This window comes from Lutra lutra, chromosome 17 (assembly GCF_902655055.1).
Source record: "Lutra lutra chromosome 17, mLutLut1.2, whole genome shotgun sequence".
Taxonomy (NCBI): domain Eukaryota; kingdom Metazoa; phylum Chordata; class Mammalia; order Carnivora; family Mustelidae; genus Lutra; species Lutra lutra.
In genome coordinates, this window is record NC_062294.1 from 2,596,634 (window position 1) to 2,665,426 (window position 68,793).

A 68,793-nucleotide genomic window follows, 5' to 3' on the forward strand; every position below is an offset into this window, starting at 1 on the left:
CCTTGAAATTTTTCAAACTTAAAAAAAGATGAGAGAAGAACACCTCCATTACTCTGAAAATTTAAAAAGGGATATGACACAAAGCAAACACCCTTCCACGGAACGACTTGCAAGACCTAACATGGGGGCCAACTTGGCCCTGGCGTCCCTTCTCCTTGTGTTCTGGACATTTCTGAAAAATAATCAACAGTCGTGTGCTTTATCATATTAACGTGTGGTTGTTTAAGTAAAAAAAAAAAAAAAAGCTGATTCTCTAAGGAGGTTTTCTGTCTTATAAGTCAAGTATTGCCATAATTAGTACAAAGACACAAGAAATCCAGTCGACTGGTGTAGATGTCTTCCAGCAGAATGTTGACGTGTACATGTTTCTTCTTAAAGAGAGTCAATGAGCTGCCTTCAGCCGGATGGCTGTGGAAGTGATTGGCCTGCTCAGCTGAGGGGGTTGTAAGCTGCAGCGAGAAACAACCCAAGTGTCCTCGGCTTCCTGCTGAGCCGTCCCAGCTGGGCGGGCTTCTGCTCCTCCAAGTCACTCAGGAGCCTGGGTGTTGGAAGGTCACCTATCCTGCCATGTTGGCAGGGGCCAGAGAGGGAGACCCCGTCCTGGGAATTAAGTGGTCCCACCTTCCAGTGCTGCCTATCACCGTCCTTCAACACTCAATGACCAGAGCCTGTCACCTGGCCCCAACATGCCCAGGGGACAGGATGCCCCGTTCTGCTCTGGGCCCAGGCACATGGGCAAGCTAACATTTGCGACTCAGCCCCCGCTCACCCACATCCTGCCTTTCTAGGCAGGTAGGGACTGCCTCATTTCTCTCTGCAGTCCCAGTGCCTTCTGTGCTACCTTGGCACGTAATAGGGGCACAAAAATATTTGTGGAACGAATGTATGACCTTCCCAAGATTTTTCTCCCTGGTGTGTAAGAGAAAGTGGAATGTGCGCAAACTGCGTGCTGTGCTAGAGAATCTGCCGTGACACCTTTTTTTTAAGATTTAATTTTTTAATGTTTGTTTATTTATTTAACAGAGAGAGAGAGACACAGCCAGAGAGGGAACACAAGCAGGGGGAGTGGGAGAGGGAGAAGCAGGCTCCCTGCAGAGCAGGGAGCCCGATGTGGGGCTCGATTCCAGGGCCCTAGGACCACGACTTGAGCAGAAGGCAGATGCTTAACGACTGAGCCCCCCAGGTGCCCCCCGTAACAGCTCTCTTAATCCTCTTTTGGGGTGGGTATGCTCCATATCACCACTTTACAGGTGGGGTTTAAGCCCCACCTGGAGACCTTAAATACCCTGCCGGTGTCTTGCAGCTGCCACGTGATTGAACTGGGTCTCTTAGCCCGTCACTTTGGAATTCGGGTCAGGACCTTGGAAATAAGAGGAGACTTAAAAAGTTAAAATAGAAACTTCTATATACGTATAAAAATAGTCTAAATGGAAACATATAGATATGTAATTTTATAACTATATATACACAGTGAATAGTGTATGCACATAGGCGTGACTTCTGAACACACATGACTCAATGTCTCTGAAATTTTAGCTTTCTCTATCACCAACTGGAAACCCTGTAATTAACCCTGTGGGGTAAATAGACTCATTATCGGAGCCTGTGAAAAGCAGGCTATTCCCTGGGAGGTACAGACAGGGCCCTGATTGTGTGGACAAGGGCAGGGAGAGAGAGGGGAGGAAGTGTGGGATGGGTGTTCTGAGCCCCAGGGAATAAGCCAGACCTGGAATCACAGTCCAGGGGCAGCTTTGAGCGGTGCCTCTGACTACATGGTCTCGTAGTGGCAATTACCTAGGGAGACCCCACGGGGACCTCGAAAGGACTGAATGGAGTCAGGAGTCCAGAGCAGCTTTCCCAAAGGACTCAGACCATGGTGGGCACTGGATGCTCATCACCCTTAGGAATCCCATGAAAGCAGAGAGCGTTCCCCAGCTGGACCCCAGCCTTCACACCTGAGTGTCCACACTGGGGGCTTCCAGTGCCAGACCAACCCGGACCCTCCACAGGGCCTTTGTATGTGCTGTTCCTTTTGCCTAGGTCCCTGGTCCTCAGTTCTGTGCTGCCTTGACACTTCTCCGAGACCTCACCTCCCATCTGCTTCCTGCCATCCTTCATCCCACCTCCATCCTGATTCATTATCACCCTCTCTGAAATTATCCTATTAGTCTCTGGTCTGCCTCACCACCCCCCACCACCCCCCTCCATTCCAGGTTAGAAGCAGCAGGAAAGCAGGCAGGACCTGGTCTGCCTCATTTAGCCACTGCATGCCACACCCCACTGCTCTGCTCAGCCCAGACTCATAGCTCCAAGCTCCCAGTCACCTGGGGCTTCAGAAACACCGTCTCTTTCCTGCCATAACCACAGGCCTATTTCCCCACTCAGTGGTTGAAACCCAGGATTCAATTCAGACATTTACTTGTACTTATTTTAGGCAGAGGCTGCCCAGGGAATGGGGAAGCATGGTCAGAAGCTCCAAGGTTGTCCTGGAAGGGCTCACAGGCTGAAACTTCTATTCTGGCAAGACACATACAGACCTTTTTCATTATTGACTTATTAAACAATTCTACATCTATTAAGTATTAGATGCAGATCCAAATAACCAGGTATCTTTCAAGTTCTCAGTTCAAGGGAAAATAACAGAAGGTCTTTACTTGCCTCTGCGACAGATAGGAGAGATGTCAATGGATTGCTGGCAGCCCCAAATACGAAAGAACTTATACAGATTTTTTAAAAGAGTGCCATCATACACTACATGGCTATAAATCCTAATAGCAAAAAAGACTTTAAAACCAAAAGAGCATCTTCTCGCCACTCTCCTCCCCACTCACAGAGACCACGAGCCCCTCCCATTGCTTCTTTGGCCTCTACCCCCAGATCTCGAAAAAAACGCTTTGCTGCTGTTTCTGCTTGGCGAGGAGAACTGCGATCCTCTGCCCGTCGCCTGCTCTGTGCTTAAAGATGCTTTACTTAGAAGAAACCGGCTGGTTCCTGTGTGCAGAGGACGTTTTGAAACGACCGGAATGGCACCCTGTTGCCCCGGGTGCATAACGGCGGCACACTGTGTATATTTTAAATTGGCATTTGGGTTCACCCGAGGAAGCCAGAGCTCTGTGCGGGCACCACTCCGCCCTCCCTCCGCCTCTCCAGCTCCCAGAGGAGGTCTGTTTCGACCCAGGGCAGGTCCTCCTCCTGCCTTGAACTAATACCTCTTCAAGCCCATCCCCACTTTGTTAGAGGAATTTCTTGGCGCCCCACCCTTCCCTCCTGCTAGCCACCAGGCCAATTTGGGGTCCAGGAGGGCATTTCTGGGATGGGAAAAACACCAACAAAAGCAGGAGGGAAAAAAAGGGCAAAGTCAAATTGATAGAGACAAAATTTGGCTGAGAGAAGAGGCTGAGAGTTTGAGCTGGTGGCCTCGAAAGGCCAGGATAGCCGGCTGAGAAGTGTGTGCTCTGCTAGGTGGGAGGCCATGGGGACCAGGAGGTCACAGCTGGAAGATATGCAGGGGGAATGCGGGTGGGCGGAGGGCAAGACAGAGGGCAAGCAGAGGAGGAGGGGGAGGAGGGATGAAGAAGACGGAGGAGGGGAAAGAGGAAGAAGGGTGGAGGAGAAGGGGGAGGAGGAAGAGGAAGGAGGAAGAAGAAGAGGGAGGAAGAAGAAGGATATGGGGGTAGAAAGGCGGGGAGAGAGCGGGGAGGAGGAGGAGGCAGTGCCTGGGGGTGGACAGAATTGGGAGAGAAGATGTGGTGCCTAGGTGGCTCAGTTGGTTAAGCATCTGCCTTTGGCTCGGGTCATGGTTTCAGGGTCCCCGGATTGAGCCCTGTGGGCTCCCTGCTCAGCAGGAAGTGGGCTTCTCCTTCCTCCCTCTGCCCCTCCCCTGGGTCGTGTTCTCTCTGTCTCTCTCTCAATAAAATCTTAAAAAAAAAAAAAAAAAGAACTGGGAGACAGGAGCCCATTGCCATCTGAAGCATGGGGACGCACCTTTGCCCTGGGTGGTGGCGCCAGAAACAGCGTGCGGAGCCGTCACAGTGACACTTCTGGCATACTCGTCTCGCTACAGTCCAATCTCCACTGAAACGCCAGGGGCTGACGGATGGCCTCACCTGATCCAGGATGGGCCAAGGCACATGACTCAGGAGCAGAGCCGATGACAGAGGGATGCCTGAAGGGAGGAGGGAAGCTTCTAGCTCTGCAGGAACCAGTCTTTGTTGTTAGTAAAATTATTTGGGTGTTGTTTTCTTTAGCACTTTAGGATGTGTGTGTGTGTGTGTGTGTGTGTGCGCGTGCACGCGTGCACACACATATGATGCAGGGGGCGTCTGGGAGCAGAAAGCAGAGGTGGCATTTTACATGTTAAGTCTGTACCTGTGACGTTTAAGGGCTGGAAACACTGGCATTTCTGAAGCACATGCAGGGAGAGGCCTGGCTGTCAGCACCCCAGCACCTCGGGTGAATCTCCTCTCTCAACACCTCCTCTTGTCTGTCTAACAGGATAGTTCTGGGACGATGACAGCATGCTTGCTGCAGGCTGGGTGTGCTCAGACTCCCCGTGGACCAGCCCGCTCGGTCCTCTCGCCGATGCTAATGCAGGAATCACTTCCTTGCATTGTACAGAAAAGAGAACAGAAGCCCAGAGAGGTGGGGTTAATTACCCAACGTCACACAGCTTGGAGATCCATGGTCAAACACTTCATGCTCTTGCCTTTTTTACTATGTGTTCCTTCTCGCCGGGCTTGAAGGGGTTGTGAGAACTCGCAAGGCAATGCTGTGACATGCTCTAAAACCCTCAAGTGGACGTAAACATGGTGTTCCAGCAAATTGATCATCATCGCCAGACCCCGAGGGCCACCAACCAAGGTGTCCTTCAGTAGGTGGCCCATCCAGACAATGGACTGTTAACAGCACTAAAAAGAAAAGAGCTACCAAGCCATGAAAAGATATGGAGGAAGCTTAAAGGCTTATCACTAAGTGAAATAAGACAATCAGAAAGGCTCCGTCCTGTGCGACTCCAGCTCTGTGACATCCTGGGAAAGACGCAGTATAGAAACAGGAGAATGAGCGGTTGCCAGGGACTCGAGGGAGGGGGATGAGTGGGCGAAGCGGGGATGTTTAGGGCAGTGAGACCATTCTCTGATACTGTCATGACGGCCACGCGTCATTGTACATTTGTCCAAATCCATGGAATGTCCGCCAGCAAGAGCGACCCCTACTGTAATCCGTGGATGTTGGGTGTCCACTTTGGTGTCCTTAGTCAGGTCGGGCTGCAGTGACAAGATACCGTGGACCAGGCAGCTTAAACAGACATTTCTTTCTCACAGTTCTGGAGGCTGGCAAGGGTGGCGGTAGATTCTGTGTCTGGTGAGAGCCCGCGTCCTGGTCCACAGATGCCCGTGGTGGAAGGGGCAGGGTGAGGGAGCTCGTTGGAGTCCCCACTAGAGGGGCACGAACCGCACTAAGGAGGCTCTGCCCTCAGGCCCTGTCATCTCCAGGAACTCTACCCACTAAAGCCACCACGTTGGGCATTAGGCTTCAACATATGAGATGGGCGGGGGGTGGACAGAGACATTCCGTCCATGTTGACAATGATGTGTCAGAGGTGGTGATGGCAAAGGCACTGTTGGGCCGGGGGTGAAGCTGATCCTGGGGAGGCTGTGCCAGGCAGGGCAGGTAGTGGCGGTCTATGGAAACCTCTCTGTGCCTTTGGTGTGCTGCAACCAGAAAATGGCTCTACTGGGACTCTTAAAAAACTCTCAAGTGGGGAACCTGGGTGGCTCACTGGGTTAAGCCTCTGCCTTCGGCTCGGGTCATGATCTCAGGGTCCTGGGATTGAGTCCCGCATCAGGCTCTCTGCTCAACAGGGAGCCTGCTCCCCCCACCTTCTCTGCCTGCCTCTCTGCCTACTTGTGATCTCTCTCTCTCTGTCAAATAAACAAATAAAATCTTTTTTAAAAACACAAAAAAACCTCTCAAGTGACCCAAGTGCAAATGTATATATAGGATTGAGTTTGAAGCATTTGGGTCAACGTTCTAGAACATCTTTCTATACAGGAGAGGCAACTAATTTTTTCCTTAGGCGTCTGTCTTTCAAAACCACTTATTCTTTTAAGTGCCTGGGCTCTGGGGGCGCTTCTAATCTGGCAACAGGGAATGAGGGGCCCAAGGGAATGTCCTGGGCAGTGCCACCTGCTTTCTGACATTGCCAGTGAGGGAGTTTGTCCCCAGTGGGTAGGTGGCTTGTTACTCTCTGGGGGATGCACCAGGCTGTCTGCCTGAGGGACTTGGGCCGTTGGTCAGCCCCTGTGGTGCTGCTCTGAGCCCAGCTGGCTGACGGTGAGACCTGCACACATTTCCCCTGCTGCACGTCAGTTTGCTTAAAACACTCTCCACAGATCTACTGGGTTTCCCCGAGAGTGGGAAAGGACACTGACCTCCCTGAGAGATTTTATTTGATAACCTTCTATTGTCCAAAGCAAAGCTTTATACTCCTTTTTGTGAGCCTGTAAGAGACACAGCCCCCCTCCTCGTGTGGAATGAAGGCCTGTTAATGTCTTTACGTATGAACGCCATGAACACCATCCAGGAATGTAGAGCTGGGACCGGGAGCCCGAGATTTATAATTAAGCCCCGGTACTGCCCCTTCCCAGCTGGGCGGCTCTGGGCAAGGCTCGCTGACGTCTTGAGCCTCTGTTTCCTCCCCTGTGGAAGGCCGGTCACATTTGCTGTCCTACGGTCATTGTGAGGTCTGTATTTAGGTATGATTGCTAAAGCCGTTAGCCTGGTGCCTGGCATGTCTGTAGCGTGTTTCTTACTGACGCAGATTATGTTCTACCTGATAGACAAAGGGGATAGGATTACAAAGGGGATAGGATTAGTTCTGTGGGAGCTCCAAAAAGTCACTGCGACCCCCAGAATCTCGCTTCCCCATTCTTGAAGACGATTCTAAAATGCTTTGTCTGTTTCACAAGCTTGTCGCGGGGACGGTATCCAGTATTGGAAATACAATTTTGAAAAAGTAGCTGCCAGTACTTGCAGGCTTGGGATGCACGAGGCGCCCCACTGAGGGTGTGCAGCTACTCATTAGCAGGTGGTTACTGGTGACTTGGCTTGTGACAGCCTCATTTTGGGAGGACCGGTCATCTTTCTAAAGGGCGAACACACCTCCTTCTCTCTCCCGCTGGAGTGGAGCCCAGAGAGGGCTCCAAGTGGGCTAGTGTGTTCAGCCCCATCTTCCGAGCAACCTCATGGCCCTTAGACGGACACACCCTACGTGTTGCAGCTGCCACGTCCTTGCAGTCACTAGATCCAGAGGTCGCCGTAAAATCCAGAGGTGTTTCTCAACTCACCCGCCACCCAGGCTGGTCACCATCCCACCTGCAGCGAATCCCACTCCAGCAACCGGACATTTAATTTTACTTTTTTAATTTAAAATATTTTATTTATTTATTTGAGAGAGAGAGAGAGATGGCAAGAGGGAGAGGGAGACGCTGAAGCACACTTCATACTGAGGGCAGAGCCTGATTCGGGGCTCCATCCCGCGACCATCAGCTCGTTACCAGACCTGAACCCAAGAGTCCGAGGCTTCATGGACTGAGCCACCCAGGTGTCCTTACAACCTGACATTTTAAAGTGTCCACAGCTTAGGTAGATGCACATCCAGGTGAGAGCACTTGGATGTCTTTCTCAGAGAGTAAGCATCACATCCTGGAAGAGCAATCAAGGCTGGCTTCCCGGAGGAGGGAGCCTCTGGGGGGACAGAAAAGGAGCTGGAGTATGTTGGAGTTGGCTGTGGGTTCAGAGAATCCAGGGGCTTCTTCACCTCAGTAGCCCCAGCGCCTTACAAACGCCCCTGAGAACAGGCGCTCAACACTCTGTTGCTCCCCAAACAAATGACAGCCCCGGAACCACGCGGGTCTCCCCCGACGGTCGGTCCCGCCCCCCGGCCCGCGGAGACGCACGCGCATGCGCGCCCCGGGCTGTTCCCACCAGGCTTCCAAGGCCACGCCACCGCCCCCTCCAACTGTCAGCGCGCAGGCGCGGGGAGAGCGCGCCAGCGGATGACGTCACCCGCGCCGGATTTGGTTTCTGGAGTCGTCGCTTACTGACTGCGTTGTTATGGCGCTGAAGCCGGGTAAGGAGCCGCGGGAGAGGCGGGCGGGGACCCCCCTGAGGGGCAGGCAGGGGACGGATGCGTGAGGGTGCCGGGGACCCACCGAGGGGCAGGCGGGGGCGGGCGCGGGAGGGCCGCCGGGTGAGGGGTCGCCGGGTGAGGAGCCACCAGGGACCCACCTGAGGGGCCGCCGGGGGAGGGGTCGCCGGGGACCCACCTGAGGGGCAGGCGGGGGCGGGCGCGGGAGGGGCCGCCGCGGACGGTCTTGGGGCGGGGCGGGAGCACCGGAGAGGCGGGAAGGGGACGCGGAGGGATCTGAGCGGGGCTCGGAGGTCCAGCGGCCGGCGGTCTCGGACCCTGATGCCGGCAGAGCGGAGACACGGACAGAAGAGGGAGGGCTGCTTGCCGAGCGCGTGGGCCGCGTGCGGGTCACGGCCGGTCACGACCACCACCTGCGAGACCTGCACTGGCGTCCTCCCGGGGCAGCGGGGAGACCGGGGCTCGCGGCTGGTGGCTGCTCAGTCACTGTCCTCTGAAGCGCTGTGCCCGGCCCTGCCCGCGTGCCGGGAGCTTCGGTGCCCCCAGGCTGGGAGAGGAGCCTCGGAGACGGGTGCGGGCCTGCTTGGCAGAGACAGAGCCGGGTGCGGAGCCGGGGGGGGGCGGGGGCGGGGGCGGCGGAGCCGGGGGCGGCGACACGGGCGCGCGCGTTTGGCCTCCCCGGCTGGCGGCTGTGCGGCGTGCGGACAGCCTGCGCCCGGCACACGGCCGGCGGCTCAGACCCGCCAGTGCCGGCCGAGCTCAGCCGAGGTGGGCGGAGGAGCGAGACGCTGGGTGACCGGACGGAGCCCCGCGTTGGGGGAGGTCAACAGGCATCGACCGACAGGGCCCAGGCACTGCACCAAGCCTGTATCGCCTTTTATTATCCCGCGTATTCCCGTGTTCCTGTAACTTACCAAGGGCAAGGACCTGCCCTTTTACCCCCGTGCGCCCCAGGTCGGCATCGCTTTCTAAAGGGGAGTCGCGCAGATGCTCGCGATTGGTGGGTTCTGCAGAGCAAGGGTCCCCGTCCCTTGTACTTCTCGTGCCCCACACGGCGTCCCGCACAGTGTTGGGAACGTTGTGGCACCCGCGGGTGTTCGTGAAAGTGGTAAATCACCTAATAGTTGTGCCAGCGTAATTGTGTTTAAAAAGCAGGGTGCTCTGGCTGCTAAGGGGGGGACAGCTGCCTGTGACGGGGCACTCAGTGCCTCCGGGGTGTGGTGTGTCGGGGAGGCCTGAGGGAGAGGACGTACCAAGGCCCGGGGGGCAGAAAGAGGAGGGCAGGTGTGTGGAAGCGGGGACCAGCAGGCGCGAGCCACATTGAGTCCACAGCAAGGAGGGACGGCGGTGAGGCTGAAGTGGGCAGCCGGGCGTCGTAGGCCAGACCTCCTTGTGACCCTGTGACGGAGGGATCCCAGGGAATGGATCGGGAGGGGCGGGGAGGACTTCCTGGAGGTGGTGCTGAAACGGAGCCCTGAAGAGTGAGTTTGTGGAAGGGACAAAGAGCCCAGCAGGTTTGGCAGCAGACGCCTTCTGCGCTGGGGTCCCGGCGGGAACGCACAACCGGACACGGCCTGGCAGCCGACTCGGGCTGCACCTTACACACGCGTGTTCCCGGAGCACAACGGAGCACACCCTAGCCGCGGTTTTCACTTCGGAGGTGGCTTGGCACTGCCAGGGGCAGGGAGCTCCAGAAGCATTAGTGGTGGGCTCCAGGGCCTCCGGGGCGGGGCTGCCCGTGCACAGGAGATGTAGGCCGGGCCGAGGGCGTAGGCAGCCAAAGCCTTCAGCTGTTGGCCGCTGTGCCCCGGAACCACACGTGGAGGGTAACACATGGAGGTAAAGTGGGCGGGTGGCAAAGCGCACGTTAGTAACGAGACCGGAAGCCGCCTACGGCCTTCAGGAGGGGCTTCCTGAGTGAACTTTGGCCTGTCCCTGCGACGGAGTACCGGAGTACCGCACGGCCTCCCGAAAGGGCGAGGTACTCTCGTGTAGCCCCGGGCGGATCTGCAAGGTGACTGCAGGGCAGTGTGTGCCGAGCAGCGCAGCACACTAGGGAGAGGGCGTGACAGCCAGGGTCTCTGTGTGCGCCCCAGGTACCTGGAGAAGAATTCGTGAGGGAAAAGGGGTGCGCTCACTGACTGCCCTGGGGGGTGCAGGCAGCAAGGAGAGAGGCTTGTCCGTAGTTTCCTCTGCTTGTTTTCAGAGTCCGTTCATGAAAAAGGAGCTTTCGGGACGTAACTGATTGACACGATTGGACGCCATACAGTTCAGAGATGTCCGGTCGAGAAGCCGGCTGCCGGCCCCACCGCACCCATCCCGGCGGTTCCCAGCTGTCTCCGGACCTGGGCTGCTCCCGTGGGTCACTTTTCAATATCCAGCCCTCATTTAAGGGAGACTGAGGACCTGTGAGGTCATACCTGCCCCTCCCCTCTGCTCAGACGGTGAGAGGTGCCCCAGCCACACACAGTACATGCAGAACCTCACGTCTAACTGTAGCGAGCACTTAAGTTCTCTGGAAAGAAGAGGTCGGCTTTCACTGCCCGCTTGGGAGGTGCGCGTTCCCTGAGCCCGTGCATGTGTGTCCCTAGGGTGACGTGCAGACGGCACAGGGTGGGCCGCCTTCCTCTTCGCCAGCAGTTGGGGAAGGCTGGTGTTGAGAATTCACCAGTGAGCGAGATGACCTCATGGGGAGTTCCTTGCCTCCTGGTTCTCACTGCTGGCTGCGTGACAGGCTTTTATGAAGACAGATCCAGTAGGTAAGGTGATTTGAAACAGACTTCAGTTCAAGTATCCTTTGGAGGATATCCTTTAGGATCAATGGAAATGAAAATTCAGTAAATATTTTTAAGACATGTCTTTGTGAAGGTGCTGGTTTTGTTTATCTAACTGGAAACTGCTTTATATAGTTCTCCACTCCTAAGAGGAACACACGGCTGATGTAAATTTCATTCAGACTGTTCCGATCCCATAAGGAAAGAATGCTTGTGGACAAAAAGCGTGCTTCCGAAGTTGGGTGTAGAGGAAGATGCTGTACTAATGCAGGAGGTTGTAATCAATAACCCAACACAGTAGGTGGTTTGCAAAGCATGTAGGCTTAAGGCAAGCTTTCTGGGTTCACAGTCTGCACGCACAAATCATACCTGCATCAAAACTGATTAGAGGGGCGCCTGGGGGGCTCAGTGGCTTAAAGCTTCTGTCTTCAGCTCGGGTCATGATCCCAGGGTCCTGGGATCGAGCCCCGCATCGGGCTCTCTGCTCGGCAAAAATCCTGCTTCCCCTCTCTCTCTCCGCCTGCCTCTCTGCCTACTTGTGATCTCTGTCAAATAAATAAATAAAATCTTAAAAAAAACAACAGCTGACTAGAGCGAGGATTGCAGTGCCTTGACTGAACAGAATGTGCGTTTGCAGGCGAGAACTGAGTGTAGCCGGGGTACGGGCTCGCCTCGCATTTTGTTCTGCTGCTGCAGGCCGGTAGAGCTAGGTTCGACACCTGGAGGATACTGAATTTGCTCTGGTTTTGGACTTGATGTTGTGAGTTTATCACTGACCCTGATTTTACGCCGCAGAGCGGAGAAGCCCGGGATTGGTCTGGCGTGACGGAACACGGAGGGCGCCGCTGGGGGCAGGCACCCAGCAGCCCCCGGCCCGGGCACACGGCCGGACTCCTTTCTGCCGCATTAACTAGTTCCACTCTTTGTTGCCGTAGGTGTTTCCAAACAGGACGTTCGTCAGCAGATTTGGGACTACATGGAATCACAAAATTTAGCTGATTTTCCCCGGCCCGTTCATCACAGGATTCCCAACTTCAAGGTACTGAAGCATTCCTCAGCATTCAGAGGGAAAACACGCTATTCCTAAATGGGAGAGAGTTAGTAACGCAGTTACTGTCCGGGCTCACGGCGGATCCGATTTGGGGGAACGGTGGGTAGTAGTGCAGAATTCACACCACTGGCCTGCATGTCCTTTGTGTTTTGAGACGTCCCTCATCTGGCTTCCTTAGTCCTCACTCACGGCTCCTTGCCATTCTGTGAGGGATTGGCGGGTTGGTCGTGTCTTGCCATGAGGTGATGCTACAGCTACTGTTGTTGTGGCCCTTTTCTCAAAGTTGGCTCCCTTAAGAACAACAAGGAATGATGCCCTCTGAGAGGGGGGCCTGGGCCAGCGCCTTTCGAAAGAAAAAGGCCTTGCCAGTCCCTGATGGATGATTCAGGCCTCAGTTTCCCCACTGTTCAGAAAGAAGATAATCAAAGATGTCTGTTTGTGACGCTGTTCATAGGACATAAGTTTGCCTGAATGAGCAAACATACACCACTCATAATCTCAGCATGCGTGTTCTTCACAGGAAAACAAAGGGATTTTTGAAAATACACTGATGACTCTATCAGGCCCAAAGGATGTGTGGCTCATTTACTTGCCATCATCCCCCATTTTGGCTGGACTTTGTCTCCCCATGCCTGGCTTCTTGGGAACAAGCTCCCACCCTTCTCGGGTTCTCAGCTGAGCTGGTTCTGAGGCCATCCTGTACCTTTGAAACCTGTTCTTTGTGGATGTTTTGTTGCTACTTTGTTTTGCTTTGATGCTTGTTATCCCCGGGAGGGAAGTGTACATGAAGCACAGGGAAGAGAGAAAGGTGCACAGAATCAGTAAAAAATGTCTAGAAAGGGAATTCCGGGTTAGTGGTCATGCGCTCAGGGTTTAGGCAGCTACTACACACGTGTGTTCCTTTTGTGAAAACTCATCAGACTATATACTTTCTACCCCTTTTTGGAATATATGCTTTAGCGTGGTTAAAAGTAAATTGGGGCTAGCTTTCTCAGCCCCTTTCTACCCTGCTTTCCCACGCTGCTTTGGGCGATTCTGAGATCTTGTCTCAGACTTCGTGTGCCCCACCTGCCTGGGTGAGATGCCAGACCAATCCGCTCCCGCGTGTCGTCGGCCCAGGATCGTGCTGTCTTGTCAGTAACGTGCGATTGCGTTTGAAAACGGGCCTCCCGTGCTGCTGAGCATTTCCCACGCGTGCAGGCGCTCCAAGTGGCCAGAACGATTAAAGTCAATCCTGATGCTCCGCACACAAGTGCGTGCTTCTTTGTCCTCGACGTGAGTGCAGCTCTGTCTCTTTGCCTGACTAGGGCTCCTACCTGGCTGGCCAGAGCATCAGAGAACTAGAGGTTTTTGCCAGAGCGCAGGAAGTTAAGGTGGACCCCGACAAGCCACTGGAAGGCGTTCGGCTGCTGGTGCTGCAGGTAATCCAGCTCCCTGAGCCGCCGTCCTGGCCACCGATAAAGCGCGTTCTCCCGGCGGCTGGCACGCGTGTGCGGCTGACATACTGCGGATCGTGCTTCTGACTCTCTTCCACGCAGAACAGACCCTTGGAGTTGTTTTTTCTAGGAACAGTCCAGAACGCTCTGATTTGTCAGATGTCATGAATGTTCCTAAGTTCAGAGATAAAGGACGTTCACAGTGATGACCTTGAGGCAGTCTTTAGTCTGATGTGCTTCCTCAGAAGGGAAAGGTTGTGTTTATTTCCTTTTGCTGCTTTTATATTATAATTCTTTGAGGCATGATAACCCGTGTGTGAGAAATATGATGGAATCCCCAAAATCTATTGATGAGAACAGTGTTTCCTAACTTAAACATACATAGGCCCTTGCTTGAGGGGGAAAAAAAACCTCCCTCGGGGTTGCTTTAAATTCACTAAATTTTTTTTTAAACTTTAATTTTTAAAAAATTTTTAAAGATTATTTATTTATTTACTTATTTGACAGATCACAAGCAGGCAGAGAGGCAGGCAGAGAGCGAGAAGGAAGCAGGCTCCCCGCTGAGCAGAGAGCCCGATGTGGGGCTCGGTCCCAGGACCCTGGGATCATAATCTGAGCCGAAGGCAGAGGCTTAACCCACTGAGCCACCCAGGCGCCCCTAAATTCACTAAATTTAATAAGTATAATCAGAAAACTTGGTATAAGTTTACGTGTCCGTAGCTCTGATACAGCTGTAAAACCACGACAAACCCGTAAGTTAAATAGAAACTGCCCGAGCAGCAGCATCCGTGTGTCAGCCCTGAGTGACGCCGACGGCTGCTCTGCTGAGACGCTTTGCTGTCGGGGATGGGCATCCAGATCTTCGGAGTTTCTCCTTAGCGGCTGTGCCTGTGTGGCCAGCCCACTCTCCCACCGCTCCCGTGAGGCCTCGGTCACACAGCGCACCTTGCAGCCCGTGTGGAGAAGGGATTTTACAGGGAACAGGGCGGGGTGTGTGTGTGTAGGGATCCTCCTCTGGTTCCTTCAAGGATCGCGTGTCGGGGGTCATTTTGTTAGCTGACTGCAGTCCAGCCCCAGAGGAGCCTCCCATTCAGGCCCTTCTGGAAGCCTTCTCTCCTGCCAGCTGTATTTTCCCAGTCAGTAGTTCGCTTGAATGAACCAGAGGAGATAATGGCAGCAGAGAAGAGCCCGAAATGAGTGGTTGCCTTGTGTGAAGACAGAGCTCTGTGGAAACAGGGTGCTCTGTTACCTCATCTAATTCCGCCAACAACCCTGTCGGAGTGATCTCTGTTCCCAAATGACGTGGAGTAAGCTAGATGCAGAGAGGTCAAGTGACTTGGCCAAGTCCCCTGTTCGGTAATGGTGGAGCTGAGATTCCAACCCACACTGAGTCTGGAGCCAGCTCTGCGCGTATGAGGGTCTTACCTGTCAGCCCAGCAGAGCACGGATCAAAGCCTTGAGTGTGTTGGAGATTCGTCAAGACGGCCTGTAGGAGGAGCACAGCCCGGTAGCAAGATGGACGAGCGGGGCCTCACTGTCTCCTCTTTAATTCAGGGGCAGGAAAGCCAAGCTTTGAGAATCTGGTGGCACAGGCTCTCTGGTGGGCACAGGCATATGGTGGTGAAAGAGACATGAAGACGTATGTGGTCCCTGTGCCCTAGACCACACCTAAGTGCAGGCAGGGATCCTGATGCACGTGGCCAGAGTCCATGCCTGGGGACACAGTGGCCTGTGCTTGGGGATACACAGTTTCCCAGGCTCAACCCCAGATCTTCAATAGGTTTCTAGAGTCCTTTTTTTTTTTTAAGATTTTATTGTTTTCTTTTTCTTTCTTTCTTTTTTTTTTTTTTTTTAAGATTTTATTTATTTATTTGACAGAGAGAGATACAGCGAAAGAGGGAACACAAGCAAGGGGAGTGGGAGAGGGAGAAGCAGGCTTCCCGCTGAATAGGGAGTCTGATTCGAGGCTCGATCCCAGCACCCTGAGATCATGACCTGAGCCGAAGGCAGACACTTAACAGCCGAGCCACCCAGGTGCTGCTCCACGCTTTTCTTGAGAGCGAGAGTGCGTGCGTGCACAAGGCAAAGGGAGAGGGAGAAGCAGACTCCCTGCTGAACAGGAAGCCTGATGTGGGGCTTGATCCTCGGATCCCAGGATCATGACCTGAGCCAGAGGCGGACGCTTAATCAACTGAGCCACCCAGGTGCCCCTGAAGTCTGTTTTTAATAAACACTCTGGTGGTGCCTTAAGAGCCACTGGCAGGTCAGCACTTGCCCACCCTGGTTGCACATTAGCACCGCCCAGGGAGCTTAGAAAACCATCTGTTGCGGATGGTCAGGTCCTGAATCAGATGCTCTGGGTGGGTCTGCACTCCTACTCCCCAGGCGATTCTAAAGTGTAAGCGGCTCCCAGAAAAGAGGGAGTGACCAGGATAACGTGCAGTGCACCAGAGTCTTCGGACTGTGAATGAGCCCAAACCTCTTCACACTCCGCAGGAAAAGAGCAGGTGCTCATGACCTGTGTCGAGATATTTCTTCTCTCACGGCTTTAAGTAAGCCGGCCTTTGATTTTACAGGTCTCACATTGGTCTCCGGCTGTCCTCTTTTGCACAAAACTAAAATACATTCTTTTTACAGCTTAGACTTTCTAAATTTTACAATTGCCTCGTGGCCTGCCCTGGCATAATCTGCAGAGATGCCTGTGGCAGTGGCTCTGGAACTTTCCTGGGCATCAGGATCACCTGGCAGGCTTGTGAAAGCAGACGACTGTGCCTGCCCCCGAGCTCCTGGTCACTTCTCACAGGTGCCCAGGGGCTGCAGTTGCTGCTCAGAGGACTGCACTTTGCAAGTCCCCGCTCTGGGACTCCGAACAAGGTGTTGGGGACTAAATAGAAGAAAGGGGGCTGTGGACTCAGGTTAATACAAAAATACCGACTCTGATGAGGCCTGATCTCTGACGCTGGAAGTTTTGGAACCGCAAACTGGTCGTGAAGGCTTGAGATGTAATGCAGGTTTCAAATGGGGGCGCCTGGGGGCTCAGTGGGTTAAGTACCTGCCTTCGGCTCAGGTCATGATCCTGGGGTCCTGGGATCAAGTCCCACAGCCGGTTCCTTGTTCTGTGGGAAGTCTCCTCCTCCCTCCTCCTGTGCCCCTCCTCCTGTTCCTGTTCTCTCTGAAGAAATAAAGAAAATCTTAAAAAACAAAACATTGTAACTATAGTGTGTGATGCTGGGAGGGGAGGACACAGGAAAGTCCTGGTTGGAATTCTAATGAGAACAGGTCTTCATTGGGATTTACATTGTCAGTTTGTGTCTGTAGTGCTTTTGAGTGGCAAGTAAAGTAGAATTCGGGAGTTTGACGACTCACTGCCTCTTCATCCTAAGTGGGTAGGGTAGTGGCCCTGAGTAAGATAGACCGCCGTGCGCTATTTAATTGGGTTTGCAAAGGGATCGTTCCCTTGGCACACACCAAAAGATGCCAATAATAGTAATTTGGTTTTGCCCCTGAAATGCTATCACATGCAATAAATTTTCTATGTTTAATTTTGTAATTTATTGATTATCTTTTTTTAAAAGAGCAAAAAAACATTGTTGGTCCCAACACCGCGACTGAGAACGGGGTTGTTTAATAAGATCACTCCACCTCCCGGGGCAACGAAAGACCTCTTGAGAACATGTGCCACCTCTCAGGTAAGCGCAGGCGTCGCCTCACCACAGGGGAGCACGGTTGTCAGCCAAGACATCTGGTGCGTTAGAATGGGTAAAATACACCGCAAAATCGAAATTCGTTTTTCACAAAGCCAGGGGAGTAGAGATGGGGAAGTGTTTGGCAGTCCAAGCAGAAGCCAGTGTAGAAGGCAGTCCAAGAAGGAGCCAAGGAGAAAACCGTGAGGGCGTGTCTTCCGTCTGAGTCACCCACTTTCTCTTTTGTCCCAAGTTAGCAGATTGTGCCCTGTTAAATTAAATTCCCCATTAAAAATGAAAACAAGTTCTGTGGTGCGCTGGCGCCTTCGGGTGTTAACTTGTGCCTGGTCCGGTGGTTCGTAGCATTTTCTTAAGTGCCACCAGAGCAGCTGGGGACTCAGGGATTTCCAGAATACTGGGACTGGAAATCACCTTGCCAGTTCTGAGTGATGGCTTTAGTAATTCAGTTCTGTGGTCTTCTCGAGTGTTCACAATGTGGTAAAACTAAAATTTGTCGATGCTACATTAGGGTGCCCTGTGGGGGGATTTGTCCTGTGTCTTGGAGATAAAGAAATAGAATTCGGTGACTTTTTTCACATTCCTAGAATAGACCGCAGGTCCTTTCATTTCTAATCTATTAGGAATTAAAAATAGGGCATCGAGATACTCCTTTTTAAAAAAGATTTTCCGCTTAGGTCTGATATTTAAAAATTGAATGTTTATATCGTTATTTATTGATAACCTTTTTCCAAAGATACAGATCGCTACAGCGTTCTGAAGTGTGTGTAATAAAGTAAAACAGTCAAATATATGTAGAAAAAAAGTGCGAATGGAAAATTAGAAAAATAAGACAGTCATGTTCTGGTCATTGTCAACAATGCAAACTGTGTGATGGCCTGCAGCTGGCCACACGGGCCACACACAGGAGCTGACATTCCCCAGAGCCGGCAGGGAGTGCGGTGAGCGGCTCACGAGTCGCAGGTTTCGGAAGTACCAGCGCTTCCCTTCCTGGGGTGGTTGAGGTCCAGGTCAGATGTACTGAGGGCCCATCGCAGGGGCCTGTGTCGGGTGTACTCGTCTGTGTCGCCCTTAGCAGCGTCCCCTCCGAAAGGCGAGCGCCGTGGTGTGTGCTGGCAGCAGTTCCCTGTACTGCGCCGGCGCCGGCCGGTCCCTTAAACGCACCCCCGCAAGTGTGGCCGGGCCTTGGGGAGAGCCAGGCCCGCTCTCGTGACTGAACTTCACTAAGGGCTCAGCAGCAGAGTTCGGGCTCTGTCGGCACATAAGACACCGGAACCCGAACAGGACATTTCCGTTGTCTTGGTGGCGCAGGGAGAGAGGCTCTTAGGACCACGTCTGTGTGCAGGTGTGGGTCCTGGTGCGATCGTTATTTACTCTGCCAGAGCTTAGTGGCAGAAATACTGTCCCCGTGTGGGTCAACTCTAGGAGACTCAGATATGGCCTTACTTTTTGGCAGAGAAATCTCTGAATTTGTCCCTTGACAGCCTTTGCCTCCAGCACGTCGCAGCTGCCTTTGTGGTCTTGGTGTTTTTGCGTTTGTTCTCTAACCAGGAGTCTTCCAGCAACCGCCTCACGGGCACACACAAATGTTGGTCAGCTGAGTTTTTGTTGAGTCAGACGGGACTTTGGGGAATCGGAGTCTCCTGGTTGCTCACACTCTGTCTGGCCAGCAGAGCAGGCGAAGCTGACTTTTGGAGGGAGGAGGAAGTCAGGTGGACAGTTTTAACACAGGTTTCTGCTCACCAAGGCTGCCGGGCACCAAGCCCTTTAAAACAGGGTTGAGGATGTGGGCGGGCCTTCCCACCGTGGGGCACAGTGGGCTGGTGACTGGTGACTCCTGAGAGGCCCCAAACCAGCTCTCTGTACTGATCCCATAAGTGGCTTGTCATGTACTTGTAGACGAGGCATTATACCATATGCGGTGACCCTCCCGTGTCGGGCAGAGGTCTGCACAGAGGCCGGATTTGGCTCTTCGATTGACCTGTAGTTCTTGATAGCTGAGACTCATGACCATATCAGCCTCCCTACTCTGTAAATACAAGCGTCTGTTCGTTAGTGTAAACCTGTGTACTTTTGGTACATTTTGGTTGAACTAGTCCTATTTCGGAAGTGGAGATGCTACATTTGAAGGTAATAGCCCCGGGATTTCATACGTTATCTGTCCCACACATTAACTGCCCACGTCTTATGTGCTCAAATGCACTACCTCCTTGATCTCCTTGCCTCCCAGCGCCAGGCTGACAGGGCAGCGGGTGACAGCTCTGCCTTAGGGGTGAAGAAACGGAAGGTCAGCTTCCTCCTCTCAAGGTCACAGAGCTAAGGGGGACCTGGACCCAGTTCTCCATGACTCCTGTGCCTGTGGTCTAACCGCTGTGCTCTTCTGCAGCGTGGGAAGAAATGATTTGCTCAGTATTGTAAACTTAACATCTTACTCATTTGTGTTCTCAGTTCCAAGTGGGATCTCTCCTGCGGAAGACATTTTGGGAAATTATCCTACGATGGTTTCTGAACCAGGGTCTTCCTAAGTGCACTTCTGTGCTGTGTGCTCGCTGTCGGGCGAGTTTGCTTCTCGCAGGAGGTTGACCCAGACCCTGAGTGCACCTCGCCCGTGAACTGCGAGGTGGGACAGCCGCTCGCTGCCCAGGAAGCATTCAGGTCCCCCTCTGTGTCCACAGGGCGTGAGGAGCTACAGCACTCCCGTGGGCTTGGATTCCAGGGTCCTTGTGGACTTGGTTGTGGTGGGATCCGTTGCTGTTTCTGAAAAAGGTAAGATTAAAATCAGAAACTCCTGGACGTGACCTCAGCTTCACATTCTGCCGTGTGTTCATCTTTTAAACACCAACGGTAAGTAATTTCAGTTTTCTGGACACACGTCTGTCCTCTGAAGCCACTGTATCTCCCATTCGTCTTGAAAAATTAACTCGGTTCCTCACTCAGTACCTTCACAGTATCGCCATTTTTCTTAGCGGGAAACACGAAGTCAGCTCCTCTCTCTTCAGATGGTGAGAGGTTTCCTCTAATCTTGAGCTGCTTGGAACCGGAGCCGGGTCTGTTTGTAGTCCGACAGTAGATAGCTGGTTTGGAAAATCTCCAGTGAACGGAAAGACATTGCTTCTGTTAGGAAGCAGCAGCCTCTGGGCAACACAGGGTGTTCTGAGGCTGTGTGGGGAGGCCCGGTGCTGTGCCTCTCAGGCAGGTGAAGGGGGAGGGTGTCCCCCGCTGCTGTCTGCCCTCTGCCAAGCCGCCTGGGGGACTTGGGCCCCTGTGGTTCCCCTGGGACCTCTCCCTCCTCCGCTGCTCTACCCCAGCCCCGGCTCGACGCTCTCAGGAGACGGTCTGGGTGTGCTGCTGCTTATACTGCCCCGGGCTCAGTGGGTTCCGGGACCAGTCGGCCGGTCACAGACTTGGCTCGCTCACTGTGGTATGCGCCCCTGCTGGGAAAGCGTTCCCTTTGCTCCTTCCCTCCAGGAGGGAAAAAGACTCTTCTCAGATACCCATCCTAACACTGCCCCTTTGGAAATTAAGCAGCTAAAGCCCAGATCTTCCTTAAAGAGAGGTTTCCAACAAACAGTTGGCGAGAGATGCTCTTAAGTCATTCGTTCCAAACCCTGGGCGTCGTATTTTTAAATGTTGGCCTTTGATGCCTTCACCTGGAGCATGCAGTGTTTGCCGGCTCTCTGCGGTAGTCCCTGAGACGTCGTAGTGCAGCGTGCTTTGCTTTCCCTGTGCTCCCAGTTACAACACGTCATCTGTGTCATCAGGGATGGGTTCCCAGGAGCACACGTTTCCTGGGTGCCTACTGCGGGCCAGGTGTCAGGCCAAGGTGGTCTCTGTCTTGAGCCCACAGTGCCCGGAAGAGCAGACGCAGCAGCTGAACCCTGGTGTGGTGTGCTTGGTGCTGCACACCGACGTCAGCACGGACGCTGGGGAGGTGGGGTCAGAAGAGCCACCCTCTTCCCAAATGCCCAGTGTTGGCGTTTGCTTGTGTCGACACACGTGTCCTGCGTTCTGTGTGTGGGTCGTTTGTCCTGGTTCTGTTTTCCCGGGAGAGGCAGCAGCACGTACAGCACTCTGTGCCCTGCTAGAGGACGCCCATCCGATGGGCACTTAAGATGTCCCCAGGGTTTGGTTTTGGCTTTTCCCTTACAGATCACAGTAAAGTGAGGTGTAGTCTGTGGTAGCGTTTCTCTGCCTTCGAGGGCCACCTGTGGCATGACTCCAGCAGAGGAACTGTCGGACCGAAGCGCGGACGTGAAATCCTGGTGGCTGCTGCTGAACAGCCCGCTGTGAGGTGGCCTCCCGTCCCTGGCTCCTCACCGCACCTCTCTCCCTGCTCCCTCTGCGTAGCTAGAATCATCAGACCTCCATGGGGACCGGTCCAGTAGTGAGCAGTGGTGGTTCGTAGGCCATCGGAGTGGCCTTTCGTGGCGAGGGAAGGTGGTCATCACTCACGTTTGCTGCTTACCGGCCTGCCTCTGCGGACTGTTCTGTCCTTGGCCGTTTCCCTACCGCACTCTTTCTCACGGTTATCGGCTCGCATGGTTGTAGGTCGGTAGTCACAGAAGTAGGACGACGGATAAGAACGTCCGAAAGCGGCTCGGGCATTGGTGCCCCTGGTGAGGATGCTGATGCAGATGTTAAGCGGAAGTTAGAATTTCGGCGGCGTCACGGGCTTCCTGATGTGGGAGACTCGGCTCTTGTGGGAGCCAGGGGTACTGTCATGTTTCCCGTCTTGCTGCTTCCTTACCTGCTCTGCAGCTTCTCATGCACCTTCAGCTCAGCCTTCCGCAGGCCCCCCCAGGAGTCCTCAGTATGGGACTGGCTCTGCCAGACCCCGCCCTCTTCCAGGGACTGCTGGACTTTTCAGAAGACAAGGTGATGTCCTCGTGAAATACATATCCCTGATTTTAGTGTTTATTTCCTCTTCAGGATAAATGGATTTAAAAGATTTTGCTTTTAGTAGGAATTTGTTCTTTAATCTTTTTAAAAACTACTCTTGCGGGGCGCCTGGGTGGCCCAGGCGTTAAGCGTCTGCCTTCAGCTCACGGCATGATCTCGGGGTCCTGGGATCGAGCCCTATCGGGCTCCCTGCTCGGTGGGAAACCTGCTTCTCCCTCTCCCACTCCCCCTGCTTGTGTTCCCTCTCTCACTGGTCTCTCTCTGTCATATAAATAAATAAATGAATAAAATCTTTTTAAAAAACCAAACTACTCTTTCATTGCTTTTAAATGTGAGTTCTGCTCACAAATGCAGGTTCCGTTGCCTCTTGTAGCACGACTAAAAGGCTCAAGCTTGGCATCACCGTGCGCTGACCCCGGTATGTGTGCAGTGTCAGCGTGCCCCCAAGCCCCACTGTTGAGGGCTCCCTGTGGGCTTTCTGTACGTTTCTAAGGAGGTGCCAGGGATATCGAGTCCAAGTTTCTGTTTCCACTACAACCTAATGAAACATTTCCTCCTGAAGTGCTGATGCTCTGCGTGTCTCTTAGGCTGGAGAATTGGGAAGGGAGAAGGTTACGCTGATCTGGAATATGCCATGATGGTGTCGATGGGAGCAGTCAGCCAGAAGACGCCTGTGGTCACCATTGTCCACGACTGCCAGGTGCTGCCCATGGACAGGCCAAGCAGAGCTACTGCCATACCCCCGAGAGAGCGGGCGGGGAGGGAAGGAGACAGACACACAGGGACAGACTGGTGTCTGCCTTCATTCCACATCTGCTGGGAGTGGCGGTATTGGCAGAGCTGGAGCTGTCTGGCAGTGAAGCCTTACCCCATGAGGCTGGTGAGCCCTGTGTTTCTGCCGTGCGGCGCAGAGAGCACAGGAGCCACATTCCCCGTCAGCTCCCTCACCCACTTCTGTCTGACCAGGTCGTCGACATACCTGAAGCGCTGCTCGAGGACCACGACCTAACAGTGGACTACATTCTCACTCCGACGAGAGTCATTGCCACGGGGTGTGAGCACCCAAAGCCGACGGGAATCATATGGTCCAAGGTGGGTCCTGTGGCCAGCAGTGGCCTGTAGCTCGGAGGCGTCTCCTCCTGTGTGGCATTCTTTGGCAGCTATCCCTAGGCCCAGCATGTCTGTGCATTAGAATCACCCGTAAGCTTTTGAAAATCCAGCTCCTGCATCACAGTCTCCAGACATGAGCCCAAGAATCTCCTTTGCAAACCTGTGGCGCTTTGATAAGCAGCCAGGTTCAAGGTCTCCTGCGGCAAGACACCAGTTCTAGATGGCAGAAGGAACAGTCCACTCAGAGGACCCATGCCGTGACACACTGCTGGCCAGCGGGTTTCGTCTCTGAGAGCTGTGTCCACTGTCCTGGCCACGACAACCTGCTGTCTAATCAGCTTTCCTATTCTAAGTCTAGCTTGTCTTGCTGTGACCTGGGTCGCCAGGCAGTACCCACAGCCTCCGTAGGCTGATGCCTCTGCGACTTCATCTGCAGAGCAGTCACTAGCATGCGTGACAGTAGTCTACAGAGGGAGTCCTGTCCCAGAGGCCCACCTGTAGGTTATGATCCTGCCTGCTGGCAAGCAGCCAGAGTTACTGGGGAAACAGAGTTGTGCTTCCTCTGGATTGAAGCCATTGTTCATGTCTTCCATTCCTTAAACCCCAATCATCAGAGTTGGAAAGGAGCCTTCCCGTGGCCATGGAAAACCAGTCACATCCACCTCTGAGATTGGCAACAGAGTGAAACACCATGGCACAGTGGGCCTTTCCCACAAATGCCACAGGCAGGTGGTTTTGGGCTGCCTGGGGCCTGGCCACTTCTAGGTCAGCCCTGAGAAAAGTGGAGAGGAGGAGCATGCGTGACCTAGAAGTGAGTGGACGGGTCTGAGTGCAGGCGAGTGTCCGGGGGAAGGCAGTGGCACGCTTTGTGAACATTCAGATGCCCCTTGGTGTCTTTCAGAAGAAGATGGGTTCACCTTGGAATTTGGGTCCATGGCTTCTGGGTGGAGGCTGCTCCACGGGTCAGAGGAGCGAAGTGGCATTTGCTCACAGCGGAGAGGACAGGTTTGGGGAAGCCACACAAGGGGCTAGTCGCAGTGAGGCTGCAGGTCCCTCAGGGGCCAGCACTTCATACACGAGGGCCGACTGCAGCTCACCTTAGGAAGACGCCGAGTGGTCTCTCCAGAAAGAGAGAGAAAGACGTGCTGCTTTGGGGAATAGCCACGGTTACATCCCGCTAATTTTAACAAAAAATAGCAACAGATGATCTTATTGGTCATGTCAGGTGAGGAGACTCCTGTGTGTGAGAGGAAACCACATGAACCGGAGGGGCCAGCGACACAGCTGGTCACACTGTGTGCGGCCTCTCAGGGCCGGCGCTGTTTGTTGACATGCCAGCCGTCTCACCCTCTTCCTGGAACACCTCCTTGCTAGTGAGGCCTAGGCAAGAATTATAAACTTCTAAAATGCCATTTCTCATCTCGGGGTCCTGGGTTCTTTGTTCTTCCAACCCTGGGCCTCCTTTTCCATGAATCTTGGGAAAGCAGCGACTTTCTCCAGCCCCTGGGGCTTCTGTTCTGGCCTTGCTGTGTGTGCAGCCAGAGCGAGTTTTCCTCGACACTGGGAAAACCATCCCTGAATTCCACTGAAGATCTGGGGAGGGGCAGGGGCAGTTCGGTGCTGGGGTATGGTATTATTTTGTATGGCGTCTTGATACGCATTGACCTATCCTTCTGTGATTTTCTACCCATAGACATCATTGTGTAGGTATTAGAATCCCAGAATTTGCTTCTTATGTATTTCGTTGGAATATATGGCATCACTGTTCCTTCTGAACACTGTAGACGCCTCAGATGAGGGCTGTGAACCACACACGGAATGTGATACACTTTTAACTCGTTCTTACTACACAAAGGTTGTGCAACACTTGACTCCCTGGTCTTTGTCCCACATTCTCAGGGATGTGCCTGGTGTCCCCGTGTGGGGACCAGGCTGCTCTGGATTCCGCTTCGGCTGTAGCTGCTTCAGACAGATGGCTTCCTCGACGCAGTGCCTGCTTTTCTCTGCCTGTGCCTTGTGGTTTTAAAGATGGGGACCAGGTGGGACAGTGGTTTAGAGTGAGCTTAGAAGCCACAGCAACATGTCTCAGTCTCTTTATCTGTGACCTTGGTACACCCCCTGCAAGCCCCCCATTTGTTTATCTGCGAGGTGGGATGCTGTCAGTGCTGACCTCACAGGCTGTGCCCACAAAGTGCCTGCTGAACTTGGCCACTTTTGCTGTTGGGGCCGTCACAGGTGTGACATGCAAGTAGGTAAGTGTGAGAAATGTGCCTGGACACTGTCGCTGCGGGCAGAATCCTTGGTTACCCTCTGAGTGGTTTACTGAGCCAAGACGGGGCCTTGCCCGTGTCTCTCCATGGCACCGTGCTGTCACTGTGTGCCCTTTACTGCCTCTCAGTGAAGGAGGAAAAGACTTTCCTTCCGGAAGGTGTGTCTGCTCCGTTCATGCGGGGTCCTCCTTTCCCTCGGGTGCGCCGTCTGCCGTGCGCCGGGTGACCTGTAGAGCTCTGGGGGACTTGGCCATGTCTGAGCTACAGGGCCACATGACTGTCCCACTTGAGAACCGAGCGCTCCCCGAGCTCCGCTCCCCGCTCCAATCCAGCAGGTCCGCCCTGGCAACAGGAAGCACTTCCCCCAGGATCTCGGCCAGGCTGGCGTGGGGCGTGAGAGACCTGGCCGTGGGGCGGGTCCCAACCCTCCGGGCAGCACTTCCAGCCCGGGCAGTCGTTACGTCTCTGGGACGGCAATTCGATGTCCGCGCTTGTCGATAGCCACGTGTAAGGTGATCTGCAGTGGCTCAGAAGCCACTTGCTGCATCCCTCAGCTCTCGCAGGAGCACGCGGATGGTGGCCGACGTCCCCGCAGCTAGCTTTCAGCAGCTCCCCGCGGCCGGTCAGTTCCAGGGCTGTGAGGTGTGGGGAGTCACAGCGGAGCAGCGAAGTGCCTGCTTGGGAGCCGGGCTGCCTGCCGGACCCACACGAGCTCCCGGAAGGCAGCGGCAGGACGGAGCCCTCTGCGTGGGCAAGGCTCCAGGCTTTCCCTCACACTGTGGTCCCCTCACGTGGCCCCACTGGCTGAGCCTCTGGACAGCCGAGCCCTCTCCCTCTTCTACTGCTTTCTGCTGAGCTACAACGAGGCAGGGGGAAGGAGTAAGACGTACTTCAAGAATTCCCTGGAGACACGGTCGGGCAGCAGGGCGTGGCCACAGCTCCGAGAGAGCCAGGGCACCCCGAGACTGCTCCTTGCCACCAAGGCCACAGATCGAAGGACGGCTTCCCAGCCCCCTTGCTCCCCACAGTCACTGGAAGAGGTACCACCACTGATTACAAAGGAGAGCAGTGGGACACCCTGACCAAAACCTGGATGTCTGCCTTCCTCAGTTACTCTCTCCGTAGTTCAGGAAATGGGGTTCTGCCAGGGTCACTCCTTTGTGTGCAGACTCAGAGAAGCAACTTGGGGCATCCACCGCCGTGGGGCGGGTCTTTCCACATGGTCACCAGGCCCTGTTGATTGACTTGTGGAGAATGACAGATGCCTTGAGGAAAAGGGCTTGGAAAAAGGACTTCTGTGAGAAACGGCCATTCTGGGACCTTGCTGCTTGCTTTCCGATCCCATATATCAGCATTGTTGTCTGGAAATGACAGCCAGAGGTGAGCGGACGCCTATCCACACCTGGGCCAGCAAGTTAGAGTGGCTGATACTTCTTTTTGAAAAGATATGCTGGTTTTGACCCAATAATTGAACTTCTAGAAATCTGTCCTAGAGAAATACTCACAAGTTTAGATAGAGGTGCATGAGTACCCAGCATAATGTGGTGCCTTAAAGCGCCCCGACCCTGTAATTTAAGTGCATATAGCCTTTTTTGAGAGTGTTTAATGGCATGAGGAAACATTGATGGTATAATAAATACTAAGTGGAAAAAGAACAGAGTATACATTCACACATGTTGGGTATATGATTTTATATTCATTATGCTAAAACATGTATAGAAAAATGATGGAGGGGTGCCTGGGGGGCTCAGTCGGTTAAGCATCGCCTCTTGATTGCAGCTCAGGTCATGACCACAGAGTAATGGGGTTGAGGCCCGCTTGGGCTGTGTTCTGGGGTGGAGCCTGCTTGGGATTCTCTCTCTCCCTGTCCCTATACCCCTTCCCCCACCAAAAGAAAAAACAGGTGAAGTGTATCCGAACATTAACAGTAGTTCTCTCTGCAAGTTGGGATTTCAGATTTCTTTTAATTGTTTTCTAAATTTCCCACAAAAAGTATACACTTTTATAGTCAACACTGTTCAGTAGAGAAAGCAGGACATTTGAAACCATTTTCCAAGGGCAACCTTCCGCCCAGGCGTGTTTGCGTCTGGTTCCACGAGGAGCCTCTTCTCTGCATACTCCTAAGTGGTAAAAACGAGAAGCCAGGATGGAGGATGGTTAAATGTGTACCAGCTCTTAGAAGTCACGTGCTTGTGCGTGGCGGTACCACTGGACTGTCCAGGCTGCGTGCTCCAGGCATATGCCTGTGTGTGAGGTGGGCTGTGTGGGCCACTCATCCCCCTGTGGCTGACACTTGGGTGTGGAACTGAGCCTCGAGCTGCCGGGCATGAACTCGTCCCACACTTGGCCCTGAGCTGGCCCAGCAGGAGGGGACCTCACTGCTCTTGTGGGCCTGTTACGCTGCCTCTACCATCAGGCAGGCAGGAGCTGTGGTTTGCAGCTGGAAGCTGGCGTCTTGTGGTGGCAAAGGTTTTGAAGTGATCGTGTATACCAGGAAATAAACGGTTTTTCTTTTCTTTTAAGATTTTATTTATTTATTTGACAGGCAGAGATCCCAAGTAGGCAGGGAGGCAGGTGGAGAGAGGGGAGGAAGCAGGCTCCCCACAGAGCAGAGCCCGATGTGGGGTTTGATCCCAGAACTCTGGGATCATGACCCGAGCGGAAGGCAGAGGCTTTAACCCACTGAGCCACCCAGGTGCCCCTAAACAGTTTTTCTTAGTGACTTCCATGGCCGCTTCCAATAGAACCATCACCTTGATGGTGCGCATGGTCTGAAGCAGTGATGGTGTGTGGTCATTGCCCTGCTGGTCCTTCAGCACCCACAGTCAAAGCATAATTACAAAGGACTAATGCCATGGGGGCTTTTTAGTAAGTGACACGTTTGACCAACTATGTGCAAAAAGAGGTCTTAAATGAGTCCTGTTGTCATTAGGAGATGCTCTAACTGGAAGACAAACACGTGCTGCTCAGGCGTGAACGGCGTCTGGACGACGGTGCGTTCCGTGGCTCTCCTGCATGCTTTCTCTAGAGAACGATTTCGCCTTGGTCATTGGAAAGTGCTGTATCTAAGTGTGTTCAGCCGGTGAACGATAAGTGCTAGTCTCACGCAAGACAACTAATAGTTTTGGTGAAAGTTGTATTTCACGTTGGAAATACTAATGTGTTCCTGGTAAATGCCAGCAGCGGCCGAAGCATGTCCTGACCTCTAGAATGACATTTTAGAATGGTAGGGATTCTAGAGATCCTCCCTCCCGGTGTCTGTGTCTTCTGGTCAAGTTAACCGAGAGCCGGGAAAGGCAACAGGTTCAAGATTATGAAGCCGGTGGGTCGTGGAGGCAAGATTAGGGCCGGAGTCTCGTCCTGGGTTGGCCACGGGTGCCTTGAGGGTGAGATTCCTGGTGTGTACTGCAGTTAGCTTGTATTTCCAGGGAGTCGGATGTTTCATTTAATCTTTAAAGAGAATGCATGTTTATAAATGACATCGTAAGCGTAAGAGAAGCGTGGTTGTAACATATAAAAAAATCATATTTGGTCTGTACAATGGGATGGAATACTTACAGAAAAGCAGAAATATGTTTTTATGTTTGATTAAGAGGCAGAAATCTTTCATTTCACATGGCACACTTACAGAAGGTAACAAATGTTCCTAATTGCTAGCCAGGAAAAACAGCGTGGCCCTGCCGTGGGCCGTCCCGAGTGTGAAGCCAGCCCGTTCAGTTGGGGCACAGAGGCCTCTGTGTCAGCTGAGGGGGCACCGTGGGCCCCAGCCACTCCGCAAAGAGCACAGAAATGGCAAACAGCTGGGAAAGTGGCGAAAGCCACCTTGTGGACAGGGAGATTTTTCCATTTAGAACTTGTGGGCGCAGAAGCATGAGCTGACATTAAGCTCTGTCATTCCTTACCCAGAAAACATCCTGCTCTTGAGATGAGCAGTTTTACGTAAAAGTGACGCATTTGGCCATTTCCATTCCTAAAGATGAGTCTGTGTGTGCGCGTGTGTGTGGCGGTGCTGTAGACTTAGTTCATAATCTGTGCATGGTTAAGTCATGCTGCTGTTCAGCTGATTACAGTTTGTCCGCGTGCCAGCTCAGGATAAAGTAGCCGCCTGTGCTGGGCAGAGAAGGATGTATTTTTGCTTCCCACGACACGCGGTAAATGAATGTCTGCTGCGTGAGTGTGGAGCCTTGCCCCCTGGGCTGGGTTTCCTGAGAACACTGGCTTTGGCCCGAGGGAGCCCCGTGGTTCCACCAGGCAGAAACACATGGGAGTTCGTACGTAGGGCGGTCACCCAGGCAAGAGAGCTCCGGGCGGGCACTGGAGGAGGCGTGGTGTTTGCCAGGGGGTTTGGCCTCACAGCTCTTGTCTGCTGGTGTCACAGTGGAGTGACACTCAGTTTTTCCATAAAAGAATGTAGTCACGTTGCCTCTGATTGTAATGGCAATTTTAAATTTGATCATCTTCCCTAATTACTAGATCCTAGTAACTTAAGATATCCTTAAGAATCTCATTATGACCATTTTAGGGGCAGTCGGATGGCTCAGTCAGTTAAGCATCCCATTCTAGGTCTCAGCTCAGGTTTTAGTCTCAGGGTTGTGAGTTGGAGCCCTGAGCTGGGCTCCATGTTGGGCGTGGAGCTTACTTAAAACAAAAAAGAATCTAGTTATGACCAGTTTAAATCTGTTTTGAAAACTCTGAGAGGACACAGGAATCTGAACTCTTGAAGAAGGTGGAATTGGGGTGTGGGCAGGAGTTGGGTTGGCTGGACTTAGGTCATTTTTAGGATTCTTTGGGACCAGAGCCTCTCGGGGTACTGGCCCGTGAGCTTAGTCATCTTTGGATGAATCAGTTCAAAAGAATTGTAGAGAGTCAAGTGGAAGAAAACTTTCTTTTGCTTAGAAAAAAGTCGTTACATCTCCTGCATATCTCCATGGTGCAGACATGGTTTCTGTTTGTTTCTCTGCGTCTCAATAATGGGGAACATTAGAAGGAGCAGGTCTTCCTTTGACCAGTCCCTGGCATCCGGGCATCTGTGTGCTTCTCGGAAGACCCCAGTAGACAAGTGCCACTTGCAGAGGCTTCTGACGTGGCCGTGCTGGGAGCAGGGGCACTGTCCCATTTGGAGAGGGCTCGGAGCCAGCGGGAAGGCTGTGCCAAGGTGGAGAGTGTCATCCACTTAGTGCTAGGAGAGAGAACCAGGTGCTGGATTAATGAGGGTCAGGAGCCTTAACATCTGTGTTTAAGTTTCTTTGACTCTTCCTCTGAATCACTGATCCTTCACTTGGGGCCTGTGTGCCTCTTGTGGTTTGGGGATCTCTGAGCAGAGTTCGGGAAATCGCATGCAGAATTGCCGGGGACTCGCTTCCGTGGAGGAGCCGGAGCTTCTGCAGAGGTCTCGGACTCTCTGGCAAGGGTCAGAACTGTTACTCCAGTTACAGATGGTGCAGAGAACAACAGGAACCCTGTTATTCGTTAAGCTCTTTGTTTTTAGACGGAAGTTTTACCTGTCTGACTCGTGTGCTGGTCTCTATTCTGACGCGGCCGTGTTCGCGGGACGTCCTGCCTTGGACCGTTGCCCGCCTCTTAGTAATTGGCCATTCACAGGGTCTTTGCCCTAAAGAAGGGCAGAAAGCATCTCCGAAGAATGAGGATTGCTAAGAAGGACTAAAACGGTGCGTTGCTGGGTCTTTTCTGCCGTGCGATTCCTCAAGTGACAGAAGACCAGTCCTGCCCCGGGCTCCCCTGCCCCCCCGGGCTCCCCTGCCCCCCCGGGCTCCCCTGCCCCGGCTCCACTGCCCTGGGCTCCCCTGCCCCGGGCTCCGCCGCCCCGGGCTCCACTGTCCAGGTTCAGCCGAACGCACGGGGCCGGGCCATGTGCGGCGGCTGCACCGGGCTGGGACCGTCAGCCTGCACACTGCCGGCTGGGTCCGGGCCGCCCCCGTGCACGCAGGCCCCACTTGTCAACTCCAGTTCTCAAGGACCAGGAACCGCCTCATGTTTTGAGGTTCTTCTACAACCTCATTCGTTGCAGTTTCCCAAAAAGCCAAACATTTCCTTTGTATAGGAATTCCGTGCATTGAGACTTAACGTTTTTTGGAGTGTTAGCTGGGAGCTCGATGACCCGTTGCTAGAAAGCGTTTTCCATAGTGGTGTTCTATTTCAGATCTGCCTTGTTTCTGCATTTCCGGTGACACCTTGAGAGGCTTGGTCCCTGAGAAATGCTCCTCCAGTGGAGGTGGGAGGAGGGGCCTGGGTGGCTTGTTAAAGAGCCCTTCCCACCCAAAGGCACAAGTGGGAGGACAGGGCAGGCATGGAGGCAGAAACCCCCATTATTCTGGAGGTCACCAGGCGCATTGCCACTTGTGGCCGGGGAGCCCTCCTTCCAGTAACGTTGCTTACTGTCCCTTCTGCATAGGAGGCCTTCGGTTTTCTGCTTCCTGGGCCTCTAGGAGGATAGAGAAAACCATTCCCTGCCTGCCAGCTGCCATGGCATGTCAGGCACAGTCCAGAGGACAGTCCAGAGTGGCTCTGGGGATCCCAGATTGACTTAAGCTGGGGCAGTGTGGGGTCAAAGTGACTGATTAAGGCAGAGGGGTCCTGCTTCTCAGAGGGCCATGTTGGACCACTGGTGCAGCGTGGCAGACAGACTGCTTACCTGAGGAAGGCAGAGGCCCCTGTGCGGTCCGAGTTCTCTTCCCTCCTGACCGAGTGTAGACACGTGGAGAACAGCTGGAACTGCTTTGCTCTTTCAGATCAGCTGTGAGGTGATGGGGAAAATCCCCATACTCAGAAGCCTTCGTTGCCGAGAGAGGCAGGCTGGGAGAGATGTCACCCTTCAGGATGAGCCCCGGCACCTTCTGGGAACCAGCAGCCAGCAGCCACCTCCCCTGAGCACTGTCAGAAGACACCAGGACCCGCACCAGCCCGAATCCTGTTCCGGGCAGGGGGAGGATGGGCCTTCTAACACTGTTTTCATCGGGAACCTTCCGCGGGGCACCCGAGTGAGTGAGCTGAAGAGAGCCCTCCGAGACCTGGGCACAGTCCCCCAGAGGCTCACGTGGCAGGGGCCACAGCGCAGGGCCTTCCTCCACTACGAGGGCCCCACCTCAGCCCAGCAGGCTGTCTCCTGCTTGCAGGGCTTGCGTCTGGGTGCTGCCACCTTGAAGGTGGCGCTGGCCAGGCCGCAGAGGGCCGGAGACGTGACAGGCGGCTGTGCGGAGGAACCACGCCCTGACCGTCGCTCAGCTGTCTCCGACCTGTGATGTGCTCCTCTGGGCCCGGTGGAACTTAAGGAGCCTGTGCAGCGGGGCTCGGAGCGTTGCTGCCTGAGCCGTTTTGAGGCCAGTCCTTTCCAGCACGTGCCAGCCTTCTGTTACTGCCTGGGGCCTGCTGGTGAGAGGGAAGGGCGCCGTAGCACACTGCCGACTTGTCCGGGCCCGGCTCCTAGCAGGGATCAGGTGCTGAGCACGCCCTGCTGTCCTTGGGTCCTCGGTCTGGTATGACTGCAGGGGGAGCTCTGTTCATACCGCAGAGCCCAGGTTCCCCGGGTACAAACTGCTTGTCACAGCTCGGCGCTGGTGTCAGCGATGGAGAGCCGGTGTGACGTGCGGGTGGCGTGCGTCTCACTTCCGTGCCTCCTCACCTTCCAGCCGCCTGCCGTCTCTGCGTGGACTCCCGCACGCCGCGCTATCCTGTAGGAGACACTGGTCGTGGAGAAAGCTGTCCCAGCCTTCCTCACAGGCAGGGACAGAGGTGCTCACACCAGTTTGCCCAGGGCCTGATGTTTCTTGGGGTTTCCCTCCAGTTCTCTGTTCCTAAAAAACAAAACTGGATTTTGGTTGAACGACGCTTTCTTAACAGAAGTGATTTTGCAATTGATACTGGGCCAAAAGTCAAATGAAGCATTTAAGTGGCAAAATTTTAATTTTTTTTACCAGAGGGTCTTACTGAGCATGTTTTAAGCACAGTCATAGCTCAAGGGGGTATGCCCTGCACATACTTTCGGTAAAACCTGGGGGCACTGTCTCCCTTTGCAGAAGCACTTTGTCATTGGTTTTACATGAAAAGACTGTGCAGATGTCAGAAACAAAGTCTGCCTTTAGATGGCTCACTATGTGCAGGCTCCTTTCCCCAGGCATCGTGAGTAAAGCAAATGGCAGAAATAACTGAAAAACAAGGGGCGCCTGGGTGACTCAGAGGGTTAAGCCTCTGCCTTCGGCTCAGGTCATGATCTCGGGGTCCTGGGATTGAGCCCCGCATCGGGCTCTCTGCTCAGTGGAGAACCTGCTTCCCCCTCTCTCTGCCTGCTTCTCTGCTACTTGTTATCTCTGTCTCTGTCAAATAAATAAAATCTTTAAAAACAAAACAAAACTGAAAAACAGGCTAGCACCTTTCCTTTCGGCTTTTGGACCCACTTTTTTTGCCCGAACCATTTCCCCCGTGAGCATGGCTGATTTCGTTTTGTCACCCAACACTTAGACCTCAAAGCCCGAATCTGGTCATCTAATTCCTTGTATTTTGGGGGTGTTTTTTGGGGAGGGGGTGTTTGCCTTGATTTTTGTTGTTGTTGTTTTCTTCTCATAATTTTTTCCTGTACTTGACGTATTCTGGTTTAGCCTTTGTGGACTTTATCGTTGCTCTTTCACCATTAGAGTGGTACTCCAGGAGATCAGGAAATGAGTCTGGGGCTATCTTGGTCACCCCGCACTACGCCCCAGCTGTCAGCTGTCCGGGCACCTGGCTGGTACACAGCAGCCCAGGAAAACTGGGAGACGCGGACAGGTCCTCAGAGCCAAGAGAGGGAGGAGCGCGCCTGATCGCAGCACTGGGAGCATGACCTATGCCCGACACCAGCCTGCCTCGGGCTGTTCAATCATCCCTCCCATTTAGGCCAACTCGCTTGACTTTGCTGTCCATTACAGCCAGAATCCTCCAGATATGTCGATACACATCATCTGAATGAATTCATCGTTTTCATATTTGTGGGAAATAGTTTTGTATGAGCAAAACCCAAGATCCAAGCCCCTGAAGTGTAAGTATCCCAAGTGTACCAGCCTGCACGCCTTCCCTCCTCGCCTGCTGTGGACAGCCTGGGAGGCACAGTCTCTCGGGGCCTCCAGGACGAGCACTCACAGTATAAGGCAGGCACTCAGTGACTTGGCTTTTTGTTCCCAAGACTTGGGTATCGGTGATGGTGGCGATGGCCCTGGAGCCACTTCCCAGACTACAGAGTATCGAGACCAGTGGAGGTGGGCAGGGGAGGCAGCAGCCCTGAACTTGCTGGAGAGCATGTTTGTGAGGGGTTTTCTTGGGCGCGCCATCTAGAAAGGCCTGGGAGAAGAGCCCTTTCTGCCTCGGGGGAGGCAGGGGATGGTGTTGTCTGGTCTTGACGCAGGGGCTTTTCCCCACACAGAGGAAGGCACGCCCCGGCCCTCCCCAGCCCCCAGTTGACTAGATCATTGAGCTGGGAGCAGTCCCTCCCGTTTGAGGAGAGGAGAGTCTGTGCCCACACAGTGAGAAAGCAGAACCCGAGGAGAAACCACTTGGCCCATTTCTGGAAAACATAGAGTCCACAATACCGGTGAGTAAACAGAAAGCACGTCAACACAGGGCGGGACCTGTCACAGGAGGTGTGGAGGAAGAGCACAGAGGGAAGAGACTGACTCCTTGAAGCAAGCAAGTTCCAGGCCACATCTGCTCGTACTCCTGGAAATTTTCAGAAACTGGTTTTCATGTTTTTATTTAAAAAGTTGAGTGAATTTTTGCCCTTTTCTGCTCGGGGATAGGTAAAGATATTTTTGAAATGTGCAAATGCATGGTACAACATTGAAATTTGTACTAGAAGGTATGACGTAGAGAAAAAAGGACGTCTCCCAGCAAGAAGGCCAGAGAATGGAAGCTGAGGCCCGGCCTGCCGCTCCAGGAGTCCCTACCGCAGGAGGCGGTGCCGAGCCAGGTCTGCGGTAAGCCGCCTGTGCACTCTCGAGGGGCACCTCTGTAGACGGGAGCACGTGCCAGAGTCCCCCGTCACCTGAGGACAGGCAGCATCTCGAAACAGTAGTCAGCCCTTGCCAGTACGGGAATCAGAAGCTGATTTGAAGATCGTCTTACCCATTGAAAAGAGAATAAACTGTAAGGAAAACAATTCTTAGAAATAAGAAATGTCATAAATTTAATCCAGCGGAAGGCAGAATCGATGCCCGTGGAATGAGCTGGAAGCCGAAGGCACGGGACGCTGACAGTGCGCGGGGAACAGAAGCACGGAACAGTGTAGGAGGTGAAACCGCCTTTAGCCAAAGAAAGATTCAGAGTCCAAACCAGTGGAAATCTTCAAGTTTGTCGCCTTCCCCAACAGTGTCAGTGACTTAATGAAAACCTTTTAACGCAGTAGCAACAAAAACTAGTAAGAATTTGGGAGTACACCTAATGAGCCGTCCAGGGTTCAGACGGGTAAAATGATAAAATTTTGCTGAAAAAGGGGAAAGGTCTGAATCCAAGGACGTGCTGGGTTCTCGCTGGGGGGATTCGATACTGTAAAGATAGTGGTTCTCCCTGTGCGTAGACATCGTGTCCCTGACGGGACCCCAGCAGCCTACTTCCGTGGGGCTTGTGGGGGGGGGGCGGCAGCGAGGGGAGGGGCTTTGCCCTCGGACGCCAGAAGCTACCGCAGCCGCAGCCCGGCCCGGAGCGCTGGCAGCAGCGCCGCGGAACAGAAGGCTCGGAAGCAGGCGGGAAGCTGGAACAGAAGAGGAGCCGCAGACGGAGGAGGGATTCGTGGAAGATGGGACGAGACCTGCCGGCTGCCGTTTCGGAAGGTGCCGCAGCAGCCACGTCCTACTGCGCGTACAAGTAAACTCCGCTAGCCGGTGTGGAAACATGAAATATGAAAGAATTTGGGGGTAATGCCAGAGAGCGAATTACCCCTTCGGTAGTGTCGGGATAGGGAAAAGCATCATAAAAAAAAAAAAACAAAAACAAAACCCCTGAATTTAAGGAGGAACTTATTCCTCCCCCCACCCCCGGAACGACCGATCTTGGTTGGGCCGGAACCCGGGGAGCCTCCACAGTGAGCTCCCCGAGGAATACTGCCATCAGCGAGGGTAACCGGCGCGTTTCAGCAGCTGTGTAGTCAGTATTTTTTTAACGCTGCCGGATGCAACAAGTACCCTCTTCAACACGAGCTTATATAAAACTCTGGCCCGCCAGCCCCTCTGCCCCTGGGCCATCGGTCGGCCCTCCCGCTCTCTCGGAGCCTCGGCACTCGTCTTCCAGTGGCCCTGCCGTGCTTCACCCCAGGCACCGCGTAAGGGGAAGGAAACCTGTGCCGACAGGACTGCAGGCGAGGATGCTGAGAACAGATGTGCCGGAGAAGAGCCAGCACAGCTGAAGCCACCAAGAGCTGGCGTTGGCGACAGGATGCTGGCGAGGGTGCGACGTCCAGGGAGAGCGGCGGAGGGAAGCTGTGGCCAGGCCCCGGGGTGGCAAATCTGAAGCCTGCACACCACCCCGTCTGCCCCTGCCCCACAGCGGGCCTCAGCCGTCAGGAGGCCTTCCCGCCACGCTTGAGGAGCCTCGGCCAGGTGGTCTTGCCATGCATGAGATGATGGACCTTTCTGTCTTTTGGGGCAAAAGGGAGGATTGCTTCCCTGCAGCACCTCTGACCCTCCTGGGGAGTGGTGCCCCCTCTTCTCATCTAGGCTTGTAGAGGTCTCTGTTTCCAAAACGGCTCTTCTGGGGCTGCACCGCCTCCTCCGCGCTGGAGCAAGCGGGGTTGGTACGTTTCCCTCTATCCGGGTGGAATCCAACCAGTGTTCCAAGTAGGACAGATACTCCCGACACGTAAGGACCGATAATCATTTTCAGAAACAAGAAGTCAGGGTGGGGGTGTCCCAGGGAAGCCTTCAGAACAAATTTACACGAACCTCATGCGTAAAAGCAGGAGGACGAGGCTGCTGTGGAGGTGGACTCCGTCACTTCGCTCCGTGATTCTTGACGGCGCAGCCCACCTGCCCCATGCTGCCTGCCGCTGACGGAGGGGACAGCAGCCTCTGCGCCCCGGCTTCTGTGGTCTGCTGATACTTCCCTCCTGGTAACAGCTCACATCTGCTGAGTTGTCTTATATTTTACATAGATTTTTTTTTAATTTTATTTATTTATTTGACAGAGAGAGATCACAAGCAGGCAGAGAGGCAGGCAGAGAGAGAGAGTGTGGAGGAAGCAGGCTCCCTGCCGAGCAGAGAGACCGATGTGGGGCTCGATCCCAGGACCCTGAGATCATGACCTGAGCCGAAGGCAGAGGCTTAACCCACTGAGCCACCCAGGCGCCCCTTACATAGATTTTTGAAAGTAATCTGTGCACCCACCTTGGGGTGTGAAGTCACAACCCTGAGACAGAGTCGAGCGCTCCACCACCCAAGCCAGAGGGTGCCCCTTACTGAGCTGCTGTAAATGCCGTGGAAGTTGTAAAATGTGGCCCCAAGGGTTTTGTTGTTGTTGTTGTTTTGATGCACCTTCTGTGGAGAAAAAGGGTCTGTGCCCACCCCCTTGACGTCCCACCCGCTCTGGGACAGTGTGGTTAAGGTTAAGTGGCTCTGGTGGCTTGGAGGAAGAACCTGAGACTGGTCACTGCGGCCTCTTAGGACGCTGGTTCGAGGATCCCAGCCACTATGGTGTGAGGGAGCCCAGGCTCGCCCGGGGCCAGGCCCGCGTGGAGAGGGACCGACCTCACCCTTCGCAGCCTTGTGGGTGCACCGCCTTGGGAATGGATCCTCCAGCCCCACCTGGGCCAGCTCAGCAGACACCCCCCCCCCACCCGAGGCAGAGAAGGGCTCTTTCCACAGAGCCGTTCCCAGACTGGTCAGGAGTGAAGTGGATGGTTTTTGCTCCTCTAAATTTGGACGTTGATTTATTCTTTATCAATAATCAGTTGTATGATTGTGTTTATATCATGATATCCATATACAAACTGTATGTATTTGTGTTAATGAGGATAAAATCTAGAAACACAAATTATATACGTAGATGAACAAATGCGTAATTTCGCCAAATTTCTCCGTTCTGCTTGGGGGACATCCCTGTTCACAGAACTGGTAAGGTGCAGGGAGAGCAGCCCACTTGCCTTTGGCCCCCAGCTGGCGGGTAATGAGGCTGAGTCAGAGTGTCACAGATGGCAGACTAGGCCAGAGCCAGTCGTCTGTGTGCCTTCTCTGCCTGTGGCTTGTCTTCATCTTGTCACCTGAGGCAGAGAGGGGCAGACACCACCAGGGGCATTTTCTAGAAGAGGAATGTGGGAGGTGTGGTTTCCCCAAGGCCCACGGCACACCAGAGGCACAGTGGCATTTGGGCTCAGGGCTGTTCACTTCAAAAGCCTGTGAGGGATCCCTGGCCGCGGGCCCCCAGGTGCTGTCCACTCTGTGCTGTCCTCCTGCTGCCCTCACATCTGATCTGTGCGTCACTAAGCACCTTCCCCCACTGCAAGCCCGTGGTGTGCTGGGCGCTGAGCCAGTGTGGCCTCTGTTGCTTGATGTAGCCCGTGTCCCACAGCATTTGTCGGTGAGAAACCAGAGGCAGCAAAGCCTCTGTTCCTGGTGTGCAGTGCGGCCCCTCTGGACACCCGCCCCCGTCCCCGGTGGGCTCCGACCGCTTCGCCAGGCCTTGTCATCGTCCTGGTTTCTCACCAGAGACCGCCTGGGCGGTCTTTCAAACAGGCTCACACTCCTGTTCCTCTGACAGGGCAGGATTCCTTCCTGTGAATGGAACCCTTTATTTTCAACATCCATAAATCACAAAGGTTAAAATGGGAGCTGACATGTGACCATGTAAAGTGGACGTTTTGCACTTTGGATGGTTTGGAAGCAATAAACTCAGGCCCTGAGGTGCTGAGTTATGAGCAAACTAACCCTCCCTCCCGACCCAGAGAGCGGGTTAACTCCTTCAAGCCTCGGAAGAACGTAGTGTTACACTCCCATTTCCCAGGTGAGGACGGTGGGACGGGGAGAAGCCTGGCCAGAGGGGAAGTGTTGCTGGGTCATGTGTTGGAGACCACCAGGACCTCAGGGGGAACTGGAAGCCATAGTGGCTTGTGGGGGACACCAAAGAGATCATTTAATGGTTGAGGAATGTGGTGATGAAGCTGTGCCCACCAGGATTTGCGGTGAATCCATCTCTGGCACGTCCTCGCTGTGTGTTCTCAGAATGTTTTCCCTCCTGTGCCTTGGTTTCTTCACCGTAAGCCCTTCGTAGCCTTTAAGTTCACTTAAGCCGCACAGCAGTGCTTCGAAAGACATCCTCCTGCCGTCACCTCCGCTTCACATACGGGGAAGCTGAGGCGCAGGGAGGACAAGCGCCTGCCCGAGCTCGCGAACTCAGCAAGTTAATCCATGCCCTCTGACCCCTGCTCTGTCAACTAGTATCTTCGGTCTCTGCTTCTCAGGAGCCTGGGGACATCTTTGGGGACCAACACAGCTGTCTCGGGACAGGGTCTGAAGTGGTTTGCTTCCCTCTTTTCACTTTTGCAAGGTTTATTTTAAATAAGCAGTATCACTTGTATAATCAGGGAAAGATTATATTTAGTCTTTACTACCTCCAAGGTCACGTGTCTCTTAACAGAGATCAAAGGGCTTGAATCCTCAAAATCAGGTTCCTCTGTGCGCATCTGTCCGAGTTCCGGAGAAACCTGTTTTCCTTGAGTTCATTGGGAAGTCGGCCGTTGTCCCAACACAAACTGCACGATGGACAGCAGGTGGCGCTGCCGCCTCAGGGAGAAGCCACCGGGAAAGCGCTTTCTGGGGTGGGGCAAAGGCGCCCGGCTGCCTCTCTCCCAGGGACAGTCCCCTCTCCCCAGGGAAGGCAGTCTGGTGAAGACCCCTGGAGAGTTAACTGGTACCCACTGCCCACGCCTGCCGCCGCCTCACCAGGCCCCTGACCGTTTGGACAGAGACCACGCAGCGTTCCTGCCTGTGTCACACAAGCCGTGACCACGCCAAGGTGTTGCGGGACCCAGAAACATGTGCTGATCTGGGGCTGGCTCTAGGGGCATTTCCAAATACAGAAACAGTTTACCCTTTTTCAGGGGACGTCTGAGGACCTGGCATGATTCCCTGTGGCCGTAAGCCCTAAGCACAGTGGGACGCATGGCCCGTGCTTCCTCCACGGTGTGGGAGTTTTAATAAGATGCTGGAGAGGCTTGTCACCATTGCTTCTTCCCAGACCTCTATTCCGAAGCCATGGGATATGACCTGCACCTTTTCTGCGAGCAGCAGAAGTGGTCTTGTGGACCACATTTCAGTTGGCCCTTTCGCTAGGCCTGGTAGCTGGAGGAAAGTGGGTGACCAGGATCCGCGGAGCACAGTGCGTTAGGGACAGGGCTTTGGGTCTGATTCCAATTTCCAGCTCTTACTAGCAGCGCCTGGAGCAAGCCCACTGACCTGTCCATGCCCGGTTCCTGCCTCTGGAAGGCGGGAGTAGTCCTAGGACCTCCCTAAGGGAATCCCAAGAAGGGCAGAAGGGTGTGTGGGAAGAGGGCTTGCCGTGGCCAGCACGCAGCCTGCCTGGTGAGCATGAACGTCCGCTGCGTGTCTGGACTTGGAGCCGCCGTGGCAGCTGGGCGGGAGGGGGCAGCAGAGGCCGCGCTGAGCTTCCTTCACCAGGGCTCTTCTCAGGAGTCCAGAGAACACTGGGGGAGAGACTGCAAACTCAAGCGGTCACCAGGACCCCTGGGAATCTGTGAATACTGGAGTCCTGGGTCCCACCTCCAGAGAGTCGAGTCAGGTAGCTCTCAGCGCCACGCTCCCCGGTCTGCAGTTTGAGTGGACGCCCCGCGTTTCTGATGAGGGCAGTTCCACACTGAGAACCACCATCAGAGATGAAGTCGTTGGGCTCAGGGGTCTTCTGGCCTGGAGGTTGAGAGGTCCTCCCTGGGAAGGGGGCAGGGTCTCTCCAGGTGCAGGATGCTAGAAGGTGGGGAGCTCCGTGGCTCCCAGACTGAGTGCTCATCGGAAAGCCTCGAGTCTAGGCTCTAGTGAAGTGCAGAATCTTGCCGTGTGTGTGGCACACACCCTCCCCAACACGCACCCTCGACAGATCTCTAGGGAAGCAGGGCGAGACATGCCCGTCTTGTGGCCATTCCTTTCTGGGACCACAGAGCTCCTAAGGACATTTGCCACTGCCCTTCATAGGTCGTAAGGTCAGCATTGCTAGAGATAACCTGAGGTTCAGAGGCGATAGGGCTTGCCCAGGTTCAGTGGTGGCAGAGCAGGGACTGTGTAGCTTTGTCTCTCTACTATCTCTGGAGTAGCTGCCAGCTGGTGGGTGCTTGGAAGGCGGGGAGCCAGGCCTTTATGCATCCCTCCTCCCTTCCTTGTCCCTCGCTCTCCAGCTGCAAAGGGAGAAGAAAACTGGGATAGGTGGGCTTTGATGGCACAGAGGGGCCAGGCACCTTCCCAGCAGAGGCACATATCCTGAGTGCCTTCTAGCCAGATGTGGACCAGAGGTGGGCATGAGGGAGGGAGGGAGCTCCATGGGGTGAGGACTGGCTGGGCCTATAGTTCCTTCCCACCTGGGACTGGGCATCGAGGAGGATGCCAAGGCAATTCTGCTGCTGGGTCTGCGATGGGCCGCCTGCTGAGGCGTGGGTACACCCAGGACGTCAGCCCCTCTTCCCACACAGAACCCTGGATTCCCGGGATGTGTAATCCACAATTAGAAATCCGATGGCATTATCCTTGCTACTTCCCACCTCCAGGCATTTTATTGGGGGGGGGCGGTGGAATTCATACACTTAGGGCAGCTTGACTGCATTGTTCCAAGAAGACAGCCCCTCACTGAGGTATGCTCAGGTTTTGTGAATTAGTTCTACCTAGGATGTCCCTACGGTAGAATGATACAAATGCACAAAGCGCACATGGTTTTGCAGTAGAGTCAGAAATGCCTTTACATTTCTAAGATTGCTGCTTGTACGTGCACAGCACATTCTTGTGCAGGCGGTCGGAGCTTTGCCCCTGGCCCCTGTGCAAATCAGGGGAAACGGGCCCTGGGGAAGACGCCACCCAAGCAAGCAGTTCCATGAGGCACCAGTGGCAGCGGCAGCGGCAGCAGTGTCATGGCTGCGGAGACCCTTTTGCCTCCTTTCCGAGCCAAGCTTTCCTGGGGGGGGGGGGGGCTTTTCTCTCATCCCCAGGCGCAGGGTCAAACTGGGAGATGGAGGCCAGGCCCAGCCTGTGGGTCCCCGGCCGGTTTTCCTGCACCAGCCCCTCTGCGTGCCTCCTCTGCAGCCTGGCCAGGGTGTGGGAGCGGTGGGAGAGCCCGCAGAGACGCAGGTGCCCCCGGGCGTGGAGCGGGAAGCCGGGGCTCCCCTCTGCTCCAGGCTCTGGTCCGGCGCGCAGTGGATCGCTGGTGGTCCTGTGGGGGCAAAAGAGTGGGCGCAGAGGCTGGAGACGTTGCTGGAGACTGGGGAGCTTGCCGGCTGGGCAGGCACTGGGTTTCTCCTAATCAACCCCACTTCCCAGAACTGAGGTCCTAATTGGGGCTCAGTCTCCGTGGCGCGGGAGGGAGGACAAGACCCACTCTTGCCTGCGGTTTCTGCACTGAAGGCCCGCGGGATTTTCTCCGGCCTTGTTTTCCTGGCCTCCGATCTGATGGGCTGCTGTGGTGGCGTCCACCCCAGAAGGGACAGTGCCGTCTCTGCTCGCTGCAGACATGCTCCCGGAGCGCAGGACTAGGTGTGTGTGGGCGACAGTCTGCTGAGCAGGGAGACCCCAGCCCCATCGCTTCGGCCCACCAGAGACCCCAGGGATGGAGTCACCAGCCTTTTCCTGTACTTTTTATCTCGGTTTTATAGACAGCGGTTAGTTTGGGACATTAATTGCCTAGGCGAGTTTGATAATTTTGATGTAACAGAGCCCTGGAGAAATTACCCTCATGTCCAAAATGTCAAATTTGAGAAGAACCAGGTTCAGAGGCTCGCAACCCCACGACGCGGAGAAACTGCGGTGGGTCCTGAATGGCCGCACGGACAATGTGATTTTACTGTTTGTTTTCTTAGGTAGGCGGAATCGGTAGGGAAGGAGGGTGGTCCGTTAGAGACACAGGTTTTAAACCGTGTTTCCCCCCCACAATGACTGGAGGAAATGTTCCTGAATGGAAATGTTTTTGTCACCTTGCTCTTGGTCTTTTTCTTGCTTATATTTTACTCACTTGTGAGTTGGGGAAAAACAAGTATAGAGAACCAAAAACAAACAAAAAAAACCCACAAAAAAACCCCAAAAAACAAAAACAAAACTCTACAAAAAAAATAAAGTTGTTTCATAATTTATAACAGCTAGAAAATGGTAACAGTAAAGCCTGAAACTCCAAGTAAAACTCTCAATGGTGGCAAAAAAAAAAAAAAGTTAAAAAAAATCATATATATACTTATATCTATATGGCTTTCCCTGGGGAAAGGAGGGGCACAGTTTTTCTTTCAACATCTGATTATGTATTTCAAACAAGAAATGACATTTAGAGGGGCAGAGGGCTCTTCTTAAAAAACAGAAGCCAAGAAAAATAGTTACTCACGTCCAGATCTCACGTCAGTAGGAAGCGAAGGATGGAAAAAGGAGGATTAGCGAAGAAAAAAAGGGGGAGGAGAGAGAGAGAGAAGAAAAGAAAAAGAAGGATTCAGAAACGTCCACATTTTACATAAAAAAAGGCTAGCCATGCCAAGCCGATCTCTGTGTGTACTGGGGTTGAGAAGATACTCCGCAATCCCAATCCCAATAAAATACTCATTGATTTTATTTCTAGCTGATACAATGTTAAAGGCCATGTACAAATGTTATACATTTTTATTTTTGTTCTTTTTTTAGGAAAAAATACACAAAAGGCAAAACATCCTCGAATTGTCATTTTATACAGTGCAGAAGGAAATTTAAAATACGTGTCACAAACGCTGCACCCCAGCAGCCAAATACTAAAAAAAGGGGTAGTCCTTCGTTTTATATATATATTTATATAAACATATGGAAATTTGTTTTTACACAGATTGGACTTTGTTTCAAATTTACAATGGATCTCTAAAAAAAAAAATTTCTACGCGGCAAATATTGCCAACAAAGTTACACCATTAATACTGATAAACGGAGGAGCTGATGCGGTGTTTCGATTATTAGGGAAGAAAGTAGAATAAATAACAGGATGAGCCTTGCTATAGTTTAAAAAAGTGCCTTAACCTTTCTGCGTCGCCTTCGCCGCAATCCTGAATTCGTGCGCTCACCGGCCTTCCCTGTCCCCGCGCCGCGCTGTGCTCCCCTTGCTCTCACGCCAGCACGTTTTTACAGTAGAGATCGGGAGACAGTTGGGTCTTGTGAGACGAACACCCGCCAAAAAAGTCAAAATGCAATCGGAAACAAAACCAAAAGGACTGTAGAGAAGGCCGAGGAGGACTGAGGGGAGGGCAGAGGCCCGGGGGGCCCCTGCTTCTGGGCTCCTCCTGGTTTCCTTTTGTAAGACGAACAGTGGCTTCGGAAATGCAAGTCCGCACAAAGATCCACCTGTGGTTGCTGGAGGGCTTCAGAGATGGGGAGGGAGATGGGATTTCTTGCCCCCCCGTCCCTGCAAAACCCGGTTCTAAGAGGAGACTTGCGCATTCCAAGACATTCTTTCAAAAAAAAAAAAAATTAAAAATAAAAAGATAAATACTCAACCAAAAAATAAAGTATTTGATAATGATGGTCTCACATGTTTGCCTTTCTTCTGAAAACCTTCCCCCACTTCTGCCATTGGAGGGAAGGCGGGGAGAGGCCTCAGCAGAATTCTCATTTAGATGTTGAGGGTCCCCCCAACACAGCACCTTCTCAGTCGCCTTCAACTGGATCAAAAACAGATACTTATTTACCAACAGCTGCGTCAGACAGACCCCACAGCCACCATGTGTTAATCTTTTGAAGAAGTTGGGGAGGAGGTGCTGACCGCCATGCTGCGTCTTTGCCTTGGGGATTTCTTTCCAAATAATCCAGGTGGGTAGGGGTCAAACCCTCGTCTTCTGCCTATGGTTATACCTCAAGAATAAAGCAGTTTCTTGCAATGCGTTCCAGGTCCCTGCGCCAGGCCGCCTGGGCCTGGTGGGGCCTGCTAGCTGTGGTCTCACATCACACAGGGCTTGATGTCTTGGTAGGTGACCTGCTGGTGGTAGTAGGAGCCACTGCCGGCCGAGTGCATGGACGAGGACGCCATGGTGTTGAAGGAGAAGACGAACTCCTTGCGGTCACACATGCCGGGGGACTGGGAGTGATACCTCGGGATGCCTGTGAAGGAGGCAAGAGGAGGGCAGGGAGCAGAGTTAGGGTCAGGGACACAGAGCTCCAGGCAGAGAAGCAGCGCCACCCGGCTCCAGCGCAGGGCTCTGTTGCCTCCCTACGCCCCACCGAGGTGAGGCCAGACTCCCAGAGTTCCAGCCTCGGGCGGGTCCAGGCAGCCCCAGATTCCAGGCCCTGGGCTCTGTGCTCCAGCAGAAGATCCCAGGACCCCAGTGATGACCACTGCTCCCTGGGTGCCCACTGTGGGGGCCTCTATCGCCTCAGACATCAGAGCTCCAGGCTGGGGCTTCCTGAGGCTGAAGGGGAAGGGGTGAGGAGGCTCTCACGGGCCAGCAGATCTCAAGGAGAGTCCGGCCTCCGCTTCCATGGCCAGCCCAAGGCCTGTGCTGGGCCCTGGGGCACCCACCCCCCAACCTCAAAGCCTGCAGAGGCCCTGGTGCCGCTGGAGCCTTCCCCAGGGGAAGGACCCTCCGAGAAGAGCTCCCTCCCCCCAGCGGGTGGAGAGGCTGCCGGAGCCTGGGAGTCTGAAGCAGCCCCAGCCAGGAGATCCCTGCAGAGAGGCGGCCCTCAGGCCCTCCAGCCACCAGACCCGATCCTGCCTCTCGGGGCAGCTGACAGCTGAGCCCTGACAGGCCCTGCTGAGCTCCTCAGCGCCCTTTTCAGAACCAGGCCCGGAGAGGCTGGCGGGTGCAGAGAGGAGAGCCCCGAAGGGAACACTCTTCTGCATCTCCTCCTCGGAGGGGTGGGGAGGAGTGTACCTGCGACACTGAAAGCCTGGATCCTCAGAAACAAAGAGTCTGTGGGGCCTGCGCCTCTAACTCTTGCTCTGGGCCTGGCCGCAGCTCCTCTCTGCCTCTATCACTACAAAACGTCCCCCAGCTCAGCCGTCCCGTGGCCGGTTCCCTGGGAGGCTGGGCTGCTGGGCTGCTGAGCACCCAGCCCAGGCAGCTTCGGGCCTAACTCTTCCCTTCTGTCCACGCAGCTTTCCGGTGGCGACTCCAGGGGAGGCCCAGCCAGCTGGCCGAGACTGGGCTTGGGCTCCATCCTGGGAACTTGATGAGGCGTGAGGGGGATAAGGGCTTCAAGAGATGTAGAATATCGGGGTCTGAGTCTTTTTGTTAGAAAGGGGTCACTTGGCCAGGCTTGGGACTACCAGCAGCTAGGAGATGGAGCCGAAAAGGAGAACAATTATTTTGACCTAAACTGCCACCCTTCAAAGGACGGTGTGCGGGACAGAGATACTCTGGAGAGCTGGTGCCTCCCTGAAGTAGGGGGGTGGCACCCCACAGAAGTGGCATGGAGCCCTCGCCCAGGGCGGTCCGCAGTTTGGGGGCTGGGTTCCGCGCACTGACAGATGTCGGACCAGGACTAGGACAGCCCTGGTCTCCCCACTCACCTTGCAACTCAGCTGGGGCGTTGTGACTGTTCTGGTGTAGATATGGCTGGTCCAGGGAGTGCGTGGAGAGGCTGCCAGACAGGGGGTTGGCCGCGGGGTTGCAGGGGGACAGGGGCTGCTGCTTGATGTAGGAGGCGCCGCTGTTGAGGGCTGCAGAGGCCGAGGGCGGCCAGGCGGCCGCGGAGCCGGAGTAGACTGCGTGCGGCTCCATGACCCCGCTGGCGGTCGCAGGCAGCAGCGGGGAGGCAGGCACCGAGCTGTCGTGGTGCGGGTACTCACCCGCTGCTGCGCCGCCACAGCTGCCCATGTACGAGTGCCCACCGTTTGCGGGCAGGTGTGGCACCGAGTGGCTGGGCAAAGCCATGCCGTCCACGTTGCCCGGCAAGTGGCCGTTCATCATGCCCAGGCCACCCTCCAGCGCCAGACTGTTGGGCGGGCACGAGAGGCCGCCGGCAGAGCTCTGGAAGCCGTAGGTGTCCGGGAGGTGGTTGAAGCCGAGCCCGTTCATCATGCTGTACATGGGCTTGAGCGCCTGGCATTTCCTTCGGAAGCCGCGCGGCCGCCGCCGAAAGGAACCCTCCTCGAACATGAACTCGCTGGCCGGGTCGATGGTCCAGTAGTGGCCTTTACCAGGCCGCCCGAGGCCCTTGGGCAGCTTGATGAAGCACTCGTTGAGAGAGAGGTTGTGGCGCACGGAGTTCTTCCAGCCCTGGTAGGAGCCGCGGAAGAAGGGGAAACGGCTCTGCAGGAACTGGTAGATCTCGCTGAGCGTCAGGCGCTTGGTGGGCGAGCTCTGGATGGCCATGACGATGAGCGCGATGTACGAGTAGGGCGGCTTCTCCGGGCGCCGGATGCCGGCGTTGGTCTTCTTGGCCTTGGACGGGCCGGACGACGCGGGGTCCATGGCCGCGCCGCCTCCCCCGCCGCCGCCGACGCCGCCGCCGTGCGGTGGCTGCTGCTTCTCGGGCGCCGAAGACATCGGGTGGCTGCTGCCGCCGCCGCCGCTGCCGCCGCTGCTCTGCGCCGCCGACGAGCCGGGAGGAGGAGGAGGAGGAGGAGGAGGAAGAGGAGGGGGGGGAGGAGGGCGAGGGGGAGGGGGCTGCGCGCGCGGGGCTGGCTGCACCTCTGCCGTCATCCGCGGCCACTTCTCGGGAGCGGGCCTCGGCGCGCCCTCCCCCGCCCGCGCGTCCTCCCCGAGGAGCTGCTGGATCCGCCGGCGGTTGGCGCGGAGCCCCCCTCTCCCCAGCTCCCTCCCTCCCCCTCCTCTCTCTCCTCCCTCTTTCCCTCTCGCCCTCCCACTAGGGAAGGAGCCCAACGGAGGCTGAGGGGCAGCCTCTTTGCAGCCCCGGCAGTGGCCTCGAGGAAGGCCCCCCACCTCCGTCGCCGGTTTTTTGGGGAAGGCACCACCTCCGGGGCCTGCGGCCGTGCGCCCCCGCGGGGAACAGCACTTGGCCCTTGCCACCCGTGGCGCTCGGCTCCACGACTCCAGCCAGGCCGCCCTCACTGCATCTTCTCTCTGCGGCGTCTCGAGGGCCGGCCTAAGACCCTCGAGGAGTTCCCTCCCCCCCCCCCCCCCCCCTCCGGCCCCGCGTCGGTGGGCGCTTAAAGGGCCCCCACCCTCGGCGCCCCGCGGCCGCCGGCAAAACCGCCCTGCCTCCACCAACCTGGCGAGCAAGTGTTAATGCGCCCTCCGCCCGCGGCTCAGCCCCGTTCCGCGCAGCACCCCCCCCCCCCCCCGCCTTCCTCGCTCGGAGGCGCGGACACCCCGGGCCTCTCCGGACGCGCACAGCCGGGTGGCAGATCGCAACTGCAGCGGCGGCAGCGGGTACCGGGCCGTGGCCACCGCGGGCACAGCCGGCTCGGCCACGGGTCCCCGCGGCCAGCGGGCGTAAGTTCCCGTGAGGGACCGCCTACCCACTCTCCCCGCCCCGGGAAGGACTGCGCTGCGCCTGGGGCTCTTTGGACTCGCCCAGAAGCGCGCGAGCAGGCGGGCAGCCGCGGGAGCCGAGCACGGGCGGAAAACGAAAGCTCAGGGCGGGTCGCTGCCGCTTTGTCTCGGGCTCCGCGGGCCGGGCGGGAGCAAGTGAGAACCGCCGGCCCTGTGGGGGCCGAAACCACACGGGCTTCCCGGAACAAGCGGCCCCGCTCATTTGCTCATTCATGCACACACACGCATGCATTGGTGCACGTGCAAATCCGGCAAATTATGAAGAGTCAGAAGTGAAAACTCACACTCATGTGTGCCTTCCCACTCACGCACACACCTCGCTCAGGCACGTGCGCCCCAAGTAATGCGCTCGCTCACCCGCACAGAATAAGACCACAGGAGCTTACATTCTCACCTATTCTCATTCACGTGGCCACTAGCCACGTTCGGATCTGAACCACATCGTACACCCCCCCCCAAAACACGCACACAATGAAAATCCGCCCATTTGGCCCCGCAGCTCCGGTGTCCCCACTTTCCAAGAACAGGTTCCGATTTCTCATAGATGGTAAAGGCCCTGGCAGGAAGTTTATACAGCTCAACGTAAACACGTTCTGGGGATTCTTTAATAATAATAATAGAGAATTCCGCGTGCGCGGGGGGGAGTTGGCCTAATGCCCCTGTGGGTTCGGCCTGCCGCCGCCGCGGGGCCTCTGACACTGCGCGCCAGGCCAGGTTCCGGAAAGCGTCTGCGCGGGCGGGGAGCACAGGCCCGGGCGGCCCTCTCGCGCCAGGCTGTCCGCAGCAGGGGGCTCGCACGCACGCCTTCCCTGGCAGTGCTGGGGTGCGGGCTAGGGCTGGGTGGGAGGACAGTGGCGCCGAGCGCGGAACCCCGCAGGAGCTGGGCGCAGCACGGCAAGCGGGGACCCAGGTGAGTGCTGTTCGCGCGCCGACTGCAGGACACCGAGCCCAGCCTCTGTGGCCCTGGCCCTGGGTCGGGCGGAGGGAGGAGAGGGCAGTTTTCAAGGGTCGTCGCGAGGAGCCTAGATGCCTTGCCCTGGCAGGAGCCTGGACGAAACACAGATGCCGGGAGTGCCGGGAGGCTCGGAGTGCGCCTGCCCCGCGGCGCTTTTCAAAGCCCACTGTCCTCTCGGGTTTCTCTGGCTTCCTTGTCCCCCGCTGTCCCCCCTCCTTGCTCAGACGCCTTCAGCCTCGGCGGTAGACGCCTCGTCGCCTTCGGGGCGCCTGGCACGTCTGTGCGAGGAGCTGGGGGTCTCAAGGAGAAACGCGCCCAGCGGTCGCTAGCTTTCCAGGCCGAGCGGCGCTCGCGGAAGCCGATTGAGTCTACTTCTCCGCGCTCCGCTTCCGCCGGGCTCCCCGGCCTAGGGGAAGGGTGTGTGGGATGTGACCAAGTTTGTGTGTGGCTGTATCTTCGCGCAGGAGGACGCGCACCCGCGGATCCACCCCCATTTCACAGGGCCCAGCCGGCATCCACGGACCTCAGAGACGCTGAGCCCGCGCGCAGCCGCCAGTGCGCCTTAGTGAATACCCCTCACACAGCTTAGGCGCCCCAACCCTCGCCCGAAAGCACAGGCCTGCCCGCCGCAGAGGACACGCTTTCCGTCTAGCGCACACACTCCACACTCGTGCACTGCGCGTTCGCCCACGCACAGCTGCTCTATCGCGGGGACACATGTCCACGCTCGCACGCGTTCTTACATTCTCTTTCCATCTTTTTTTTTGGGGGGGGGGAGGGCTAAACGGCAGCTGCAGGCTAGGAGGCCCTGGCGGTGCTGGGAGGGAAGTTCCCGAGAAGGGGTCGCTACCGCCAGCTGCTGGGAGCACATCTGGCGTTTAGTAGAGAGGCCTGAGGGAGAGGCTGCCCCATTCCCCAGCCTGCTAAGGGTGCAGCAGTACCCTGCAGCTCTCAGGCTCTCAGAAATCGGAAGCAATGCCTCCGTTTCTCTGACAGGCTGCCTTCAAAGGGAGGGGGCTCTACAGAACTTGAAATTGGGGGAGATTTTTTCCCAGTAGTCTCTTCCCTCCTGGGTCCTCTCCAGTTGGGAGGCGCCTCAGATGCCATCTTTGACTAAACCCCAGATCATTTCCTCCCTCCAGCACATGGGGGTCTTTCACTGGCTCCCCTGGTGGCTCCTGTGTGTTTTGGGATGGGGGAGCTCCTGCCTTCCTAGGGAGGAAGTGTGGACTTGGGGCCCCGCCTGGCCTCCACTTGCCCCTCGGGCTCTGACAGCAAACCAGACTTTGCAGGGAAGGGGCAGCAGTTACCTTGTCCAAGGACAGGGGCTGAGTGGCTGGGATCCTCAGCAAGGCAGCAGATGGAGGCTCTTTCCAACCCTGATCTCCACCCAGGAGGGAGGTAAACATGGGAATGTGAGGAGGAGGGGAGGGGAAATGAGCTCCCAGCGCTGTAATTTGTAGGGGACCCCCCTCCAATTCTAGGAAAAACCACATCCATAGCAAGGAGGGCTTTTCTGTGTGCTCAGAGAGGAGGCTCTCAGCTCTCAAGTTGGCCGGAGAAGTCTCACTTGATCTTGCATTTTGAAGTGGGGAAACTGAGGCCCACCAGGGACCTAGCCTGGGTCAGCCAGTGCTGCCAAGAGAAGACCTCTCCATCTTTTCTCTCTACCTCCAACAGGAGACCCTCCCCCAGAAGCTTCAGTGCAAGTGGAGTGTAGAGAGAGTGAGTTTAGAAAAGCTTTTGGGGGCCCCCTGCCAGCTCCTGGCTTTCCAGGCACACAGGCACAGAGAGGTCCTTTGGGGAGCAGGCGATGAAATCGTAACAGCTGTCGCAGACACAGTATCAGGAACAGGACTTTGCACGCCGGACCACTGGCCGCCAGGTGCTGATTGCTGCCTTACCAACACCCCTTGGATGTTCTTAACCTTTCCACGGGCTGTGAATCCCTTTGACAGACCATTGAAAACCAGATCCCCTCCACCCTCCCAACCCCAGAAGGCAAGGCGCATACCTGCGACATTCATAGAATGGTTTTTCAAGGTCTCACCAAAGACCTGGAGCCTGTTCATGAACCCACTACCTCCCATCTATGAACCCAGGACCAAGGTTAAATGCCCCAAGGATATTTGTTTACTCTTCACAGAAGCCCCCAAGAGGTCAATATTATCCGTCCCTTTACAGATGTGTCCCCAGCTCTGGTTATCCCATGCCCTGGGTCATCCTGCAGAGCCAGGATGCAAATTCAGAGCTGTCCCAGGAACCAGGAGTTAAGCCACAGGGAGAGCAAGGGTCTGCAGTGGAAAAGCCAGAGACCCTCTGCCCACACACTGGGAACATCCGGATTTGAATGCAGCATTCACCGTGTATGGGTGTTGCATAAGCTCTTTGTGCCTTCGTTTATTGGTAAGGGGAGGTGGTTGTGGGCTGTTTTTTTTTTTTTAACAGCTTTATTGAGATAAAATAGACAGATAACATCGTGTAAGTTGAAGTGTGCTGATACAGTGTGCCGATAGAATACATTTATGTGTTGCAAAATTATCACCGCCATGCCCTCCTCATTCCTTTAAGCCATCTCTATCCCTTCACGTAGTTACTGTTTCTTTTGTGTGTGAGAGCATTTAAGATTTCCTTTCTTGCAACATTCAAGCATATGTTAACAGTATCATTAGCTGTAATTACGCTGTGCACTGTAGGTTTTTCATCTAAGAAGGGGACAAATGACGGCACCTATTCTCAGGGCTGTTGTAAGCGTTGAGCCTGTACGGAGAAAGACAGGCTATTGTAGAGACGGAAACAAAGTCCCAGGGGCCCAGCGCACGGGACAGTGGAGAAAATACAGACAGGGATGTGGACAGCTTTTGCTCTTAGTTTAAAGATCCATAAAGACACCGTTCCCATCCCAAATCAAATCTACGCCCCAGCTTCGGCCCCAGGAATCCTAAATTGGGGTGGGGTGTAAAAACAGACAAGCCTGCCCTGTCTCCCACTCCCCAAGCCCAAGGTATTTTTACTGGCTAATTGCTTAAGTGAAGCCGCCCTGGCGGAGAGTGCGCAGTAACCCGAGCAGGGAACCAGATCCAGCTCGGATTGTGCCGGCCGGCCCAGTGGGAGGGGGCTGGGGCAGAGGCAGCAGCCGACCACCCACCGAGAGGGCAGCCGCCCTGTCCCCCACTATCCCTGCTCTGCATTAGTGAGGGGCCTGAGCCTCCCTTGTCCCTGCTCCCTCCAACCCCTTCCGGGCGGGCGGTGTCCAAAGGCAACAGAAGGTGGGGCAGGCGGGGCCTAGACCTGAGGTGGGCACTGGGCAATTAGGGAAGCCACCTGGCCTGGCAGAGTCAGTAGGGAGGCCTGGAGTTGGGGACGGTGGTGGGGTATCTGTGGGTGAAAAATGTGACCCTGGGGACAGGGGGCTGTGGGGAGAAATGTCAGGGTCAGGAGACAGAGCATCCCCCCCCCTTCCCTGGCTAATAGGATGATTTGTGCACAAAATAGGTGGGATGTTTCTCTGCAGGCACCAGATGTGCACACGTATGATGCCTGCCAACGTGTAGAATATCCTCCCGGGGAGGCAGACCGCGCAGGACACGGGGCGCCTGGCTGCCTTAGCCCGTGAAGCACGTGACTCTTGATTTCAGGGTCATGAGTTTGAGGCCCATGTTGGGAAGTTTACTTAAAAAAAAAAAAAATGAGAGACAGAGAGAGAAACCTGCAATAAATAGGCCCAGAGTAGGGTAAGATGAGGTCCATGCCGGCATGTCCTGTGGGCACTACTGTGTCGGGCAGGTGTGCATCACCAGGTCTGTGTGCACAGAAGAGTGTGAGGAACACATACCTAACTGGCGTCTGTACTGAGGCTCAGGGGACGGGAGTGTGGTACAGCAGCTTTCTGTGCGACTACTGTCAGATTCTGTGAGTAGAACACTCGGTATGTGCGTAGAATATGCGAGTGCACTCTGCCCGTGTTGCAAGTACGGACCTTACGGACTGTGCAGCACAGCACATCACTCGCACGCGGTGGGCTGTGGGCTGCGGAAGCGGGACTGTAGAGGCTCTTCGGACCACGTGATTTAGAACTCCGTAGACCGCTGTCAGGGCTGCGTGTGTTCTCGTGGGCTACTCACACGGACCTTGTACAACGCGCACGCTTTGGTGCGTGTGCACACAGGTCATCGTGGGAGAGGCGCTGGTGCACCAGAGGCGTCCTGGGTACATCGTGACGCGAGGAGACTCAGCAGCCAGTATGGCCACTCGGAGCGCGAATAACAGAGCAGACAGATGTCCGGGGCTTCGAGTGTGATCTAACACACGGAGTGATCCTGCAGGGATCACGCCACAACACCGGGCCTGTGTGCCCTGGCCGGTCACTAGCACAAAACCGTGACTCTGGAAGGCGTTCCTTGCTTCATCTCAGGCCCCGTCTCAGAAGGGGAGTGACTCTCCTACTTTACTTTTCTGGCAGTGGAGTGACTTTTCTGCACTCTGTCCTGATGGCAGGGGTGGGTGGTTCTCGGAGTGAACTGGAGACTTGGGGATGATGTGCTCCTGTGTCCGTCACAAGAGGCCGTGAGCTCTGGACCTTGTGGAATGAGCACTGGGAGGGGCCTGATTGCGGAGAGCCCCAGTGCCTGGGTGCGCAGCGGCCTTTGGGAAAGCTGATCCGCAGTGCCCGCCTCATTCTCCGGGCCGGTCCTCACCTGTACTCAGGGCCACCCAACCAAACTCTAAACCCCACGGCCCTGTTCTGCCCTCTTGTCATCAGCAAGCCATATTCTGGCCCCTGCCTCCCAGGCTCTCCACGAGGGGACCCTACGGTGCAGAGGAGAGAGTGGCAGTGCCCTCTGCGCAGATGGGGCTTGGAAACCTCACCTCTGGGGACCACCAGGGCCGTGTCGGGAGGAGCAGCTGTGGGGCGAGTCAGCCACACGCCCGGCCCTGACAGATAGTCGTCCTCACTCAGCTGTACATTAGAGACACTTACACATTCACGGAAAAAAAGTCTGTGCCTGGGCTCTTGTAGCCCTGAGCTCGACCCTCTGTGCGGGCACTTTACCCAAAAGTACACATTTTCCGTGACGTTCTCCAATGAAATATTTGACAGCACGGCAGCCTAGGAATTTACAGCTCTCTGCCCTGTGAGGTTTTCTGGAGTTTTCTGGCATTAGCAGTGCCTGTTGCTCTAAGACAGAGACTGTTCCCGGGGACACTGAACGTCCTGGTGCTCCCATTCCAGATGCCTGGGCCGTCCGCTGCTCTCCTTACCACGGAGGCATCCCAGTATATTTTAACGCTCTCTGCTTGGACAGCTGTGCCCAGAAAGTTGGGGCAAAGGGGTTCCTTCTCCCACGGGCGTGCGCGTGTGTGTGCGCATGAGGGAGAGGAGTGTCTCCCAGATTTAGTTTTCCAGCAAAGGATCCACAGGGAAGGAGAGAAAACAGATACCCAGAAGGTACAGCCGGAGGAAGGGGCTCTGCCCCTCCCGTACTCAGAGGGTGGGGTTCCCAGTAGAATTAAATCCTGAGATGGGAGGGGCAGTGCCGGGGGTGGGGGGTGGGATGCAAATGAATTCTGTGTGACGTTCCAAAAAGAAACAAACCAAAAGGAAAATATGAACTAAATTTCAAGGGCCAGGTATTCTGTGTTTCTCAGAGTTGAGGGAGAGTAGAACACACACACACACACACACACACACACACACACACTGTAGGAAAGAGGGCGTTGGAACAGTGTGAGGTCAAGGAACTGGGGGCCAGGCAAGGTGGGAGATGCAGGGAAGACGCTCAGATTTGTTCCTTAATCAAAAGCAGCAGTTTGCTCCCGGAAAGCTGCCCGTGTGTGCGGTTGAAATGTGCCCATTGGTCTCCATTTATAACCAGTGGTGCTCTATTTCCATTCGGGGGCGGTAAAAATGATGAAAATTAAGTGTTATTTTTGGGGAGAAAACAAAATCTGCCCAGCTGTAGCAGGGCTTGGGAAGGGAGGGATGGTCGGAGGGAGGGGCTTTACCTGCCTGGGGGCTCGGCCCATAGGCCAGGGTTTGCTGAGAAAATGGAGGTGACAACCTTCTTCCCACACATCCCCTGTGGTCTGGCTGAGTCATTTTGTCCCAGCCGGGTTGTAACTCTGCTGCTGCAAGGACCTTGGAAAGATCTGTGTGTAGACACAGAGGACTTGCATAGCTCTGCTGGGCCTGTTTCCTGCAGGATGGACCCGAGGGGCTGCTCTTGTGTGTGCATGACACGGGGAGGGGGCACAGCTCCTGGAAAGTCAGAACCGCGTGGGGTGCTGGGCCGCTGGGCCTGTGCACCTAGAGCAGAAAGGCACAAATGCCTGGAAGACATGGACCCCCGCCTCTCCTCAGAGAGGGACCTGGGGTATTTGGTCATTAGAACCCAGAAACACCTAGGGTCAGAGACACGGAGAGCAGGACCTCAAGAAGCATATTCCTATTGTGGGAAAATCGGTTAACCCACCGGGAAGAGAGACAGGAACAGACACTAGAGAAATGGTGGGTTCAGCTTGGGAAGGAGGGCATCTAGAACACCAGCGGGGTCAGGCAGGCAGGGAGCTCCAGACTGGAGTGAGGAATGTTTGTAAGAAGGAGAGAGGGAGTGATGGGGGAGGGGAGGGAGGGAGATGAGAGAAAGAGAAGAAGGGAGGGAGAGAGACAGAGACAGGGAGGGAGGGAGGGAGGGAGAGAGGACTTGAGGCACATTCTCAGCTAGGCACACACGGGGCACATTTCTCTCTGGGGCTCCTGGCACCGTCAGCGGCCGCTCTGACACGGATGTTTCCCCGAGGACGGTATTCCTCGGTCATAGACTTCATTCCCTTTAGCCCTAGAATGGGGCTTTCCCAGGAGAGTGGGGAGGGTATTGGGGGCCCTTCTGGTATCCCCGAGACTGTTTGTGAGTAAAGCCTTTGAAGGAGGCCAGGGGCAGAACAGAACCGAGAGCCTCCGCGAATGGTTTCATCTCCCGTTGCCTCAGTTTCTTCATTTTGAAATGGGGATGAGGTCAGTAGCCATCCACAGAGCTGGACTGCGGACCAGTTGAGAAATGCTGGAAGTGCCCCATGCTGGGTCCGGGAGGGTGCTGAGGTGAGTGGGGGTCCTGAATGGGAACCAGGGCAGAGGTTTTGGGAGTGCAAGTTCCACCTGATTGAGACTTGGCTCCATTGCTGGGTGACTGGGGCTGGTGGCCCTGCCTCTCTGTGCCTCGGTCTCCCCATCTGCAGAACGAAAACAGTTGAGAGTAGCTCCTTCTGGGTACTGAGAAGATTCGACCCATGAGTAACTGTTAACTGGGGTTGCTGTTACTGGGGGTGCTCCCTCAGCCTTGGTGTTTGCGGATCTAGGGGGTTAAGATGCCTTGTCCCTTTCTCCTGGAGGTTCCAAAAGCCTATGTAGCCTCTGTCTAGGGACTTGGTTTGACAGGACCAGAGCTTTGGTGGAGTGAACACAAATTGGAGAATCAGCCCATGTGACTTGGGACAGGTCCCTTCTTCTGTGGGCTCCATTTCGTCATCGGTGAAATGGGCTACCCTGGGCAGGACGGTTGTGAAAATGGCTTAGAATTGTGGCGCCGGCCTCAGAAGAGTGCTGGGTTGGAGGGGACCTGCCTCTGGCCCGGAATTGGACTTCCTTTTACAGAATAATGATGAGGTCTCAGATGTGCCCCCTACCCCCCGCCCCGCCGCCGGCCATACCTAGTCCCTGGTCACCCTCTGCAGTCCCTGCCGTCAGGGGGCAGCTGGCGAAGACCCGGGTTAGAGTCCTGCCTCCCTGCCAGGCCAGCTGTGTGACCTCTGGAAGCTTCTTAAATTCTCTGGACCACATTTCACATTTGCATGATGGTGGAAATGAAGGTATCTCCTCAGGGGAGATGCAGTGAGAATAAGTGCTGTGGTTAGGGAAGCCCTGAGCGCCTCCCGTGTCCCAGCACCATGCTAGGTGCCACGTAAGTTGCTGGTGCCGCGGAGCCCATTTCACAGGCTGGAAAGCAAGGCACGGCACAGGCAGCGAGAGCTCAGTAAATGTGGGATCTATTAAAAGATACCTCCTTCCCTCCCGTGAGGGCAATAAGGGGTCCCAATTCTGGGCTCCGTTGGCTAATCTGGAAGAAGAGGGGAGACTGTCCCTGCCCCCTCTTTCCACCACCCGTAACAGCAAAATAACAGCCCCATAACTGCCCTCGCCCCCAGACAAGGAGGGGCAAATCCAAGGCTTCCTGCAGAGACGACCCCCTCCCTCCCCCGCCAGCCAGCCTCGATTCCACTTCCTGGCACTGTGTGTCTGGTCTGAGCCCTCCGCCAGGGTGAACGTCCCCTTTGCTGGGCTGGGCGCTCCCTTATCTCCTAGACGGCCCCCTCCCAGGGTGCCCAGGTTCAAAATTGGGGCAGAGGACTTGGAGCAAGGCAGACATTGGAGCAGCCCCAGCTCAGCTCTTCGGAGGTCGAGGGGTCCCTGTTCCCCAGGACCTCCTGGGGATTCCGGAGTGCGGTCCTGACCTGCCCAGGCACCAGCTCTCTCCCTCGGGAGATTAGGTCTTCCCCCTCCTCCAGCCGTTGCTCCCCAAGCCTAAGGCAGGCCGAGCTCCTTCATCTACAAGGCGCTGGGCCCCTGTTCATACTACTCCCTTTGCCTCTCCACACTCGACTTGTTCCCAAGCGACGGAATTAAAAATCCAACAGAGGAAAAAAACAAAGTAGTCACTCAAACTTTCTAGTCCTTTTATTCTGAAACATACTTTCTCAATGTTTGCGATACACCCCGTCCTTGAACAACTCCGCCCCACAAGGGTCCTGGCCCCCGGCCGGGCTTTGCCCCCGGCCAGCAGCAGGCTTTCACGGTGCATCTCCAGTCGCTGCCCAGCCACCAATTAATCCTTATCCCGGGTCTTTTTTTCTTAATAATTTAGCAATTACCTACGAAAATTCTATCCCTAACACGGAAGATGTGTAATACCTGCTGTTTCTAAAAGCCTCAACCTGAAAGTATTTTAAACATTTTGTTATATTCCCAGGGTCAAAGTTGATGCTTTTATCTCCCTCCTCCTCCCACCTGCCTTTTCTTTGTGAAAGTTTGAGAGTATGTTAGGTCCACGTGGCCGCTACAGGCACTGCTGCCCCCACCCTCCCTCGGGGTTATCCCCCCCCCCCCCCGCCCCGCCACCCCTCTGCGTTGGGCTAAGACCCATTTCATTCGTTATGAAAAGTAACTCAATTAGGAATCAAATTCACTTTTTTAAAGAGACCACTTATAGATTTCCTACCCCCGGCCCCCTCCGGCCACTGCCCCATGTTTTTCTCCACATTTTGGCAAAGCAGCGTTTTCTGAGGACTTCGCTTCTGGGTAGCTGCCCTTCACCACTGCCTGCCTGCCCCTAACCTCTCTGTCTCTGTCCCTGCCTCTCCGTCTCTCTCCTTTGAAGCTGCCCAGACTCACTCCGGTTTGGCGAGTCTGACTCCAGCATTCTTTACATCGCCTCCCAGAAAGCAATTGCCGAGGGCTGGCGTTCGGCCGAGGCGGTGCGACCGACTCGAAGCAGCCACCGTGCTCGGGTTTCTCTCGAGCGGACCCAGACCCCTGCAGGGCCCCGGGTGTGCCCCTGCTCCGAGTCCCGGCTGGCCGGGCTGAGAGGCCGCTGCGTCCACCGAGGCCCCGGCGGTGGGAGGGTCCTGGGCAGCCCTGGATGGGCTGGTTACTACTGTTCTCGTTCTGCGACGAAGCAATTATTTTAACCTTGGTTTGGGCAAATGATGGGTTCTGCTTGCGTGAACACAGTGTTTATTTTACCTCGACCATCCCGGGGGAGGGGTGCGCGCCTGGATGCTGGCGGGGGACGCTGGAGTGGCAAATTGAAAACTCTCCAGCCCGGGAACGGTCGGGTTGGGGGCGGGTAGTGGCAGTGAGCACCTCTTTCTCACTCACTTGGCCCGATTCAGCCTTCTCCCGCTGGCGCGAGTGAGGGGAGAGGCTGGGGGTCTCTGGGGAACGCTGGGGACTCGCAGTCGTGGATCAGTGCCTTCTGGAAACCAGTTCTGCGCGTCTCAGAGCCCAGAGCCCCGCTTTGGCCGGTCATGGCAGGACTGCCCGGTCCCGGATCCTGCGGCAGCCCGAGCATACGAAGGGAGAGGGGCTGAGGGGAAGGGTCTCTGCTCGGACTGTGGATACAGCATAGGTTGCCACTAGAGGGGGACGCCCAGATTGGAGCTAAGGTCCGTGCAGTGGGATGTCTTGAACGGGGCTTTTTTTTTTTTTTTTTTTTTTTTCCCCCTGTGCAAAACCGGGAACTGCACTTAAATTGCAAGATGGCCTGGAACATGTCTGTAGGGTGATGGAGAATAGCAGGATGCCAAAGATTATGCAGTAACTGAAGGAGAAAAAGCACATTAAAGGTCTACTAAGTGGACCATTCTGGCTACCTCGCTTGGAGGCAGAACTCCCCGAGAACTGGCTCTGTGCTCCACCTGCCTCTGCCCCTGTAGATCGAGCTGAGCCCTCGGTGAGCCGGGCTGATTGTGGTCGCCAAAACCCTCCTGATTCTTGATTCGAGCGGGAGCGGGGTCTAACTAGTTGGGGGGGGGTGTTGGGAGGGGGAAGAGGGCGATGCAGACCCAGATTGAGACGGACTCTGGTGGGCTCTTATGCTTACGCGTGTGTTCCGGGGGTCGCTAACCCGGGATCGGACTGTGAGAACAAGGACGCCGAAGCACCAACGAGAACTCCCGGAGGTCGCGGGGACCACTGGAGTGGGCGGCGCAGACCCCACCGCTGTTGTGCTTCCTCCACTAGAAGCCCACCCCAGCAAGAGTGGGCCTTCGGCCCCAGGACGGAGGTCCCAGGTGGCCTGTCCCCCGGCCCCCCAGCTCCTTCCTCCACCTTGCCTGGTGTCTGGCTGAGTGGAGACGGCGCGGCTTCCAACTCCATAGCTTGCGGCCCGACCGCCGGCGACCGGCTTCTGCCACGATTAGGGCTGCGCGGGTGAGGGCGGAGGCCGGGGGCGGGCAGGTAAAGAGGAACCAATTTGCCCTGAGGCTTTATCAACAAGAGGCTTAACTAGGAATTTAGGCTCACAACTCAGCACCTCCGTGGGGCACCGGCAGCCACCCGCCGGGTGACGAGCTGAGCTGGGGGCAGCTGGAGAGCCTGGAGGCCTGAGGCTTCAAAGCCTCCAGAGGCAGCCCGGGCCGGCCCGCACAGCGTAGACTTCACGGACCCGGGTGCCCCGAGCGGGCCACTAGGATGGGGACCCTGCGGGTGGGCGAGCGCCGGCCGGTGGGTGCTGGGCCGCCTCTCCTGGCAAAGTAGGTGGCCGTGTATATTTTCGTTCAAGTGGTGTTTATGTTAATGAAAAAAGGATGGAATTACAAACAGCCCGCCGATTGTGCTGCGGCCGCGGGGCATTTGCGGTGCTGGAGTCCCAGGCCCAATGAAAGGGCGCGCACAGCCCCCTTCCGACCCGCTGTCGAACGCCCCCCGGGGTGAAATCATCGTGCTTCCTCCCCCGCTGCCCTGCCCGTAATCTGGAGCTCTCCATTCGCAGTCACGCCCCCCAAACCCGCAGCAGTACAACCAGGTTTTTGGGTTAAGGAAAACCCTAATTTGTGTCCTTCAGTGCCTTTTTTGAAGTGCGCATAGATAAGTCTTTTGGGACACCTCGGTGGGGATAAATTCAGTCTCCCTGCTCTCTTCAGTGCCTGGCTTTCCCTTGCCTCTTCTTTATTTTAAAAATAATGTAACCAGCCCGGACTTCTTCAGTTTGCTTCCTGGCCCAGGATGTTCTTGTGGGCAGAGAGAGCTCCAGGTTCCCCATCCCAAGGGAACTGTTTACCCCGGCACCCACAGCCTGCTGCTCCTCTGCGGGTTGGGAAAACGTCGGTGCCTCCTTTTCTTAGCTTAGTGAGGACTGAGGATGGGAAGAGCAGGAGAAAGCACTGGCCAGACAGGTCCGGGTCGATCTGACCTGGAGGGGAAGCTGGCCAGGCAGTCCGGGTGGCTGGCTGTGGCTGTGGCCAGGCAGGTGGGTGTTGCCAGCCCGGGGCAGCAGGGCTGAGATGGGCACCATGCCCCAATTTTCTTCGTGGAAATGCACCGGGGTCTTCCAAACACTACCCGGCAGGGTCTCCACAGTAAAGTGAAACAGTGGGGAATTTCAGGCCTTGTCTGATCCTTTCCTGGTGGATGTCAGGCGGGGAGGTTTTGGTTTTCCCCACACACCTCCTTAGCTTTTCCCCACACTGTGCTTGTGAGTCCGGCCGCTGCCGGCGCGCTCCTCGGCCAGCTTAGGATAGCGCTTCCGGGCACACAGCACGCGCCGCCGCAGGTGGAGGTGGCGGCCCGGGGAGCACCCTAGCCTGGCGCTTCCATCTTCCGAGCAGGATCTCCCAGCGCGTGTGCCCCGGGGTGAAGCTCGCTTCGAAGGCCGCGCTCGCCCGGACTGGGTAACCCACCCAGTGCCCAAGCGGCGCAGAAGTCCGGGGAACCGAGGAAACAAGAGTCTCTGAAGGAAAGGGGAAAGTGCGGGGTAATTGCCTGGCGGAGCTCAGGTTCTGCAAGTGAGCACCCCGGGCGCAGGAGAGCTGCTTTCGGGCGCTTCGTTGTACTTCTGGTTTCAGGTAGTGTGCCACGTCGGGTGACTGCCTTGCGAAGGGGGGATGTCTGTTTAAGGGGCCACCTCAGGGCTCCATGCCGACCCCTGGAAACTGGGGCTGGGAGGTGAGATCTGCGTCTGCGTCCAGACACTTGGGTAATGGAGCCGTTCAAGGTGTGGGTTTAACTAGATCAAGGGATCTTAGAGGTGGGAGGTGCAGAAGTGCGGGTGCATTTGGGGGTAGCAGCCCATAGCTCTCACTGGTTGTTCAAAATCCCTAACACACTCCCTCCCAGGTGAGAGCCACCAGATGGAGCAAACTGAACCTCACTCACAGTTCTCGGTACCCTGTTCTTTTGAAGAGTTGCCATTTGTCAAGCCCATGTGCTCAGCTGACATTCTCTTGACGGGTTCTGTAGCCTTGACATTGTGCAGCCCAGGGAAAAATCCGAGAGGAGAGACCAGGGGGTGAGGGCCATGCTTCTGCGGGCCTCACTCCACCCCTGTCCTCCAGGCCCAGGGTGGGGGTCACAGGCTCCAGCCAGGCCACATTTTTCTCGCAGAAGTGCTGGGGTCATGGGCCCAGAGGCGGGAGACCTGATGCAGCTGCTGCTCGAGTCCCTCCTCCTTGTGGCCCCGCTCTGCCGCCCTGCGGCCCCAGCGCTCATTGTGGCAGGAGCTTTCTGCAGGTGCTGGGGGGCCTCATCCCCAGCTTCCCTCACCAGTCACCAGCCCCCGTGCAAGCCGGAAGTTTATGTTGGGGACACTTCAAACTGGGTGTTTAGTCTCTGAGCTTGGTGGCAAGGCACATCTCGAGCCCAGTGCCAAGCCCGCTGGCCTTGCGTTCTGCCGGTAGGGGTGGGGGCAGCCATCTTCTGGGGGGCTTTGGAAAGCAGAAGGATGGGCTTAAAGAGGGACTAGTCTGCAGGCTGCTCTCAGGGATAAGCGTTTGCCCGGGCTCACTCAAGCAGGCGGCTGCAGGGTCGGGCCGGGGAGGCACCCCCGCCCGCCCAGGCTCCTGAGCTCTCACCCTACTCAGCGGGCTGGGAGCCTCCAGAGCCGCTTTCCCTGCCCGCATCACTTTCTCCAGGGCTTTTCCCTGGGGCTAGCGGATGCCAGATGCGGAGCCCTGAACTCGCCTGCGCGCTGGCGGGCCCAACCATTGATTCTATCCTGCAATTAAACCCGAGGTCAAATATCTCCTTAACGACGCTATCAGGCCAGCGGCTCATTATGGCTTATATTTAGCCATAAACTATGGGTTGTAGCAAGGAGGAGATGAAAATTATTGTGCTCTGGGAATGAATCCTTTTAGCAGAAACCAGAGCTGTTATTTAGCAGGGAGAAGTAAGTACAGGCTCAGGCTTCCAGGCGACCCCAGGCAGGACGAGCCGTGCTTCCAAGCCCTTTCCGGCTTCGCCTGTGCCCCCACTCCAGGCCTGGCACCGGCGTGGCCTCCACGCTGCTTCCCGAGGCCCTGAAGGCACCCCTGGGGGGGAATACTGCTTCTCAGCGAAGAGGGGCGCTGAACATCCACCAAGTCTGGTCGCAGCTCCCACGTTCCGAGTCCCGCCAGCCCCGTGGCCCGTTTGCCTCTTGGAAGCCGATGACAGCTTTGTAGGGAGGTTGCACGGCAGCTCTGCTGGGGAGTGGTCTGGAAGGTGGCAGGTTGAGCACGTCGGCTTTCAGCGTGGTTCTGCCTCTGCCATGAGCCTTGGGTGTGTTACCTGACCCCCCCACCCCTCAGTAGCCTCATCTGTAAAATGGGAGAAGTCAGACCCCCTTCTGGGGGACTCAGGAGAATTAAATCAGCTGTGAATGCGAAGGCAGTAGCCCAGCTGCTGACCAGGGGGAGAGTTCAGTAAATGGCAGCCAAGGGAAACCTCAGGAGGACGCTGATGAAGCAAGACTGCCGGGGTGACGACCTGATGACGGAGGAAAGCCCCATGAAGAGGAGGACGGAGGCAGACCCAGTTGGTGGGGCTCAGACCATCGCCTGTTGCGCCACTGGCTTGGGTCCCATTTCCCTTGCTCAGGCCCCAGGGTCTTCATCTCTGAACACTGCCCCAGAGTGGCCGGGGGAGCTGAGAAACAGAGGCAGGGTCCCCAGTGCAGAGCTCCCCTAAGAGGAGTTGCTCAAGCCTCTCACTCTCTGCCTCTCTTTCCCAACAACCTGGATGTCACCAGGAGCTTCCAGACACGCTGGGGACTCTCAGCTTGGCCCTGGCAGTGTTGAGGGGATGGAGATGGTTTGAGCCAGAACCACCCCAAATTTAGCCTTTTAGAGAAGTGACCACATGACCCACAAGCTGCAAATATTTGGACAAATGAGAAGAGGGAGGCCCCAGCCTAAACGTTGCCCAAGGCCCCCGAGGGAAGGAGTAAACTAATCACAGGGCTAATAGCCCCTCTCAGGGCAGGGCAGGTGTGTCCTAGAGGAAAGAGGCTGTGGCCACCACCCCTACTGGTCAAGGCCTGACTTCCCTGGCTTCTGGGCTGGGTGGGACACCAGTTTCCATCCTTCCCCATGGACATCCCTTTTTCACGTTCATGTGCGCACGCGCACACGCACACATACACCCCCCTGATCCCTGGCACTGCCTTCTTAGGGCAACCTCCCCACTGCCCTGCGGTGCTGTCCTCTCAGTTCACCCACGTCCCCTTCTTCTGCACTGTCTAGAGACAACAGGGAATCCTGGGGTCCCTCTGAACAGAGGTCCTGGCAAGGGGGGGTACCCACAGCCTTTCTTGGTCTCCGGGCACCAGGGCGTCTCTGGAGGTGTTTGCAGCTGCGAGGGAAGCTCTGGACGGTGGCTGGTGCTGGTGCCGGTGCTAGCAGGCCACGTCCTGTCCCCAAGCCTCCATTTCTTCTTCCAGGAAATGAGCGTTCTGTGTTCGCATGCCAAAGGCCAGGCCTTCTACCTCTGACTTTCGATGGTGTGACCCTCCTTGCTTTGACTGGCTTTTCTCTCTCAGGGGCATCACCAACCCCATCAGCTTCAGGAAGCACATCCCAGGTGCTTCACGGGCATTGGATCCCCAGGTGGGAGATGAGATCCCACCTGGGGACTCGCTGGGGTTTGAGGAGACATTCAGCAGGTACAACCGCAGGGAGCTCCTGTTAAGTGGTGTTTCAAGATGTCACTTTTGTTGGTTAATGGAAGTACACATGTGGTTTATTGTTTTCAGCCAGCACACATCGGGGGCCCAAGGCTCTTTGGGCGGCACACTGTCTGTACGACCCAGGGGCTCTGCCAGGCGGAAGGAGGAGAGGGTGAGGGCAGCTGGGGCATCAGCATGCCACCGCATGGTCCGCACGCCGGCCTCAGTGGCCCCAGAGCGCCAGCTCGGACATGCCGCGGGCTGACTCAGAAGCCGGGCCTTCCCGCCCAGGGCTGGCGTCCTTGCTACTGTTCGGGTCGTTCCGTTGCTGGGAGGGTCTCCCATCTGAGATGACAAATGCGTTTAGCCTGACACACTCTTGGAAGCACACTGCCTGTTACTCACGGCGGGAGAACCCGCTGCCCAAAACATGTATTTCATCAGAAGCGCGTTTACTGTCCGGCGGGCCGGCTGCTCCGGCGAGGAGCCCCAAAACAGAGCCCCACTGTGTCCTCGGAGCCTCGGAGTCGTGGTTCTTGTGCAGACAAAGTCCCTCTGCTAAAACGTGGTTTTCTTCCTGGGCTTTCTTCTCCTTTGAAGATGAGGTTGAACGGCTTTCTTGCGTCAGGCTTGCTGGAGCGGTGAGGAAACGGCAGAAGATCTGGAAGGATCAGGGGACCAACACAGCTTTTTGCGTTGGGGATCGCGTCTGGGTCCGTGGTGTCAGCTGCACCCGCGAGCCTGCGGCCCACCTGGAGCGAGCCGGGTGCCCAGGGAGCCCTGCGCGCGGTTTGGGAGGCGGGACAGCAGTGTTGCGGGTCCTTCCTCTGTGCCGGGCTCCACGCCGAGTATTTTGTTACCTGGTGAGTCCCCAAAGAGGCCCACGAGAGAGACTGGAGAGTATGATTCCCATTTTGCTGATGAGGTTATGGAAGCCCAGGGAAGTCGTGACTGGCCCATGGTCACATGTTTCTGAGGGGTAGAGTTAGGGGCCGGCCCAGGACCTGCCTGAGCACTCCTTGCTGCCCCAGACCTTGAACAGAGACACCAGGTGCGGGATTCTGCCGGTGTGTCCGGGAGGAGCCGTAGGTGATAACACAGGAATTTGGGGCCCGGTATGGGTAGGTGTTAAAATACATTGCCTAATTTTCATATCAAGTTCATCATTTTCTGAGAACGGTTGACTTCAGACCACCCTGGAGTCACTCCTGATGTTCTAAAAATTGCATTCTGAAAAAAAGTGTGTGTGTCGGGGCTGTGTTCTCACTTATGTGCCAGTGTCTGTGAAACATCTGGAGCATCTGTTCTTGATAAGGGCACTTTTCCAAACAGGATTTGGGAAGAGGTGACCCAGATTCAAAGACAACTTGGGATGCAGAATGCTTAATTTGACCCACAACTGCATTGCCAGGAAACCCAGCTCCGTCCTTGCTCTGTAAAGGTACTCAGTGAGAGGTGTAGAGAGGGACTTTCCCTCACAGCAGACCAAGAGCACAGGCCTGCCAAAGGGCGGAGATAAAAGGACAGTAGGCACAGGCTGAGAAGCTGTGGGAACTGGGCGTCGGGCGGGGGGCCGGGTGTCGTGTTGTCTTTACTCTCCCTGCCCTGTTTCTTTCCAGAGTAAAAATATTAAAAAAGTTTAAAGTAACATTTCTGGAGCTCGTAGGCACCAACATGGAAGGGTGGGGACCGGGACAGGGAGCTGTGCAGAGTTCACTGGTCATAAGGAGGCATTAACACACGCGCACACACACACACACACACACACGCATGTACACATACACGTACACACTCATAGAACACACAACAGAATAGACAGGAATTCTCGGCATTCAAAGCTGGAAGGAAGCTTGATATGGTTTGGTTCCTTCTGTCTTCCTGTAGTGACAAACATGAAGACTAGGAGGGGTAAGTGGCTTGCCCAGTGTGGCACAGTGATGTTAGTGGTCGTGTCAGGACTAGATCGCACGAAGACAGACTTTTGTGGCATGTGGCAGAAGAAAAGAATTCAGTGCTCACTGTTCTGTAAAATCACGGAAGCGAGCCGCCAGCCAGGTCTTCCCCGAAACGTGGGCAAAAAGGCGAGCGAGGCAGGGAGCCACCCGGATGTACTAAATGTCTAGAAGCTTTGTGCGCTCGTCGCCGGAGCGTCCAGGTGGTAATGGGCCGGACTCCGGTCTTCTCAGGCTGTCCTGGGACTTGTGGCCATACCTGTAAGTAGCTGGGCGCTGCGCGTTCACGCTCTCCTTTCAGACATCCCAGCCCTGGCAGGTGGCATGATGGTGTCCTCCCTGCAAGCGTGTTCCACAGAGTAGGACTTAATACAAGGGATCAGGGGCTCCCAAATCATCAGAGGGAGGGGTGCGTTCTAGCAGGGCCTCCGGAACGGACTCGTGCACAACCCAGAACTGACCTGCTGAGACAGCACTGTGTTTCCCTCGGGCAGGAGGCGGGAGGTGGCTCCGGATCTGCCGAAGCTGGGACCACGGCTGTGCCTGCCAGCCGGGATCGGGAAGTCACCACCCACTCGCGTCTGGACTCGCCACAGCGCGTGACTGGACTCTGGCCTGCTGTGCACAGACCCCTGGGTGTCTGTGCCCGTGTAGCTGTGGAGCTGCCGGGCGCTGGCACCTGCTCCAGACCTTGGCCAGCGGCATCTCACTGGCTGGGTGTCACTCCCCCTGCCCGTGGGCTGCTGGGAGTCTGCGAAACATAATGCTTTTACTCTCCAGACCTGGAGACACATGGGAAGAGGGCAGTGGATGCTGGGAGCCCGTCTGATGCAACACCACACAACACAGGGAGGGCCCCGCTTGTGGTGCTGGTGGGCGTGTGTCCAGCTGCCTGTGATGTGCTGTCTCACTGCGGCCCGTCCCGGTCCTCAGCATCTAGACAGCACCGAGGGTGTGCTTCGAAGGACACGTTCGCTCTGCATTCAACACCTCCCTGCCTCTTCATTCTACAAATATTTACTGAGCGCTAGCCGTTGCCCTCATGGCCATAAGGAGTGTGCGTCCTGGGGGGAGAGGCAGGTGGTTAGCAGAAAGGAAGGGCAAGTGGGTGGGAGAGCTCATCCTCTAGAGTGAAGAGCCCTGAAGAAAGTCGACGCGGCGGTGAGCTC

General features: G+C 55.6%; 2 protein-coding genes across 12 annotated transcripts; one reads left to right on the forward strand and one right to left on the reverse strand.

Moving 5' to 3' along the window:
- The first annotated feature begins 8,040 nt into the window (after positions 1-8,040).
- Positions 8,041-33,273, forward strand: MTHFSD (methenyltetrahydrofolate synthetase domain containing). Of its 11 annotated transcripts, none has more exons than XM_047710998.1 (9): positions 8,041-8,131; positions 11,859-11,963; positions 13,137-13,249; positions 16,986-17,099; positions 19,787-19,877; positions 21,870-21,986; positions 22,598-22,710; positions 22,977-23,102; positions 32,140-33,273. In XM_047710998.1, exons 1-9 carry the CDS (start codon positions 8,116-8,118, stop codon positions 32,647-32,649), a joined length of 1,305 nt encoding a protein of 434 aa, XP_047566954.1. In that variant the 5' UTR covers positions 8,041-8,115; the 3' UTR covers positions 32,650-33,273. The 11 variants fall into 11 exon arrangements, with proteins under 11 accessions (XP_047566954.1, XP_047566953.1, XP_047566957.1 ...); XM_047710997.1 differs by lacking the exon at positions 13,137-13,249 and adding an exon at positions 13,282-13,395 and having other exon boundaries at positions 11,859-11,962; XM_047710999.1 differs by lacking the exons at positions 8,041-8,131; positions 13,137-13,249 and adding exons at positions 8,824-10,703; positions 13,282-13,395 and having other exon boundaries at positions 11,859-11,962.
- A 10,917-nt stretch (positions 33,274-44,190) lies between these two features.
- On the reverse strand, positions 44,191-49,438 carry FOXF1 (forkhead box F1). Its single transcript, XM_047712238.1, has 2 exons — positions 47,075-49,438; positions 44,191-45,666 (listed from the first exon to the last, which is right to left on the reverse strand). The coding sequence occupies exons 1-2, from the start codon at positions 48,207-48,209 to the stop codon at positions 45,506-45,508; spliced, it is 1,296 nt and encodes a 431-aa protein (XP_047568194.1). The 5' UTR covers positions 48,210-49,438; the 3' UTR covers positions 44,191-45,505.
- Between the last annotated feature and the right edge of the window lie 19,355 nt (positions 49,439-68,793).

What these genes read in the sequence shown, in the direction of transcription:
- FOXF1 (XM_047712238.1), bottom strand. Translation starts at nt 48,209, where the DNA reads ATGACGGCAGAGGTGCAGCCAGCCCCGCGCGCGCAGCCCCCTCCCCCT. An exon ending in CGCCCCAGCTGAGTTGCAAG is followed by an intron (nt 45,667 to 47,074) that starts GTGAGTGGGGAG and finishes CCTCCTTCACAG; the next exon opens with GCATCCCGAGGTATCACTCC.
- MTHFSD (XM_047710993.1), top strand. Translation starts at nt 10,727, where the DNA reads ATGTGTGTCCCTAGGGTGACGTGCAGACGGCACAGGGTGGGCCGCCTT. An exon ending in CACTGCTGGCTGCGTGACAG is followed by an intron (nt 10,884 to 11,858) that starts GCTTTTATGAAG and finishes TTGTTGCCGTAG; the next exon opens with GTGTTTCCAAACAGGACGTT. An exon ending in CCATTGTCCACGACTGCCAG is followed by an intron (nt 22,711 to 22,976) that starts GTGCTGCCCATG and finishes CTGTCTGACCAG; the next exon opens with GTCGTCGACATACCTGAAGC.